Source organism: Marmota monax, unplaced genomic scaffold (genome assembly GCF_021218885.2).
Source record: "Marmota monax isolate L192 unplaced genomic scaffold, Marmota_monax_Labrador192_F-V1.1 WCK01_AAM20220418_F8-fsc00251, whole genome shotgun sequence".
Classification (NCBI taxonomy): domain Eukaryota; kingdom Metazoa; phylum Chordata; class Mammalia; order Rodentia; family Sciuridae; genus Marmota; species Marmota monax.
The window spans coordinates 1,608,261-1,680,349 of NW_026694546.1; the positions used below are offsets into that span (position 1 = coordinate 1,608,261).

At 38.4% G+C, this 72,089-nt stretch overlaps 1 protein-coding gene across 1 annotated transcript; it reads right to left on the reverse strand.

Annotated features, from left to right (window-relative positions):
- Positions 1-15,377: 15,377 nt before the first annotated feature.
- Positions 15,378-53,142, reverse strand: Tekt3 (tektin 3). Its single transcript, XM_046420704.2, has 8 exons — positions 53,027-53,142; positions 44,025-44,632; positions 41,306-41,389; positions 32,023-32,093; positions 30,044-30,187; positions 27,820-28,042; positions 24,589-24,743; positions 15,378-16,884 (listed from the first exon to the last, which is right to left on the reverse strand). Exons 1-8 carry the CDS (start codon positions 53,031-53,033, stop codon positions 16,668-16,670), a joined length of 1,509 nt encoding a protein of 502 aa, XP_046276660.1. The 5' UTR covers positions 53,034-53,142; the 3' UTR covers positions 15,378-16,667.
- Between the last annotated feature and the right edge of the window lie 18,947 nt (positions 53,143-72,089).

Genomic DNA, 72,089 nt, shown 5'->3' on the forward strand with positions numbered 1-72,089 from the left:
TCCCTTGGGATCTCTCAATAACTGCCAAGGCTCTACCACCCTGGCATGTGCAAGGCTGTGTTATGGGATGAATTGTATGTATGGTTCCAGAATGTATATATTGAGGACCTAACTCCCAGTCCCTCCCTTTTGATACCTTTACTCCTGCTATTCCCTTTATCCTTTCCGACTGTCTTAATCCACCCGATTCACTGGTGTCCTTTAAATTCTACCTCCTGAATTAATCTTTATCTGATTAAAAATAAATGAATAAAAAGAGTGCACACTCATTCACTTGGGCTTACACTTGCTCTTCTCTCTCTCTCACTCCTGACCCCATTTAATTTATCTTTTTCCAGTGGTGCTTATCTACCAAATCTTCCATGAAATTCCTCCCATGACCTCTTGAGCACAAGGGTAGCACTGTTTCCTCTTCATACTACTATGAAATGCCTTCTGCATTATCTGGCCTTGCCTCCAACACAAGTTTAATTCATTAATTTTAATTGTGCTAAAAAACACATGACATGAAATTTGCTATCTTAACCATTTTAAGGATACATTTCAGTGGAATTAAGTACATTCCCATTGCTTGTTTGTTTATTTATGTATTTTTTGGTAGCAGAGATTGAACCCAGGGGCACTTAACCACTGAGCCACATCCCCAGCCCTTTTTATTTTGAGACAAGTTCTCACTAAGTTGCTTAGGGCCTCACTAAATTGCTGGGGCTGGCTTTGAACCTATGATCCTCCTGCCTTAGCCTTCCAAGCCACTGGGATTACAAGCATGTGCCACCACACAGGACAGGTTCCCACTGTTATGCAACCATCACCACCATCCATTCCAGAACACTCTTCATCATACAAAACTGAAACTCTGTACCCATTTAACAATAATCCCCCATTACTCCCTCCTCCAGACCCTGTAAACCACCTTTCTGTCTCTATAGATTTGGTTATTCTAGGTCCCTCACATAAGTAAAACCATGCAGTATTTGTCCTTTTGTAACCTGCTGACCTCACAAAACGTTATGTCATCCAGGCTTATCTCTGTTTAGCATGTGTCGTGATTTCCTTCTTTCTTAAAGATGAACAAAATTTCATTGCATAATTGCATAATATATATTATATTATATATATTTATAATATATATATTATAAAATTGCATAAATATGTTGTTAAATTATATGTTTTATATCAATGATCTGCAAATATTTTCTCCAAGTCCACAGGTTGTCTTTTCACTCGGTTGATGGTATCCTTGGATATGAAGAAGTTTCTAATTTCTATGGAGTTTCATTGATCTAGCTTTTTCTCCTGTGAGTTGGTGCCTCTTCTACATGAGCCCTATCATCACATTCAACTAACTCTTTATTGCAATCCTAATCTTTTGAATTATTTCATACTAGAAGCAATGTTTTTCCTCCATTTGTTTTTATAATTTGGCCCATAGAGAAGTGGATTTTTCTCTCTCCTTGCTTCTAGGGGAATATTGAGGAGAACATATTTATTCTTTCTTGCTCGATCCCCTGCCAGGTCCTTCCCAGGAGAGGAACAGGGATCGTCTGACTTGAAATATATGTGGTTTGCAGGGTCACTGTGCCAAAGCCAGTGGACTTGTGCCACAATCTCTTTCTGGTGGCTTCTTAAAACAGTTATCTACCATTTTGTAGGAGTGCCAGTAACATTCGGGAATCCTCTTAATGCCCAATCTCTCTCCCTCTATTTATTGGCACCTGAGAATGTGGGTCCCCAGATTCCAAATCTGGGGTAGTGACCAGAAAGGAAAACACCCCATCTCATGTTAAACCTGAGAAGTCTTCTGGAATCCAGATATAATCTGAGGTTTGCATTGATATATCAGGGCTCTTAATTGGTCTATCCAATAAGTCGATGAAAAGGAAGCATGAAAGTGAAAATATTTCTTTGTTGCTCAATAAGACTTGTGTATGTATTCCAGCAGGAGAAAACTCTATTCATGCTGGAGAAATTGATTAAAAGTCAGAAGGGGAAGCAAGGTCACTTTAATAATTGGGAGAGCTCTTGCATAAAGGGGAAAAATACCCTGGTTGAGTATATTAAGAGAGACATTGTCTGATAGCATAGAGGGGAAAAAAAATCAAGTTCTCTGGAGATTCCAGATTTTTACCTTTTGGGATAATTTCTCATTTTCTGAGAATCAAAGATAAGGTCCTATGCATTATCACTCTCTAGGGATACAGAGTTCTGATTTTTTTTTCACAAGTCATTCAAATATAGGATCTTCAAGGCATGTGAGCTATCTCCCCTTTAAATACTTTACTCAGAAATATTATAAACTTAATTTCCCAGTAAATCACCTTTATAATCCATCAATGGAAAACATTTCTTGTTGAAGATTGTAGAAGATGGAATATATTTTAAAATCTATTTTTATCAAATATGTCCATTGGGTTCAATGAAACCTACCTTAACTCATTTATCACTCAACTTTATTTTTTTTTGTAGATTTTTTTTTGTGTGTGTGTTTTAAATTTTTTTCCTCCTTATTTTGTTGTTGCTATTCTGCTGCATACATTCTCAGTTCACAAAAAAGAATTGATGACTCAAAAGGTGGTTTGTTAAAGAGTAAGAATGTAATGAAAATAGTAATATAAACATCACAGCTCTAAATAACAGCATAAATATAAATAGGAAAGAGGACTCCAGTTCAAATATAGACCATGAAACTACATGGACTAGAACAGACGATAGCCAAATATGTTTCTTACAAACAGCCCAAACTGAGGAGATGAATGGGAATTTTGATTGGACTAACCAGAGCAATCAGGCAAGATTGGACTTCTCAAGGCATTTGCTTCTGCTTTTGCAATGATGTCTGATTAGAAACTTTTATTAAATAAGATTGTGATGATTATGCATCATTTTTTTTAAAGAGAGAGAGAGAGATGAGAGCGAGAGAGAATTTTTTTAATATTTATTTTTTAGTTTTCGGTGGACACAACATCTTTGTTTATATGTGGTGCTGAGGATCAAACCCTGGCCGCATGCATGCCAGGTGAGCACGCTACCACTTGAGCCACATCCCCAGCCCTATGCATCATTTTTTTTAAATATCTATTTTTTATCTTTTAGGTGGACACAATATCTTTATTTTTTTTTTTTATTTTTATGTGGTGCTGAGGATCGAACCCTGGTCCCGTCCATGCTAGGCGAGTGTTCTACCGCTGAGCCACAATCCCAGCCCTTATGCATCATTTTTCATTTAACCTTTTAAATAAACCCATTGAGATTTTTTTCAATCTTAGAGAAAGTTTAAGATATTGTTTTTCCAGCTATTTTTATCTAAAAAGTCTAAAACACATAAACAACATTCAAAGCTTTCTCCAAAGCATAAACATCTTTGGGTCAAAATATTTCCCCAAAGTCTTATAAACCCAATTTTATAGTTTTTGATGTTTATGCTCAGAAAGGGAACAAAATAAGCTTGCCGACGTCACTGGTACTGTTCACTACCTACTTCCAGATCTTCGCCCTCGGTATGCATCCTAGAATTCCATTGTTCTGCTACCTATGATATAAGGTGTGACCACATGACCTGCTTCAGTCAGAAGATGAGAGTGGAAGAGCCAGTATGTGATTCATCATGGTTTATTCCCCCTGCTTCCATGACAACTTGGTACTGTTCTAGTAATGACTGGTCCACTAGCCTGGGTCCCAGAGTGAGGAAGACATATAGCAGAGCTTTTAGCTGACAATCTCTGGATATGAAATTTGCTGAATAAGATTTTGAGGGGAGTGGAAATCGTTTTTGCAGCATAACTTAGCCCAACCTGAGGGGTACACGGTGACTGATGGAATTCTTTAATCATTAGACATAAGTTGGGTGATGGAGAAAATCAATATCATGTAAATTGCATATAATGATCAATGTCTTGTAGTGGGGCAGGAGTAGGGATTGTGTGTGACTTTGGCTTATGGTTAGATTAAGCCACTTTCTCAGTCAATTAGTGCTGTTACAACAGAATATCACAGACTGGGAAATTTATAATGAACAAAACTTTATGTGTCTCACAATTTTGTAAGATAAGAAGCATAACTCTGGAGTCTGGTAATGACTTTTTTTGCTATATTATCCCATGGCAGAAGGCAGAAAGGCAAGAAAGAGCACCAGACAGAGTATGGCCTGCTTTTAAAACAAACCCACTTTCCTGGTAACAACCACTCTTAAGATAACAAACCACTCTTAAGATAATGACACTAAACCATTCATGAGGGCAGAACCCTCACCACCCAATCTCTTCTTAGAGGTGCCACCTCTCAACACTAATGCATTGTAAGTTTCCAATACATGAACTGTGGGGGTACATTCAAACCACAGTAACCACTGGGGAGCAACTTAATTTATTCTTGGAATAAAAGTGACATAAATTGAAAAAAAAAGTGGCTGGTGACATTTTCTGTTGGAAACTTATGCTGCAGGAGAAGAGGTGCCAATTTTTGTTAACAATTATTGTGTGAGTCATGGGGAAGACTGGAAAATGTGTGCTGGAGTCAGGGCACGTTGAAGAAGGGCAATGCTAATTCACTATTGGAATATAGGAAAGCTATTGATTTTTGTCTATTGATCTTGTATCCTCCTTTACTGAAATTGTTTACCAGCTCTAGAGGTCTTCTGGTGGAATCATCTATGTATAGAATCATGTCATCAGCCAATAGATAATTTGACTTTTTTTTCTTATTTGTATCCGTATAGTTTCCTTTTCTTGCCTGATTGCTCTGGTTAGAGTTTTAAAGACGATGTTGAATGGGAAGAGGGAGAATGAACATTTCTTGCTTGTTCCTGATTTTAAAGAAAATGTTTTTTGTTTTTTCTCCACTCAGTATGATGTTGGCTTTGGGTCAGGGTAATGCAAATCAAAACTACATTGAGATTTCATCTCACTCCAGTTAAAATGGCAATCATCAAGGATATAAATTAAAATAGATATAAATTAAAATAGATGCCGGCAAGGATGTGGAGTAAAGTGTACATTCATACATTGTTTATGGGACTGCAAATTAGTTCAACCGCTTTGGAAAGCAGTATGGAGATTCCTCAAAAGACTAGCAATGGAAATATCATATGACCAAGCTATCCTATTCCTGGGTATTTATCCAAAAGAACTAAAATAAGCACACGACAGTGATATATTCATGTCAATACTCATAGCGGCACAATTCACACAATAGCCAGAGTTATGGAACCAGCCCAGGTGTCTGTAAACAATGAACAGATAAAGAAAATGTGGTATACATACACAATGGAATTTTACTTAGCCATAAGGAAGAATTAAATTATGTCACTTGCTGGTAAATGAATGGAAGTGGAGAACATCGTACTAAGTGAAATAAGTCAGATTCAGAAGAAAGTCAAGGGGTGAATGTTTTCTCTCATAGGTGGAAACTAGAGGAAATAAGAAGTCCAAAAGAGAGAAGGGATCCAGGAAGATAGAAATGAGATCAGTAGAGGAGAGAAAAAGGATTGAGGGGGAGAGAGGAAAAAAGAAAGAAGAGGAACTGCCAAATGAAATTGGCCAAATTATGCTATGCCCATGTATAATATCTCACGGTGAATTCCATCTTTATGTGTATCTATAAAGCATCAATTAACAAGCAATAATAAATTAAAGGAAGGCCAGTAGTATAGAAGAAGAGGATCAAGGAGAGGGAGAAGGGCAGGGAAACAGGAAGTGGATCAGATTATATCACGTGCACGTATGAATATGTCAAAATGAACTACGCTATTACATATCACTATAATGCACTAACAAAACATTTTTTTTAAAGAAGGGCAATGTCAAGAAAATAAAAATGTTACTCCTCAATGTCACTGTTCTCACTAGGTGGTATTCAACATTGTACACACTAATTGTGATACAATAGTGAAGGAAATACATGCATACTGGAAATTAAAATTATGTGGTTCCTATTTGGTCTATGTCTTTCAGTAGGCAATGCGAAGGGAGGTATTGACCAGGAGTTTAAGTATTTTCCACACAAGACTGTATTGAGTAAAAGACACTCAAATGAGTATTTGACATCAATCATTTATTTGTTGCTTTGTTTCTTCAGCATTATTGCATGGCACTGATGAGATCAATTATGGTCATGTAAATAATGCCAAGTGATTTTTCCCATGCAGCCTGTGGAATATCTCAGATAAATATCAGGAAGTTCATGAAGATTCTTAAAGAAATAAATACTGCATACCAACTAGTCACTACAAATTCAACCTTTTCCCAACATTTGATGATTTTCTTTCATTACTAGAGGAAGAGAAACATGCTATTTTATTTGGCAGACAGTACTTTATAACTGTAACCAAATGTGTCACAGAATTTGAAGAAATTCCCAAGCCCAATTTGATCAAAATGGGAATGAACCATTCACTGCCACCTCTAGATTTGGAGCATTGATATGCTCTTATTAAAATTTTGAATGCTTAAATGGATACAAAGACTGTGAAGGTTTCTTCCCACAAGCTATATAGTTCTCCATCACATGTTTCCTGACAGAGCTGCTTAGGATTTGCTTCTAGTCTCAATGACTTATACTTACTTGTAGGCTGTGATTTTGTGGGTTTCTTATATGTTGAGACTATTATTAAATGTATCTTAATAATACATTTCTTTTAGTACTTTCTTAGATTTTCAAATTCTGGGACTTATGTTAGCATATCTCATGACATTATGATCCAAATTTTGAATTATCACTTTTATCTACTGTTATGAACTGTTGATTTTATTGGTTTCACATACATATGTGAGACCATTTTGGGGCTTTTCATTTTATTGATCTGTCTGCCTACCCCGGTTTTATTACCATATTCCAGAAGCTAAATATCATATTGCCTCTGGAATAATCAAATAAGAATGACTGAAAAACTCTTTTTAAAGGTAAGTCTTACCTTTAAAATAACTTCAACATCATCATCAAATATTTCATCTATCACTAAAAGATAATACCAACAGGACAATATTATCTATTATCTGACAATATTTCTAATATATTTCAGTTTCTCACTCAATGCTTATAAATGTGAACAGGTTTTCTCTTTGTTGAAGAATTGTGCATTGACTTCATTGTGTTTTTCTGATGGTTGCTTTTCTCTCTTTCCTTTCATGGCTGATCAACCCCTGTTACCCATGGAGCATATTCCTCTTTCTCTTAAATTCCATTGTTATCTGACTACACTTCAGTCCCCAAGAGAACTATTAAAAGTTATCAGTGACCTCCTTCACGTCCTTCAGGTCTATTTCTGATCTTTGACCTCCTGTGACTCCTTTCAGAACGTGACATCTGTCCCCACACTGCCTGGACTCACCTCTTTTCCTCTCTCGAGTACCTGCCCTGGACTTTCTCTGACCTTTCTGGTGGAAAAGTCTCTGCCTCTTCCCTGCATCCTGGCTCTTTCTGAGTGTGCTCTCTGCACACAGATTTCTTCCAGATGTGACTAGGTGGCCTGGCACATGCTATTTAACCTCAATTTTCCCCCCATTCTAAGAGCATGAAGTGGTTTATGCTGTGTCGATCAAGCACCTGCTGAAGATTTTCACAGCTGGTTTTGCTGCCGGGTAACATCTCCCCAGTCTAAGACAAATTTCTCACCTTCCTGTGGACTCCCAGATTAATTCCTCTCCTTGACATTGCAATATCACTATTTGTCCCCAGCGCCTCTGAGTCACCTTCTAGATCTTAGAAATAGGAGCCCCTAGGCTGCAAAACCTTACCACCTTTGAAACCCTCATTCCTACTTCCTAAGTAGTTTCCACTGAAAGTTAATTAAAAGCTTCTCTAGCTTTCTGCTGCCAGCTGCATAAAGTCTAAATGTCTTAACCTGGCACACAGGACCACCAGAGTCAATGCATAGACTCTATTTGCATCATCTGTGTCTACGGAGACTCTAATACTCAAATCACTAGGATCTGGATTCCAATCTGGACTTGATTTCCCAGCAGCTGTGGGTATTGAGTAAGTTACTTAGCTTCATTCTCACCAAACACGTGGGGTGGCAGAAGTGGTATTTGCCACATGGAACCTCGGTATGTCAAGTGCTAAATGCCCTCCAGTGATCAAGAGCCTTGCTTGTCAAGCACAGGGGCAGAGCATGGTTCATGTGAAACACCAGCAGTAATGGCACCTCTGGACTGCAGAAGGTGAACAGAGGATGCTCCCTACTTTTCTTGGGTTCTTGAAGTTTAACACAGGGACTTTCCCTTATCCTTGGCTCTTGGAGTTTGACAAATTGATTCTTCTTTTATTGCTTTCCCATCTTTGACCCAAGGAAGCCATTTTATTTCTTAGAGTCACCCAAAGATTTACTATATTTAAAGAGCCTTCTATAAAACTTTTAAAATAAGTGGTTTCATGAGACCATCCTTTTAGAGTAAGGAGAAAGACCACTGAGAGCCAGCAGATCTGGGTTTATATAGGTTTCACCCTATTCTGATTCCATGACATTGAACAATTCCACACCTTTGCTGAGTTTAAGTGTTCTAAATTTTCATGTGGACCTCTGGTTAGTTTCAAGACCTACTTGTGATTGATAGCTACCATTTTGGACAGAGAAGATACAGAACATTTCCATCATTGTAGAATATTCTATGGGGCTGTACTGAGAGAACAAAACACCATAAGAAGGGTGGTGTGGCTGCCAACAATGACATAAAATAGTATTTATGGGAAATGCTTTGAACAAAAGCTTCACAGACAACAGAAATATGACTGCACTAAGTGGAGGAGACAGCCAAGCATCTCTGGGATGTACTCCAGTTGTCTATGAAATTAGATTAGTGGAGATTCAGACAAATAACTGAAAAATCTCACCCTAATCATCTGGTTCATCGAATGATAGGAAGGAAGAGGGAAATGTTACCGTAGAAAAGTAGCTTTCATTTACTCAGGGGCCCCTAATATTAAATCAAAGATATGAGGCATTTCCAAAAGATATTTTATGGCTTCCAATGGGAAGTGGTAGCTTTCAGATTTTTAAGTTTCTTAATCAACTTGAGAAATTGAACCTTGCATTGAAAAGGCAAAGGAGCCCTGGGTGGTATTTAGCTCAGAGAAAAGATTGAGGAAACGTATAACAAACTCTAGTTTATCCCAACCAGGATACTTTATTATATGAATGTTTCCGCCATCAATTCCCCAGGATCTTCTTTCATATATTTCTATCATGTGAAACTTTTAAAATAAGCTCTTCGGATTTGACATTGACAGATAATACTCTAATTTCATTGAGGGCAATAACTTTGTCCATCTTTCCATTTTTCACATCTCAACTGGGGTGGTCCTTTAGGAATTGAGATTTATGTCACTCCTTACCTTGAAACCCTCCAATGGTTACAAATTATATTTGGGATTAAGATGAAATTTCCATATCCAGGACTGGCTACATAATTTGGGGGACCCAATGTACAATGGAAATGCAGACTCTGAACCTTGTTGCATTGAGCATGAGCTTTTGAGTGGAACAATTTCTGATTCAAACTATAACAACAGGTCTCATGATACAGGATCCACCTGTATCTAACTCCAATATACAGGTACTCGAATTTTTCATCTTTTAAGATGTTTTCTCTCTTCTTAGAACACCTTTGGTGGCTCTCTCATTGCCACCACATTGCATATGGATTTTTTTATTTTTCAGCTGATTGTTTAAATGTCACAACTTCAAGGAAGCCTTCCAAGGCCCAATCTACTTTCTCCTAATTAACTTAGTTCTCCGTGTGATTATTTGACTAACATTGATCTGATCCACTGATGGTATGCTCCATGAGGAGAGACCTTTTTCATCTGTTCATCATATTATCTCCAGCACCTACTATAACACTAGCATAAAGAAGGCACTCACTCAATAACAACATATTTCTCAAGTGAATAAATACATGGATGAATTGACATTTTCCACATAACATATCTTCAGAGAACTGAGTAGTGGGAATGGGAAGAAGATTGCCCTGAAAGAGAGCAGGCAAAGTCCAGTTCTCCATTCAGTTCCACTCAAGACAGCTGGCTCAACCAGCCAGGGAACAGGGAGTCAGCCCAAGGTGTGGATACTTATTGTTTATCATCCTGCCATCCCTGTGGGGGTCTCAGTGCATTCTCACTTGCCACTGGATCTGACTAGCTTATATATTGTTTAGGAATCTTTATTGATGAGCATGTTTCTGAAAGTTCTATGGGTTTTAAACCTCTGCTTTGAAGATCATAGCAATAGCTTCCAAAAGGACAAAAAATGAAAACAGTCTTTAGAGCTAAAAGCATGAGCATGTCTCACCAAACCAATAAAAGCAATTAACTCTCAGAAGAGAGGGGCTCTACAGGGGGACAGTCGTCTTAGAACCTGACTTGTCTGATGTTTCACCATTTATATTTCTTACTTTCTTGCTCCTATTAAAGTAAAACTTAAAAAGGTTTTCACTTTTCTTACAATTGTACAGCTTTCTTATTCTAGAAAATTAGAAATCAAAAAGAGCACAAAGAAAAAATAATAACATGCCACCATCCGAAGACAACCATTTTAAGATTCTGATTAGCTTCTGCTAGCCTATTTCCTTTGAGTATGTATTCCCAACGATATATAAAACTTTGCATCATCTTCACATGACTATTATAGAAGGTATTTTATCTTTAAACATTATTCATAAAGATAATTGTAATAGGAGCTGGGGTTGTGGCTCAGTGGAAGAGTGCTCACCTCTCACATGCCAGGCGCTGGGTTCGATCCTCAGCACCACATAAAAATAAATAAATAAAATAAAGGTATTGTGCCCAACTACAACTAAAAAATAAATATTAAAAAAAGATAATTGTAACATAAGATTTTATCCTATTACGTAAGTTACTGTTTCATCATTTTCAAAAGATAACATGTTTCTGTTAAAAATAATTTTCAGTAATATTAAGATATAAAATGTAAGTCTTTTGCTCCATTATCTTGGCCCTCCAAAGTTAAAACTTAAATCCTTAAAAACTAGTATGTTCTAAACCAAATATGTGTGTGTGTGTGTGTGTTTTAAAACAAACACCTGACTTGATGATAACAGTACATAATTTGCTCTCCTGAGCATTTTATCATTTGACTGATTTTGTGGACTAATTTCATTCTTTAGCTGTTTCAGTCTCTTTGTGGAGCCGGAGTGTTTCAGTAACACTGGGTCTGGTATTCAAATTTTTATTTGATAATTATTCGTCTCCAAATTACATTCTAACCATGAAGCCAGTCTTCTGTAAAATCATCCAAAGCAAAAGAATCACAAGATTCGTGCCATCTTGTCCTTCAATGTCACCAGTCTGGGGTTTGCACAAAGCCCTTCAATTGCCACAAAAAAAGCCCATGCCTCATCTCACTCTTCCTCTCCCTACTGTCCTATTCCATCTCAAAGTTTGTATTAAAGGATTTCAAGCTTTTTTGCTTTTTATAAACAGAATTAAACTATACTAGAATACTGCTTGTGTAGACATGGATTATATTGTACAATGGTCATATTTCTTGATTTCCAACAACCATATACTTTTAAAGTCATTTTTATAGATCTTATTTTCCCCTGAATGATACAATTCCCCATTTTCTCCTGGAATGTTATATGGGTACAGCTAATTAAGATTGCATCACGTGAACTTTTCCATTTGATACATTCAGGCATTTCAGGCCTCAGTTTATCTCAAGTCCAATGCGGCCATCAATGCTACAATTTAAAGTACAAATATAATAAATCTAAGCTCCAAAACTAAACCAGGGCTCCTTGGCCCGGCTGTTCTATTTATGAAGTTGTGTGGGAAAAAAAATATGCATATGAAGTTACCACTGTAGTATTTCGGTCTTGCCCTCAGTCATCTTCCCAAGCCAGAGCCTTCTGACTCTTAGTAGGGATTCAATAACTTCAATAGCAGGATACAGATATTCCATCACACAGAGACACATTCCTGGTGATAATTGGCCAGAGAAGAATGGTGGATACCATTCGTCTGAGAACATGCCCTTCAGTTTATTCTAGGTCTCCTCTTCACTCCCCCAACACTCTCTGATGTTCCCCAGTTTAGCGGCTAAATATCACCTGCCACTTGTCTTCATGATAATACTATTATTGTTGTTTTATTATAGTAGAGTTATACTAGGAACGTCAGTCTTCTGGTTGGACCTCTCAGCATTTGAGTTTGCCATCCCAGATATACAGCCTTTCAGAGAATTGACACTCAATTGCCTTGGGTTGTTTTGGCTCTCAGATTTGGAAACATCTAAAGCTCTGGCTCACTTGTTCTATGCTTGGAACACCTCCACTAGTCCTATTTTCTAAATAAGTGCAAAAGATCTAGTCTTAGCCTGCTATTTCTAAGCAATGCATTGGGCACATGCTCAATTGCTTGGCCAACACTACAGCTTGCCTTCTGAGAAAGGACAGAGTCTGAAATTCACAGTGGAAAATGACCAACCACTAGATAGTTCTTGCCCTCATCAATTTCTTATGGCTGACGTATTAGTTAGGATAGGCCAGATTAGGATGCAGTAACAAATAAGCCAAAAATATCAGTGGCTTAAAAAATACAGATATATTTCTTACCTGTGTTACATGGCCACAGTGTGCAATCAGGTGAATTCTGCTGATTGTGCTCACTCAAAAATATCTCAAAATTCTCTGGTTTGTCATGTAAAAAGAAATAAAGTATTAGAGAGTCTCACATTGGCAATTAAATACATAAGCCTTAAATGACTCATATCTCTTCCACTCAATCACATGGAGCTACTCATCCACCAGAGACCAGGGAGGTGTCCCCTCAGAAGCTCATATGTGATGTGTGAGACAATGCAAGAATATTCAGAAGAGAAATGATCGGATTATAACAGGTTTAATCTAATCAGTGGGTTCATCCACTGATATAGATTAACAGGTTGGTAACTGTAGGCAGGTAGAGGGTGGCTGGAAGAAGTAGGTCACTGGAAAGCTAAAATAATAGGGTTCAGGAAATACTATTGGTGCACTATGCATGCAATGCTGGTCTTGGCAATGGGAACCAATGGTGCATTCAGCCCTCCTGGGAACAGTGCAAGAGCCAAGGCCAGAAAGAAGCTGCAAGGAAAGACATGAGGTACAAAGACAAGAAGCAGCTCTACCCCACCCACCACCACCACCACCACCATGTGCTCTGTACACAAAGGGTAAAACAAAAATTATAACCTAAAACTAGACTCCATGGTTCAGCTATTTACAGCATGAACTCAGGAGGCAAAAGGGCCAGGTGAGAGGTGTTTATGACAACACTCTCCAGAGACATAAATGGAAATTACTAAAATTATAGGTAGCTTGGCTATTTAGGGGCAATTACACACATTTCTAAATCTGAATGATGCTTGGGTAAGTGGAAGCCTTGGACATTCCAGCAACCCCTTCTGAGGCCACATAATATTAAAGATAGTTTGGGCCTAAGTAGATTAAGCCAGATCATGTGCAGATATTTGTTGTCCTGAGATTCTTAAATATGATCACATTCTCTAAGTCTTGGCTGCTTGTGAACTTCAGTGTTGGAATAAGTGCCCTCACAAAGCAGCAGCAAATGTTTTAAGCTGGAAACCAAATGTTTATTTGCAGAATTTAGCCTTGCCCACAGTTTACCAAAATAACAAGAAAACTAGACTTTTTTTTTCTATGTCTGCACTGCATACTTCTTCCCATCACAGTCTTGTAATGCCAGGAATATGGACTTAAGTAAAAAGACCATGTGAGCATGTATTGCTCAAAAAAACTTAAAAATAATGCCATTCATAGAAAAGATCAGGAAGATTTTCTCCAAGCACAAGACGTATGAGATATGTGGAATTCATATTTTTGAAAACCCATACCATTGTGACTGCTAACATTTGATTACTCTAATTGGTCAACTTTTCTGTGGCATCCATATATCTTTCTTTCCATTAGAAGCAAAGGGAGAATTACAAAACCTACAATTTAATTGCCAAAATGATATACTCAGCCAACAAAAATAGACCCGGTGCCCGTTTATCATCCGTATGTCAGCTCTTCTGACATTTTAAGGTGTCTTGTGAAATTGACTAACCAAGGTCTTAAAGCACTTTTAAGGAACAGAGAAGGGAGAAGGAGAGAGAGGAAAAGAGAGAAGGGAGAAGAGGAGGAGGACCAGGTGGAGGAAAGCAGAGACTCATCAAGAGGCAGAGGACAGGGAAGAGAAGGAGAAAATGGAGTTTGGAATTAATGGTTAAGGCAGAGCAAGAAAAATGCAGGCATACAGAGAGAAATGCTAATAGGATGGGGGCAGCAGGGAGGGGCACAGGAGTAGTGAGAAATATGTAGAAAAGAGAGAAAACCTCTGCCTTCTACAGTCACATCTTCCCATTTCACAATTTCCAGAGCTAAAGGATTCAAAGTTAGTATACAGCCCACACTACCCCCCCCCCCCCAGGGATTCCAGACAGATAAGTGGAATTTAAGGAATTGTAAAACAATTAGAAGTACATACTCTTGGAATGAGAAAGTGCTTTCTGAGCAGAACCCCAAAGGTATAAATTATACAGAATACATTTATATGTTTTTGCTTCTGTATTTAAACACACATACACTCAAAATGTAAAGGCAAGAGACAAAGAATATAGAACAAAAATATGATGTTGACAGTTTGGCAACTCTTAAAAAGTGGAAAAAAAGCCTTAAAATACATTTTTATAAAAGTTAAAAAATAAGGTTAAATGATCAAAAATGTTGTTGTTGCTATAACTGAATATCATAACATGGAGAATTTTTAAAAAAAAATCATTAATCTATGAGTGGATTGATCATTTCTGAAGACAAAGCCCTCAAGACCCAATCTCTCCCCAAAGGCCTCACTTGAACATACCATTAACATATGTCTTTGGGGATTAAGTCTCCAGTATATGAATCCTGAGGGACATACTCGAACCATAGCAAAAGTTATTTTCAAAAATAATCTTTGACATACTGTAGAGTCTTCTGGAATGCAAGCAGTTTCTCCATTTTTTTTATCCCAACTAGGATCAACTCCTTTTTGTCATCCTGGGTCCCTTAGCACCCTGCATGTAAAGATGTCCCAAATCCTGTCTACCTGTTATGTTTTGTATGTCTCCTTTGTCCATTACCATTTCTCCATTTCAAACTTTCAATGCTTTGTGATGTCTAGAAGAGAAGCAGGTGGGAGACTTTCAACTCCAGTTTAACAAACTGGAGAGCTGACAGGTGTCTCTAGGCAGGAAAATGTCAGCTCCCCAGTTCATTAACCTGGAGTTGAAAGTCTCCCACCCCCTTCTCTTCTAGGCATCACACTATTTTATTTCTTTATGTATACCCTACATTATAAATCACACACACACACACACACACACACACACACACACACAAAACTGTTCTACTTACATACTCTGTTTTCTACCTATGCTTTTGCTCAAATTACCCCAATTACCTCATACCCAAAGACCTTTCCACTTCTATGTGTCCTTTAAGGCAGAGCTCAAAATGAAACCTGTTTTTGGATGCTAGTCAACTTTTGATCACTGTAACAAAGTACCCGAGATAATTTACTTATAAAAAGAAAAGGTTTATTTTGGTCACAGTTTTGGAGGTTCTAGGCCAAGATCTGTTGATTCATTGCTTTGGGTCTCTGGGGTTCTAGGAGGCAATGGTAAAGAGAAGTGGAACAAAAACAAAACCCTGCATACCTCTTGGCCACAAAAGAATAAAGAGGAAGAGGTTGGTCTACAATCACCTTCAAGGGCAGCTCACAGCCTTATAGTCTATGGACCTCCCACTAGGCTCTACCTCCTCCAGATCCCCCCCGCAATAGAACTACAGGAGAGACCCAGCCTTTACACAAGGGCCTTTGAAGTACATTCAACTTCCAAACTACAGCATTGTGATTCCTGATCTGAGTGGCTCACAGAAAATGCAGTCCTGCTTTCCAGCCCATTTATGCTACACCCAGAGTAAGTGTTATGGTTTAGACATGAGATGTCCCTCCAAAGCTCATGTGTAAGACAACAAGAAACATTTCAGAGGTCGAACTGATTGAGAGCCCTAACCTAATCTCCTGCATTAATCCACTTGAATGGATTAAGTGGTGGTGACTATAGGCAGTAGGGTGTGGCTGGAGGACATAGGTCTACTGGGTATGTGCCTTTGGGGTCTACATTGTGTCCCTGGTGAGTGGAGCTCTACCTCTGCCTCCTGGGGTCGTGTCCTGGGCTACTTCCCTCCACCACACTCTTCCACCATGATGTTTTGCCTCACAGTGGTCCCAGTACAATGGCGCCAGTCATCTGTGGACTGAGACCGCTGAAACTGTGAGCACAAAATTAACTTTTCCCCTGCTCTAAAATTGTGGGTTTTTTTTTTCAAGTCTTGTGTCACAGCCACAAAAAAGCTAACTGAAAGAATAAGAATCCAACAAGTATTCTTGCCTAACTTCTCCATTAATTGGTTGCATTTCTTTATCTATTCCTTATAACCCAGAAGCCTAGAAGATAGCAGAAAATAAGTTTTTAGACACGTACAAAAATCTTTCCGAGACAAGAGATGGGTATATTTCTATCAATACAATGCTTTAATATGTGAATATATATTAGCACTCAGTTAAACGCTGAGTCAGGGCCCTGGTTCTCCTTTTGCTTAGGAGTATCAAAACCACTGTTGGCAGGGTCCCTAACAGTAGCCCACCAGTCGGAGGGTGGTGGGGAAGCTCTTGCGCATGCCCATGCATTTTTCCTGGTCAATGTACAGGGTATTGGCTTTGACAGCCAGGTCATGCTCCAGGGTAGCTTTGGTGTGGACCAGGAACTGCAGGGTGTCCTCGGCTTCCCTCAGACGCTGCTGCAGGGTCTGGATGGTGTCATCGACCTCATAGACCTCATTCACAAGGCTGCAGGAGGGAAGAAGCATGGTTAGATTTGCAGGTACCGCACTCCTAAGGCTTGATTTTAGCTAAATTAAGGGCGTGTGCGGTGACTGAATTCCTATCAGAGATGTGTCTGCCATGCTGCAAGACACATGGAATCCCTCCCAGCTCGTGGACTACTCCAATGTCAGCACAACTTTACATAGCAAAGAAAGCAATGTTTGTGCACGGTTCTAGTATCATATAAGGGTTGCTCCTATTAACTATGCCCCATAATCGAAAAGGTGAAATGAAATCTACATACACACACACACATACATACATACACACTTTATATATACACATAAATGTATACTAGCTATTATATTTCAAGAGGAGGGTGACTTCTAAACATTTGATTTTTTTTAAAATAGTATAACTGGAGAAAATGAAAGCTAGATTTTTTTGACATTTATTTTGGCATTGAAAGTTATCTTTATAGTTGAGAGCAGAGGGACATCCAACTATTTTTAGTGGCTAGAATTCTACCCAATATGCTAACATATCCCAATACAGGGGCAGTTAATGGGGCACTCCTCAAATTTTAATGTCCATCCTCCCAGCAACATCCCAAAGGAATGCCACTAGGTCCAGAGTAAACACATTTATATTGGTCAAAAACTTAATACAAGCTGGGTGTGGTGGCACACACTTGGAATCCCAGTAGCCCTAGATGCTGAGGCAGGAGAATTGCAAGTTCAAAGCCATCCTTAGAAACTTAGCCAAGTCCTCAGTAACTTAGCGAGAACCTGTCTCAAAATAAAAACAATAAAAAATTAGGAAGGGTTGGGAATGTTGCTCAATGGTTAAGCAGTCCTGGGTTAAATCTCCAGCACACACACACACACACACACACACACACACACACAAATCAATACATCATGAAAATGATACTGTATGAAATCAGCTACAAAAACCGTGAAACAGTTGCAGGTCTAATTGTGTTCCAATGATGAAAAACATCATTATTTTTCATTAAATAGAAAGGAAAAATGCTATGATTTCACGGAACGTCTGGTATCTCTTCAAATTATTTTAATCAACATTGTTTTAGTTTTCATTTCTTTGTATTATTAGTAGATTTTACCTAAATGTCCATTACCCATTTTCCATTTCTTCTGTTAATTGTCTCTCCCTGTCTTCTGCTCATTTTTCAATTGGGATGTTTCTATTTAGCTTAGTTATTTGCATAATGCTCTGTAAATATATTAGGCATGTTGATTTTTTTTAACTGTTATGCTTGTGGAAAATGTTTCCCTAATTTGCCTTTTGACTTCATATATTTTTTGTTATGCATAAGATTTCAATTTTTAGTAAGCCAAATATTTCCCTCTTTTCCTTTGGAATTTCTTCTGTTGTAATTATATTTAGAAAGTCTTTCTCTTCCCAAAGAGCAATTAAACTAGGGCTCCCTTTATGCCCCAATAATATCCCAATGATGTGATCATATGACCCCTTAAAGAATTGGGATAGGTTATAAAAAGAAAAAAAGAAAATAACAGCTTATTTATTGACTATTTCACCACATGTATATTTATCCTAAGTGCTCTACATAATAAGAAAATTTAACATTTATAAAAACACTAAGAATTAGATACTATGATTTTTCTCCATTTTACAGATGACAAATCTGAGGTACCAGGAATTTAGGTAACTCTTTTAGTTTTGTATGGAACTCCCGATGAGCTTCTTTTAATTACTGCTCCTCTGACTCTAAACTGTTAAAAATGATACTCCAAGTATGATCCATCCTTCATAGCTTCATATTCTGTATCCAGTGAATTCAACCAACCCCAGATCAAAAATATTCAGAGGAAAAAATTGCATGTGTATTGAACACGAACAGATTTTTTCCCTTGTCATGATTCTCTAAGCAATACAGGATAACAACTATTTACACCATACTAGGTATTTATAAATAATCTAAAGATGAATGACAATATACAGGAAGATAGGCTTAGGTCATAAATAAATACTGCATCATTTTATATAAGGGACTTGACCATCTATGGATTTTGGTAACTGAGGGGGAGTTCTGGAATCCATCTCCCATGGATATGGAGAGATGGCTGTACATCACATTTTAACCAGTGATGCAAACCTACAATTGTCTTTATTTTGAGAGCTCATTTATTTGCAGATTGACATGAAGTTAAAAATACAAAAAGGACAATGACTATGAACAAATAGGGATGACGATGTCCCTAGAAATAGAAAAAGATTTTGTGATGTCAGAAAAACATCCAGAACACGTGAAAATCTTTATACCAAAGCAACTGTGTGGCTTCACAGAGATTTGCAACTGCAATAGGAATGTTCAGAGATGGTCGAAGCCAGCTTCTTTGTTTTACAGATGAGGAAATTGAGCCTGGAGGATTGATGAACTGCCCTCTCCTCAAATATACAGCCCACATGTGTTTATAAACCAGGCCAGGTTATTCAGGAAGCTGAGAAGGAAACGTGGAGCCTCAGTGGCTATACTAAGGACCGGGTACCATTTCCTGCCCCCCCCCACCCTCTCAGCTCCTTGCAATTAAAGAGAAGAAGCAGAGAACCAGGAAGTTGTCATCTGTGGGCATTGGACTCCTTGGAGGATGACTCCTCTCATCATTCCTTTCTATTAGTAATTCTCACAGGATGCCCAATTGAACTTGAATTTCAGACAAATGAGTAATTTTTTTGGTGCAAGTATATTTTTCAATTGTGGTAAAATATACATAACATAAAATTTACTACGTTAACCATTTAAGAGTCTACAGTTCAATGCACTAAATACATTCATATTTTTGTGTTACCATCACCATTATCCACCAAAAAACTCCTTTTATCTAGCAAAAATGAAACTCAATTCCCCTTCCTTCTTCCCCAAGGCCCTGGTAACCACCATTCTACTTTTGGTCTCCATGCATTTAACTACACATGGCACCTCATGTAAGTGGAAGTATAAAGTATTTATCCCTTTGTGACTGGTTTACTACACCGAGCAGAACATCCTCAAGGTTTATTCTAGTTGTACCACATGTCAGTCACTTCTTTTTTTATTGATGAAAAAATTTAGTACAAGCATTTCCACTTAGCCTTAAGTGGTTTTAATATAAATATTGCATGCAATAATTGGGGTACTTTTATGCAAAAATATTCTTTGATTATCCAAAATTCAGATTTAACTTGCTGTCCTGTGTTTTAATTTGCAAAATCTGGCAACTCTGCCCAAAGGACAGTTTGTTATCTGGCACAAAGTGGGCTTGTCTCAAAGAATATTAAGATGCTAATCAGAGCAAGAATTCTTGTATTTAAAAAAAAAATCCTTTTGCTTCTCTTTTCCCAAAGGACAAATTGTGAATGTTTTCAAGGAGATACACCAAACCATCATAGCTGTTGTTTAGGTTGGAGCTCATAGGTTTGCAAAAAGTACAATTGAGTGAAGGGCCAACTTCCATGTCTTGGGTGAAGGAGGTAGGCTTGAAAGGTAGGGAGCTCCCCAAAGCTCCAAGTCCATAAAATTGAACAAGGGAAGACAAGAGCCAATGGGAAAGAAGGCCAAATGGAAGAAGCAAAGGTAGGAAGAATCTGGAGATGTCCATTACTGAGGTAACTGCATCTAGCCTCAGAGGGTAAGGGCACTTGTAAAAGGCCCCATGTCAGCTCCCATAAGGAAAAAAAAAAAAAAGAAAAGCAGGCAGTGGAAATATCCACCCCATGATCTCCTTTCATCTGACAAACTGTACTGTTTTCTCCATCCCAGTGGAGAAGGCAAGAAACTAAAACTAAGTGCCCAAGTTTCATTGGGTCTGGGGATGAACACAAGATCTGAGAACTCAGCTGAAAGCATATTTTTTTTAAAAAAAAATATTTATTTATTTATTTATTTTAGTTCTCGGCGGACACAACATCTTTGTTTGTATGTGGTGCTGAGGATCGAACCCGGGCCGCACGCATGCCAGGTGAGCGCGCTACCGCTTGAGCCACATCCCCAGCCCGCATATTTTTGTTGTTGCTGTTTAGAGCAAGTTAAATTAAAATGAAAGCCTTTTTTTTTTTTTTTTTACCAAAGATCCCAAGGTATAAAATATCTCTAGCAAAGAAAAAGAGCTTTGGAGAGTCTGCTGCGGATGGCTGGGGAATGGGATTTATGATGGTGGTTTGTTTATCAAACCATGGGGCCTGCCTCTCGTCTCCCACCCCTCGATGACTTCAAAAGGAACCCTGAACCCAAACTTAGGAAACAGAGCGGGGTGATAAATGATGCTTTACTCCTCACGGCCAAATACTAGTCCAGTGGAAAATGTATCTGAGGGATTGTTTGAAAATGTATACATTAAAATATCATGTTGAAAAGAAAAGAATTTAAGATCCACAGAACACAGGCAGTAAAAGTCTTTGTCTCCCCACTGTTGTGAGCACAGCTAGGGGCTACCACCATGCTCCCTGTCAACTTGAACCATCAGAAACACATCTTTTCACCATCATCAAGGCTACATTTCACTAACAACCAGTTTTCTTATTCTTGGTGGATTGTAGAAAACTAGTCTAGGAAGGCACTCAATTTTATTATTTATGTATTTATTTATTTTTGGAATTACAGATGTGAAAACCACTTTGCATTGAAATGCAAGTAAAACTACTATGTTTCTTTGTTTTGTTTTATTTTGTTTTTAATGTCAAGATTATTTAAGTAAAGTAGAGCCTGGTTCGTTTACCACCAAAGATGACAAGAAGGTTTAGAATCACTTTTGAAAGAGCCATTTGTAATATTTTCAGTGAAAATACAAGTCTTGAAATGAAAACAGCAATTTTTCTCCATCGGCACTCCACTGATCTTTGCTTTTTCTTAATCTAGAGAGCTAAATGGTGCTTTCAGAATGATCAGGTTAAGAAGGAAAATGATCCTCTCCCCTAATAGTAATCCTAAATATTTTTGGCAAGGATATTCATCCGGGGAAATTTTGAGAGAAGCAAAAGGAGGTGTTGTCCTAAAATCAATAAAGGAACAGAAGGAATAGATAGACTAGGAAGTTAACAAAGCAAAAGAAAAAGCAAATTCCATTTAGCTGGGAAAGGGGGGAAAGAGAGTAAAAATCATTCAGCCTCTCAGAGGAATCTGTGGATGTTCTAATGTTTGTCAATCCAAAGTCATCCTAAACTGCTGCTCAAAACCTTTTATAGACTGGGGATATATCTCAGTGGTAGAGAGCTTGCTTAGCATGTGTGAGGCCCTGGGTTCCATCTTTAGCAGGTCAAAGGAAAAAGCAATTCTTAGTTTGTCCAATTGCTGGCTGAATAATTTATTCCTAACCCTACTTGATGATTCTGCAGAAATTTTTGGAGGATAAAACATCAACTCAGCTTCTCCTAACAATATTTGCCAAAAATCATGATTTGTGACCTAAGCTTAACTGGCCAAGTGGGTATGTTTTGAAGCAGGGAGACATTCCAGGCTGGCTGTGCAGAGTCATTTCTAGCCTCTGGGGTGAAGGGCACTTTATCCCAAATAATGTGCTCTGTAGGAAGAGGGGTTCTATGGAACCCGTTTTGAGAACCATGCAGCCTGGGTAAGCACCTATGTGAAGCTAATCTAGGGAATGAAGTCTGTGTACAGAGGCTCCTTGACTTATGATGGGGTTATGTTTTGATAAATCCATGAAAAACTAAAAATATCATAAGTTGAAAAGTGAATTTAATACACCTATCCTACTGATTACCTCAGCCCAGCCTTGCCTACCCTAAACATGCTCAGTGCACTCGCAGTAGCCTAGAGTTGGGCAAAATCATCCCACACAAAGTGATTTTGTCATCGAGTCTTGACTATCTCCTGTAAGTAATTAAATGCTGCACCAGAAGTGGAAAACAGAATGGCAGAATGGGTACCCTTTCAGGCTATCATAAAGTAAAAATCTCTTAAGAAACTTTCTGCGTATTCTGACGCATGTTTCTTGACAACACGTGTTGATTTTCCATGAGGGTGCTACACATGGAGAGTGCTAAACAATACTGATCTCCTCTGTGACCCTCAGTTTCATCCTCTGTGAGAAAAGGAGATAAGGATGTTTCACCTACTTTGTCACATCATCTACTATGGGCGTTAAGAAGGTCAAATGAGATCAAGTACATGGCCGAGGACGGATAAAGCATTATATACTATAGAAGTTGGGGAAGCAGAAGCGAATCATTTAGTTGAATAGAGTTGCTTTTTGGGGTATCTCATTACCTCCCAACTCCCCATGACTAAAATATCATTGTCTGTCATAAGACAGGCTGGGATTTAAACCTTGGCTCTCCCCTACCACCAGATGTGACCTGGGCCAAGGCATTCAATTTTCTCCTGCTGTAGTTTTCTCATTTGCAAAATGAAGATACTACCCAGTATCAACCCAGATCAACACAGAGTAGAAAAAATATAGGAGCAGCTATTATTATCATTGCTTTCATTGTCATCATCAGTATCGTAATTATTATGATGGTCATCATAGTCACCACTGTTGACCTCACTCACAAAGGTCCCATCTTCTCCCCCTCCAGGAGATCACTGCCTCCAACCATGGCTGTTCTCTTCAGCAGTGCCCATAACAGGCCTATCTTTAGGAGAAATCCTTCTTGATGATAAGGGACTTCTGCCAGGAGACCAGGTAGGAGACCTGGCAAGTGGCATCGGAAAGGCTTCTAGAGTCCAAGCACAGCCCTTTTGTTCCTCCATTAACTATCCATTTGACTCACATCTGTAGGGAGTGCTTCATGACCTAAGGACAGAAATGATGGACTCCAGAAAGAAAAGGCAGGCTGACAGGTATTGAGAAATAGGAAAGGATTCCAGAATGAGGCTGAGATGAGGGGAATCTTGGCCAGTTTCTTATAAGTACATGCTAAAAAGGGCCTTTACAGTTTAAATAATAATAAGATTCATGCAGTGTCTAATAGATAGACTGTGGAGTCAGAGTTTTCCTGCCATGTGTATGTCAGAGCTGAGCTTGATGAAGACCAGCTGTTTTTATTTCTACTGACAACAGAAAATACTAAAGGAAGCCCAAATGCAAACTTCAGGAAAATCAGAGGATCCTAAGAATGATCTTAATGGCAAGAACAGATATTAATGCCCCCAAAGAGACCACAGACAGCAAATGAGGGTGGACCGGTCAGAAGAATCGGTACCAAAAGTATCTTTTTTCACAAGAATCCCCCACACTGAGAAATATACAGAAAGCCAATACCCTCTGCTTCCTATAAGTAAGATAAGGTGTTCTGGAAACTCCAAAGACTCCAGGGTAGTTCTCAGAAACCCACACATCACCTTGAACTCCCTGAATGAGTTAAATGTTTATCAACACGTTTGTGTGTGTGTGTGTGTGTGTGTGTGTGAAGTTTTGATATTATTTCCTTTTTTTTAAAAAAAAGTATGGCAAAATACACATAACATAAAATCTATCACTTTAACCATGGCAAAGTGTCCAGTTTAGTGATGTAAGTATATTCACACTGCTGTGCAACCATCACCACCATCCATCTCCAAAGCATCTTCATCATCCCAAACGGTAACTTACCTGTCCATTCCACAATTCACCACTATTAACACTTTTAAAGAGGCACCTACATGATGTGTGTTGTCAGAAACTGCCTCTATAGAAAGCTGATGGGTTGTACTGGGGTAAGCCTGGTGCCTTCCCCTCCCACCCAGGTGTGCACACTCCACCTTACCGTAATTGAGCGATGTCCCGACAGAGCTCTATATTGGGTCTCCTCGTCCGCTCGTCCAGTCTGGTCTGGGCCACCTTCAGGAAGGCAGACTTCTCCTTGATGGCCTTCTTGATGGATTCTATGGTCCCCTCCGTCTGGAAAATCTCCTGTAGTGTCTGTGATAAAGAGAAGCAATTGCCTAAAGCTCTGTGTGAATGAATCTCTTGGCAACCTGCTTCTGGCCTCTTGCCTGGCCACCTGCCTCACTCCTGGGAGGAGAAGGAAGCTAATTCACTGAGAACCACGTTTCTTCCTACCCCTTCCCCCGGAGAATCTTCAGTGAGGTGCTAGATCTTGCTTGGATGGGCTCTAGAGAGCTCACTGTGTGCTTCTCTTCCCAAGTCTAGATTCAGTGACCTCACACTGAAATGGACCAGGGTAGAAAACTAGCAGCTGCTACAGATCAGGGCTTCTCACTGTGCACCCCATTCTGGATATCACCCCTTATTAATTATTTACCAGTGCACATCTGCATGTAAAGAAAGGAAAGTGGGCCCATAAAATTTGAAAGGCCCTTACCTTGCTCCTCATATCAAGATGTCCTTGTCTCTCTGTCTTCCTATCAACTTAAGAGAGTTGTTTTCCTACTATTAAAAGTTTTCCTTGAAGCTCATTGGGTTTCAGCTTTCCAGTAACTCACTTGCAAGGGAAGAGCGCCAGCAGTTTTTCACTCCTGATTTTAATCTCTGTGTCTTACAGAGGTTCCCCAAATTGCAAAAAGTTAGATTCTCTCCTGGTTCCTTCTCCTCCTCTCTGCTTTTCCCAGCACCTTGATCTTTGCGCTCTGAGAGTTCCACAGCTTCCCCACTATCTTGGCTTATTCCTTCCCCTTGGCTCCTTCCCTGTTATGTACAGACATGCCCAAGTGTCACCAAATTAAAAAAAAAGAAATTCTCATGTATTTACCCCTCTCACACTCAACCCCAACAGGCTCCTCTCCCATCTCTCTGCTTATGTTCAGTGACAAACATATTCAGTCATGGCCTGTGACCACTCTCTCCACTTCCTACCCATCTAATCTCCCGGTGGCCCCTGTATTCTGTCCGTGGCCCTCCTTGCTCTCATGAAACTGCCTGTCAAGTCAAAGGTGAGGCCTTGGCTATCTCCCTGTCCTCAAAACCTGTCTCTTTTCTTTGGCCACCTGCTGTGCTCTCTACCTACTCCTCATTTACTCCCAGAACAAGTTTTATCTGGGCAATTCCAACACTACATCCTTTCTCCCCCCATAGAGAGCTACCCAGTCATGCACGTTTTTTAGCATTGGGAGTTCCTAAGTCTGTCACATAGCCTGGACTGCTTCTCTCCCAAGCTTTCAGCAACCCATTAACAATCATTTTACACTCTTCTCTTCACCAAAGCCTTCTTCAGATGTCACCTACTCCATAAGGACGTGCCTGTTTCTCACCAATGGAAATAACCACTCCTTTTATTAAACAATCTCAATATTTTGTCTATAGTTACAAGTGGTTCTTTCTGAACTCTCCCCAGTGGACCGACCATTTCTATGTACATGTCTTATCCCACTCTAAGATATAGGATTGCAAATCAATGTGACATTCAGATGAATATATCCCCAACGTGCCTGTTATACTATATTGAATGTATTTATGGGATGAATTGTGCATGCCTTCCTAAAAAAATCGTATGTTGAAGTCCTAACCCTTAGTACCTCAGAATGTGGTCATATGTGGAGTCTTTACAGAGGCATTAAGTCTCTGCAGAAGTATTAGAGTGGGTCCTAATCCAGTATGACAGGTATCATTATAAGCAGAGGAAATGTGGATACAGATATACACCCAGAGAAGATGAAATGTGGATACAGATAAATACCCAGAGAAGATAATGCAAGGACACAGGGAGAAGATGTCACCCTAGAGCAAAGAGAGAGGCCTCATAAGAAACTAAACATTAGACTCCTTAAGATCAAACTTCCAACCTCCAGGACTGTGAAAAAATTAATTTTTATTGTTGTTTAAGCTACTCAAGTCTGTGATACTTTGTTACAGTTGCCCTAACAAACTCAAATAGTAGTGAATAACACTTTGGTTAAAAAAGCAACTCTATCACATCAGCTGTCCAAAAGACTTTTAAAAATGCATCCTGACCCTATTCACCTTCCCAATAATGTCTTCTATAATCTGACTGCAACCTACTTTTCCAAGTTTTTCTCCTACAACACACTCTGTCCAGTTCAGCCACAATGGCCTTTTCGTAGACCTGAACTTAACCTCTGATTTGCTAGCTCGAAGACTTTATTCAGGATGCTGCCCCACTTGGAATGTGGGGAGAAATGTCTCCCTCCACACCCCCAAAACACTTTCCACATTTGTTATTTGGTGATCACAATTTGTAATTTCCTATTGTTATGAATCATTGTTTTTCATATGCACGCATCTCTTCTCCCCAAATACAAGCTTCTTGGGAATAAAAACGACAACATTCTGAGTTTCTCTGCCCTTCACAATAGAGCAACTTGTCTGGCTCAACTAGTATTTGTTGCATAAATAAGACAGCGTGAGAAGGAACTGTGAATTGCTGTAGCCTTGGAAAACCACCTTCATCTGGGCATTACCACCCTAGAGCAACAAAGTAGGAGAGTCAGGCTCTTAAGAAATGACCAAGGACATGCAGCATGGTCCACAGAAATGCTGAAGAGTTACAAGAATGATGCTAAATAAAGAAAGAGCTATTTGTTCATCTCGAACCAAATGACTTTCTTTTACTGTCATTGTAAAAACCCTTACATTTAGAGTGCTTAAACATTTACAACATCAGGAATACTTTGAACTACCTAATAGTTTCCTGTATTTGGTTCTAGAGTACAGAAAAAGGGTCTGAAATCATTGAACAGAAAACACTCCTACCATATGTTATAGTAATAAATTCACTTTCTAGTTATATAAAGTGAGTCATTAAACTTTAATAATAATATTTTTGTTTTCATTAAATACGAAAAACCCTTTTCCCTACATAGTGCACTCTTTGTTTTCCAAACACCAGTGGGTTCCAATTTCATTTTGACACCTGGCTACCTGGCTGAAATAAATGGTATGCTTTGTAGTGTTTTTAATTTTTCCTACTCTACATGGCCAGTTTCTATGGTTTCTTTCTGGGAGTGGTGAGAGATTTGTGGTCCCAGAGCACCCTGCCTTGTCCAGGTCAGGTAAGGGGTACCACATGTGGTTGACTTACCTTGGATAAATGAACCTGGATCTTATTCTTAGCATCTGCAGTCTCAGCAATGCGATTGGTGAAAGCCAAGTTCACTCTGTTGAATTGATTCCACATCTCGTTGGCAGTCACAACCAGAAGGTTTTCGATCTCATTTCTTAGCTTGGCAGAAGCTGCCCGTTCACACTGAGAGCGGAGAATATTGTCATCTGTAAATTTGGCCCAGGACTCAGGCACCGAGACCCTAAAAAAAAGGGAAGGACATCCAGATAGTAGTGACAATAATGAATCAGCCTAGTGAATCTGCAGGCCACCACCTAGACTGTGAAAGAGAAATCCCCAAGTCACCGGTCCCAAAGCTTATTTAAACTTTTCTTAATTGCTCCTTATTTTATTCCTAACCCATTTTCTATAAATCCAAAGCATAAACTAACTCTTCTGCCAATTCAGAGGCAGAAAAAAAATTAATGAAGAAGGTCTGCTTTTTACTCATACCTGAAGAATTTAAAAGTTCAAGTTGGTAACTGGCACTGTGGCTGGGACAGGTGAGCCAAAGGATAGGGGGCAGGATATGGAGGGTAAAGCATTCCAGAGGAGAGAATCCACTTAGGGGTCACTTTAGAAGTGGGAGGGGACATAAGTATGGGAAGGAAAATGGGAAAACTTGGGGGGACTGGGGCTGTAGCTCACTGACAGAGCGCTTTGCCTAGCACATGTGAGGCACTGGGTTCCATCCTCAGCATCACATAAAAATAAATAAAATAAAAGCATGCTGTCCATCTACAATGACAAAAAAAGAAAAAAAAATTAAAAAGATAATAGCTCCAGAGTGGTTTTTGTTACATAGGCGTTCAAATCTGTCAAAACCCATTGAAATCTACATTTAGACTAGATGAATTTTACTATATGTAAATTTTCACCTCAATCAATTGGATTATCTTTAAAGTTAGTGGCTGGCCAAATCCATGAACTCTGCTCAAGATTGCATCCAGGAGCCTGACAAACAAATCATTAACAGGATAAGTTTAACGAGCAGTAGTAAGAAAGGATTTGGCTTTTTTCAGGCTATCACAGAGTCCAGGATATCCAAGAATTAACAACATGTGATTTTCTTTGTGCTCATCTGTGTATCTTGAGGTTTTCTGTAGCAGGTAGGTGTAGTTTCCATAGTTCAAACAATAAAAAACAAATATTCTTTTTCAAAAGGATACAGGATGATGTAATTGTCAAGGCCTGGCTGCAGGATGTGCTTGTTGAATGCTCACTCAACCAAAGCTGGGTGTGTCCCTCACCTCCAGACATCTGACCATGCACTTCCCATTTTAACCTGTGCTACGGTCTGAATACGGTGTGTCCTCTCCAAAACTCATGTTAGAACTTTGATTGCCATCATGGCAGTGTCGGGAGGGGAAGCCTTTAAGGAGTGATTAGGTCATTAAGAAGTATTAATGTCTTTCCTGAGAAAATGGGTCACTTCTCATGGGAGTTGGTTAGTTTTCCTTCAAGAAGGTTATTATAAAAATGTGTGAGCCAAGTGCAGTGGTACATGCCTGTAATCCCAGCCATTCAGGAGGCTGAGGCAAAGGATCACAAGTTGGAGGTAAGCCTGGGCAACTAAGGGACACCTTGCGCAAAATAAAATTAAAAAGGGTAGGGGTATATCTCAGTGGCAGAGCAATTCCCAGCCTGCATGAGTCCCTGGGTTCCATCCCCAGGACACTGCAGCAGGTGTGGGGGTTAGTGAACTTGCCCCTCAAGCTTTGTCTTTTACGTGTGCTTGCTTGCCCTTTCCTTTTCAGTACAAAAGCCCATGGCAGAAGTTGTCATCATGCCTTCAGACTTCCCAGTATCCAGAACAGTGAGCCAAATAAACCTCTGTTCTTAATAAATCATCCAACCTCAGGTATTCTGTTATAACAAGGGAAGTTTGACTAAGACAACCTTAAACTGCCTTATTTTGAAAAAAAAAAGAAGGAAGGAAGGAATGGATAAATGAATGAACGACATGAAAAAAATCACAGAAGTGGCTGGGTGTTGTCATGCACACCTGTAATCCCAGCTACTCAGGAGGCTGAAGCAGGAGGATCTCAAGTTCAAGGTTAGCCTGGGCAATTTAGCAAGACCCTGTCTCAATATAAAAAAATAAAATAAAATAAAAAGGGATGGGGGTGGGGATAGCTCCACGGTACAGTGGCCCTGCGTTTAAAAAAAAAAATGTCACAGAAATAGCATGTGCCTGACTTACGTCGCATCCACCTTCTCCACTCCACGGAAGAAGCTGACGCCCTCTGAAGTGTTGCGCAGGTGGTGACATTTATCATCAATCCGTTGAGCTGCTTGTTTATCGCTTAGGTCCTTCTCTAGCTCGTGCTGGGCAGCTCTATTAGCTCTGGAACATGAAATGGGTAAATGAACCTTAGCATCCATCCCACAAAAAAGGGGAGGCTTCCTATGGCCAGGCTCTCATTCTCACTCTCCTCATCTCTCCTTCGCACACACTCCACTTTCCAATCAAAAGAAGCATTCTTTGGGGATAGCCTTACATGTGAGTCATGGGAACACCATCCTGCCATGGGGTGGAGTGGAACTGGGGAGAGGTGTAGATAAACAGGAGCCAGGCATCTTCTTAACACAACAGTTCCTGACAGCTCACTGGTTTAAAGTTATCTGTTCATCTCTGTGCCTACTTTTCCTCCTCCTTCTTCCTCTGCTATATCCTGACCATCATCTCCTCTATTTTTGAGTATAGACTATTGCCCAAGAAATTATGAGGTCTTTATAGCCAAGCCTCCCTCTGTCCATCCACGACCTCAGTTTGTGTTCACGCTATGGCTAAGAAGTTAGCCAGGAGATATAAACCATGTGTCAAAATTGACCTCCAGGGAAGGAGCTAAAGAGTTCTTTAAAAGAGATTAGGAGGGGCTAGGGATGTAGCTCAGAGGTAGCATGCTTGCCTAGCATGTGTGAGGCCCTGGGTTCAATCCCCAGTAGTATAATAAAAAGATTAAAAAAATTAACAACAGATCAGGAATTGGTGCCCTCTCTAGCATTATACTCCGGCAGTCCCACTTCTAGAAAGAGACCCAGGTGAGCTCTGATCTGGCTTTCCCTGCCAGATAGAGGCAGACCCACAGCTCACTCCTGAAAAGACAGGCCAAGGGTTAGGGGTGGACATAACTGATAGGTGAGCTACATATTTGTTCTTGGAATAATAGTTTACTCAGCAAATAATCATTCAGCGCCTACTACATGCCAGGCACTATGCATCTGCAAGCCTGGGATGTATCCATGGATGAAAGACATCTCTCCTCTAAGGAGCTATGCTCTACTAGGAGGAAACAGAGGGATACACATCATGAAAGGAGTTTATGTCATTAGAAGAACTGCAAAAAGCAAAGTAGGATCAAGGGGTCTAGGAGGGTGAGTTATGATCATAAACAGGATAACCAAGAGAATGTCTCCCCATGTGACATTAAGTCTTGTAAAAGTGAGAATCAGATCATTCAGTGCTGTGTTGTACATTGGAAATGGTCAGGCTTCCCCCCTGAATAAAAATGGAGACTACCAACAAGCATTTTAAAAGGATCATTCCGGTGCTAGGCTAAGAATAGGCTGCCTGCCTATAGACTCCCAAGGAGACCCATTGGGAGACCACTCTAGTGACTTGGGTGAGAGATGGTGGTGTCTTAGATCAGGGGACAGCAGTAAAGGAAGCAAGAAGTGATTGTATTCGCATGTATTTAAAAGATAGAGCCAAGACAATCTCCTGAGATTGGCATTCAGTGAGAAAAAAAATTACAAAGATAAATAAACAATTAAATTGCAATGAGGATGCAGTGAAGGCTGTGAGGATGTAATCAGGCAAGGTGGGTCTTGAAGGAAGGGTGAAAAATAAACATAAGCAAGCCACACATCATTAATTTATAACTGGTAGGGCTGAGCACACACAAGTCAATCTCTTATCGAGATTTAAGGTTTTTGAATTGAAAAATCTTAGACATATTACAAGTGAGAGCAGAAATCCTTTCCATAGACTCTCAGAATTATTGCTTTTAAAAAAAATTAAAGCAAATATTCCAAGCTCTCATCTTAACCTTTGAATAAAAATATGTGTGTGTGCACGTGTGTGTACTCTTTTAAGAAGCTAAGAGAAATATGAATAGGAGGCATGACAAAATAGATCAATGGTAACATTTAATTCATATAAAGAGGTAAAGCTCTTACGCAAGTTGGGCAATAGCCTTATCCAAATGTAGCTTCATTCTTTCTTGACAGCATAGAATAACATCAACTTCCTACTCAATTAAAAAACAAACAAAAATACATTAATGTTTTCATTATTGAGCATAACAAAGTCAGCAATAAGAAAAACTTTTGTTTCTTGAAAATTGTTAAGCAAGAAAGCAATTTTATATCTACTTATTTACCTATATGTCCCCATGATATTGACTTCTAAATAGGAGATTGAGACTCATTCCTTATAGGGCTTTAGGAAAATTATATTATGGACCAAGTTGGGATATGATTAATATTTAGGGGGTTGCTCCCTTTCTTATGTTTGTCCTTAACTAAAATATTAGAAAAAAATAGAAACCCTTGTAATAAGCAAGTTTGAACTTAAGTGTACGTGTTTTCTTCTATAACAGCTAGTCTATAAAATCAAAGTAAATCAAGGATGGAAAAGGGGAAATCAACAGGAGCTTGTCCTTGGCAGTACTTATAATCCTCAGCAGACCCAACTCTTTGGTCCAAACTGGAGGTCAATATATTGTGATGCTGTTTGTGCCAAGACCATGTCAGCCATACCTTTCCACTTGACCAGACATGTAGCATTTTGATGTATGCTCTATTTCATAGAGGATGTATGCTGTATTCCACAAGCATGTGCTATATCAGAGATTTTTAAGATAAACATTGATTGCTCTCTGAAATTAATATTCACCATAGAAAATTCATGAACTCTGAACAGCACCAAGAAGACATTTTTAAAAAATATACATAATCACATAATCATCCTTATCACTTTTTTCATCAAAAGTGACCATCCTACGTATGCTGTTTTGTGGCACTTTAAACTTGAGCATTTTCCCATGACATTAGACAATACAGTTGTGGACAACCTTAATAAATGTTTAGATGCTGCCAAAGGGTATGATTTTCTCCAAGGTTTTGACAAGTATAGCTAAAGTGCTCTTCTAAGAATGTATGTGTCTACAACAATGAATGTCTCTATTGCCTTTGTCCCTTCCCAAGTAGCCATTATTGCTCCTCTAAATCTTTGCTAATGTGATGGGAGCTCCCTCAAATAAACAGCCCACTTGTCTGAATTTGCAGACTAATATAGTATGTAGTTGTTTCTCATTTGACTTTCTTTCTATTCATGGGCTTGTCCACTTTTTCTGTTGTGTGTTTTTAAAAATTAATTTGTAAGGATTTTTAAGATGTTTAAAATTCAGTCCTTTCTCATCGTGTATATAATAAATATATTTTTCACCATTTTGGCCCTTGCCTTTATATTTTGTGTGCATGGTATTTTTATATAGTTGTTGAAATCTAGCAAATATCTGTCAAATATAAAAAAAACCTTCTTGGTTTCTGCCTTTGCTGTTGTTATGGTTTGAACTTTAGGTTTCCCCTGAAAGCTTCTGTTAGTGCAGAAATATTCAGAGATAAAATGATTAAATTATGAGGGCTGGGACCTAATCAGGTTTAAATGGACTCACTGGCTGGTAACTGTAGGCAGGTGGGGCATGGCTGGAGGAGGTAGGTCACTGGGAGTGTGCCCTGGAAGGGTTCATCTTCCCTGTGGCCCCTTCCCCCCTCTCTTTCTGCTTCCTGATTATTGTGTCCTGAGCTGTTTTTCTCTGTCACACCCTTCTGCCATGATGTGTTGCCTCATCTCAGAGCCCAAAGCCATAGAATCAGCCAGCCTGAACCTCTGAAACTGTGACCCCAAATAAACTTTTCCTCCTCTAAGTTGTCCTCATTGGGTCTTTTTGTCACAGAGATGAAAAGCTGATTAAAACAGTTTGTGTGTGTGTGTGTGTGTGTGTGTGTGTGGTGCTGGGGATCGAACCCAGGGCCTTGTGCATGTGAGGCAAGCACTCTACCAACTGAGTTATATCTTCAGCCCCAAAATAGTTATTTTTTATTATAAAAACTTTCTTCACTCTAGCACTAATTATTAAACACCTATATAGTTGCCTTTTTTATTATTTAACATAAAAAATATTGGGTGCACCTACAGAGACCAGCCTACTGTTTGATTCCTCAATACTCTGAATTAATGGAGCAAATGAGGAATTAAATTCCCATCATCATACGTTGGCACCAAAGTTCTCACTACTCTTACAGGTGGCCAAGTTTTCTTACACAGTGTGTTGGTTGTTACATAAACTTGAATTTTTGTGTTGCTCTATTTCATCTGTCTCAATGACTTGTGTGTGTGTGTGTGTGTGTGTGTGTGTGTGTGTAGTGATGAATGAGATACTGGTAAAGGATGCATGGAGTCCTCCTTGGACAACACCATTTAAAACCCCACAGTTTTCACACAGCACATAGAGGAAATTCTCCTTGGACTTTTAGTGGGGGAAAATGCATTTAATGAGACTCTTGATATTTTTTTAAAAAAATTTAATAATAATTTTTCATGTGCATTTAAATAATGTCATATAGTGAATGTCAGAATGGTGGGGGTGATCATGAGAATAGAAAAAGGCTATCCCCAAGGACCCCTGGAGCTGTCCCCCATGTTAACTTATCAGTCTATGTTCATACATAGAGGTGACCTTGAAATACCATAGCAGAAGTAAATGGAGGGCAAAGCATTCCCTTACCAGCTTACAAGAAGAAAACATTCAGAAGAAAGTGGGTACACACAGAAGGCAAAAGTGTGGGAGAAGTCTGGATCCAGTAGACCTGTGTCTGTAGCCTCCACCTCGGGAAGTGAAGGTTCTGGCGCAACATTTGAGAAATGCATATTTACGAGGCTGCAAAGTGGTTCCAACACTTCTGGATCCTGACTTGGTGAGGAATAATGGACTTCATGAATGACATGCCCCTGGCTACTTCTCTGAGATTCTCGGAATCTCAATGGCCAAAATGATTAAAATGTGACCTATTTTGTAGAGCTCTGGATGAAAGTGCAATAAGGAATCATGTCCAGTTGTTTGAAGAACCTTCCATTTATCCTACCATTTGAGCAGTTGAAATTTCTGTGAAGCATCTCTCATTACAATTCACCTATGGCAACTGAATTTTCTGGACAAGGGTGAGGGAGGTAGAATACAGACTGCAAAGTCTTGCTAAACATCACCTCTGTTGCCTCACACTCCCAGGTCTTGGGTGGAAGAGTGGTTAAAGACATGCTGGCATCAGACAGTGCTAGTTCAAATGCTGGCTTTTCCATTTGCTAAACTGTGACCAAAGACAAGTTATAAACTAAAGGTAATAATACCTTTTCCAAGGCTGTTGGGTAGATAATGATGTGCCTGGCAGATGGTAAGTGCTCAAAAAGTGTTAGGTCTTTTGATGTTGCAAGAAGAACAATTTGCATGATGTTAGAACTTAAGCTTCACTTTAGAAGGGAGCTCTGCTCTACTCTCAGCTAAGAAATATGGACCATTGGGTGGAAACATATATGAAGAAAGCAGTTCTTATTACTGGTGGTCAGAACCCACCCAAATTTCTTTCCATCCTGGGATCAGGGCTGTGCTGGGCTGAAATGCTGGGATGTCTCTCCATCTTTGGTATGCATTGCTTGCACATTCTCAATAAGCCTCTGCAGTTGGAGTGTTTTTGCTTTCTGCTTCTACATCAGTAACGAGGGAAAGTCACTTGTGGGAAGGAAATTGGCCAGCCAGCTGGGGCCAAGCCCAGTGCCTTAGCCTGAGTTGTAAGCAGCAGGCCTAGCCTATGTCCCAGAGCAAGGCCAGGATGGGTTGCATGGGAGATGATTCTCTGGGTTCATTTATCTTCAGAGTCGAAGGATATATCATGGTCTGGGAATGCTATAAAGATGGGACCATGGTAGATTCCCCAAAAGAAGCCCTTGTATAAGAATTTGTTAAATCCAATTTGAGCATCTCTTATCAGAAATGCTTTGGATTAGAAGTGTTTGAGATTTCAGATTTTTTTCAGAATTGAGAATATTATTTGAGATTTCAGATTTTTTTTTCAGAATTGGGAATATTTGCATATGCATAATGAAATATCTTGGGGATGGGACCCAAGTCTAAACACAAACTAACACGAGTTCCATTTATATTTCAGATACACATGGTTTGAAGGTAATTTTATACAACTGCATGTTATATTTATGTGTTTTGACTGAACTATTACATGAGGTGTGGAATTTTCCTCTTGAAGTGTCAAAATGTTTTGAATTCTGGAACATTTCAGATTTTAGATTTTTGGATTAAGGAGTCTCAACCTGTTTCACAAATTGAATGTAATAGTCAAGAGAATCCATGAAAAAATTTTTCACTATGCCCATGTCTTTCAAAAGTAGGCCTTTCTTTTCTTTGCTCATTTATTCATTCTAAACCTTGAGACCTATTTGATAAAATGATGATGATGATGATGATGATGATGATGATGATGATAATAAATATATGACAATGCTACTATCTTGAATAAGTGACAGGACACATTCACTACTTGAATTAATTGGCAGTGACCAGGGCACCCCCTCAATTCATGAGCCATTACTCTAATTGCAGATTCAAAGTTTTAGATAAAGCAACTTTTGCTATGGACCCTTAAAGATAAAAAGATCTAAAAGTTTCTTCTTTTTAGATAGCTTTATAGAGGTAAAATTCACATGCCCTAATTCAACTATTTGAAGTATATAATTCAGTTTTTTTGAGTATATGCAGAGTTGTTAAACTCATCACCATAACCATATTCAGCACATTTTCATTACCTCCCCATAAAAGAAACAGGCACCCATTAGTTGTCACCCCCCGTTTTTTATCCCCCAAGTCTAGGAGGGCAACCACTTATCTAACTTCATACTCTATAAAATTCCCTTTTGTGGAAATTTCATATAAATGAAATTATACGATATGTGGTTCTTTGTGACCAACTTCTTTCACTTAACATTCTGCTTTCGAGAGTCATCTGTATGTCAGCACATGGCTCAATAACATTCCTTGTATGACTATACCATATTTTATTTATCCATTTATCAGCTGATAGAAATTTGGATTTTTTTCACTTTGGGGTTGTCACGAATATAATTGCAATAAACAATCAGGTACAAATATTTTGGAGGGAGGGTATACATTTTCTTTTCTCTTTGGGTAGATACCTAAAATTAGAATTATTGGATCATAAAGTAACTGCATTCCATCATTTTCCAAGCCAACTGCCTCATTTTACATTCCTTCCAGCACTGTGTAATGGTTCTAATTCCTTCACAGTTTCATGTGTTATTTTCTGTATTTTTTTTTGTTGCTATTATAGCCACACTAGTGGGTATGAAGCTACATTTCATTGTGATGTTGATTTACATTTCCCAATAATTAATGATGTTGAACATTCTGACATATGCTTGTTGGTCTTTTGTATGTTCTCCTTGGAAAACTATGTATTCAGATCCCTTGCCCATTTTTTTAACTGGGCTATTTTTCTCTCTAAAGATCATAATTTTCTCTCTAAAGGGATGCATGTCCCTTACTAGACATATGATCTGCAAAGATTTTGTTTTTACTTTGTTGAGCATGTTCTGAAGTACCAAAATTTTAATTTTGATGATGATTAGTTTATCCCTTTTTTAATTTTGTTGCTTGTGCTTTAGTGTCATATCTAAGAGGCAGCACCTTCTTCAATGTCACATATTCATGTGCTAGTTTTTCCCCAAGAGCTCCATCAATTTAGCTGTTCCATTTAAATATTTGATCCATTTGACTTATTTTTCATATGTTGTGATATAAGGATCCAACTACATTCTTTCACCACACATGAAATCCAATTGTCCAAAGCACCATTTGCTGAGGAAACCATTCTTTTCTCACTGAGTTGTCTTGGCGCCCTCGTCAAAAGCCAATTGATGACAACTATGAAAGTTTATTTCTCAACATTTAAATTCTGTCCCATTGTACTCTCCATCTTTATCAAAATACCACACTGTCTTAAGTACTGTAGCCCTGCAAAAAGTTTTGAAATTGGGAAGTGAGAATCCTCCAACTTTCCTCTTTTTCAATATTATTTGACTATTTGGCATTGCTTAGATTTCCACATGAATTTTAGGATTTACTTCTCCATTTCCACTAGGAAGTCAGCTGGGACTTTGATAGAAATTGTGTTGACTCTATGGATCAGTTTGGGAAATATTTTTCTCTTAACACCAACAAGTCTTCCAAATCATGAACATGTTATGTCCATTTTTTTAGATCATCTTCCATTTCTTTCAGCAATATTTTGTGGTTTTGAAGCACTTGTTCTTAATTCTGACTATTCATTAAGATTTCCATGGCAACTATCATCTGGGTCAGATTGAGATATTACAAGAATAGCTTTATGAAAGTAATACAACTGGAATAGGTATTTGATATTGATAACAAAATCATTTAGTTAATGGATCTCTTGGTTAAGTGGAGTATAAACTATTACCAGAAAATGTAAAAGTCCATTACAAACTACCTCTGATTTATTTTTGGAAAAAATAAATATTTTATTCAAAATTTTACACTTAGTGTTATCTGTATAAAGCTGCAAAGTCTTTTAAATGGGGAAAATGATTATCAAGATGATGTAAAAGTTCAATATTCTATATTCAATTGACACTTCGTTTACAAAATTTATAACATACAATAGAAGTATTCACTCAAATAAACTTACAATCATAACCCCAGTAGCTTCCAGTCATTTGATCCACTTACAGTCCTGTATTTTATGTCTTAAGGTGGCATTTAAATAATCTTCCCAGTATTGAATTTGAAGTTTTCTCATCTCACTAGTGTTGAGAAGGAATAAACAGGACTGAAAGACCTATCATGTGCAAGTGATTATGGATAACAATGTAATGTAAATGTAAATGTTTGAGGAGACAGAAATGTTTAATCTGACTTAAACATGTATTTGAATCTGAATCAATACATATGTGCATAATGTATACATATATTGAAACATCACATTAACCTATTAATGTATAGGTTTTGTTTTTATGTATAAGTTAAAAATAAATTTAATGTTAAAAGCTAAAAACTATTTCCATGGTAATATTTGAAAACCATTCATGCTTAGCCCCCATTCCAGATCTGAATCAAAATCTCTGGGGAAAAGTCCCAGTCACTGATATTTTTAAAATCTTCATCACATGATTCTAATGTAAAGGCATGTTTGAGGACCACTCCTAGAATAAAAGAAATGCTAATGATAGCCAAGTTTCAAAAAACATCTCTTGAAAACACCGTATGTCTGTTTATGAGCAAACTGCTGAACTGTAGTTGTTAAAAGTAGCTTATAGTTTTCTTCCCATTGGACATCTCAGGATCAGTGAGAACAAAAGGCCAAAGAACAGATTCTGGCAAATTCCTTCCCATTTAGGATGACAAAGTACATGACAGATTATTTTAAGAATTGCAAGATTCATCAGAAGCTGGGAAAAAAGAAACAACAGATCAGGGACCCATTAATGCAAAGCTATTTCATTCAGGATTTCCTATTCATAATTACTCCCATGCAACAGGGGGGACCATGATTTTTACAAGTAACGTGCATAGACTTCCTGTAGTGGCCAAAGATTTCCTGAATTTATTTTTTCAGTTCATATTTCTCTCAGAGAATCAGACAGTGAAAGAAAGGAAAGAGCAAAGAAAAAAGTTTTGCTTATCATTTTAAAAAATACCTTTATTTATTTATTTGTAGGTGGTGCTAAGGATCAAACCCAGGCCTCCATATCCTAGGCAAGTGCTCTACCACCAAGTTATAACCCAGCTCATGCTTATCATTCTTAATGTAATGAGCCAATGAAAAAAGACTAGGGCACCGTTAAAATATAAAGATGTAATTACTTGGATGACCATATTGTTAGATCATCATCAAGGACTCATTCTTACCACGGATCAGTCAAACAAGGGCAAAGAGGTGGAACCCTGCAAACCTAGTTCAGGGATGAAGAAGACAGACTCATAGCAGAACTTTCATGATTCAGAAAGGGAAACAAAGCTGAGATGTTAGATGGGAGCCAGCAAAGGAAGGCCTTGGTGGTTTTCTCCTATAGGAATTAGAGTGTCCCAGAATAGTTTTTATCTGAAGGAAGAAATTGGCGACAATATATCTTGTCTAGTAGAATTTGGGGAAGGGAAAGGGTCTGGAAATTTCCCATGATCCACCTGGAAAGAAGGACTGAACACTTATTAAAGGGGTTGAAGAGACAATGGCTGCACTCCAAACACTGAGGACACTGGCACCATCAATAGAAAGGGGTAGACAACAGGGTATAGTAGGCTGAGAAGGGTATTGGGAGCCAAGAGGAGGATGAAGGGAGATTGGGTTAGATCAGTGAATGCTGTATGCCTGGGTGGAAATATCACACTGAAACCCATCAATAACTACAACTGATACATGTTAAATAAAACATGTTGAGACACCTAGGGATATAAAACTCATGCTTAAGAAAATATCTGGGCAGGAGAAAGAGAATGGGAAAGGCCTCAAGTGTATATTGGCTGAAATCTTAAAGGCAGAGATCTCATGGTGACTAGTCCAGAAAGTCAAGATCAGAGAACTCAGAACTAAATCAAGATTAATGAGTAGAAGGAGGAAGAGAGACTGTGGAAGACAGAATTCAGCAGAATCATTCAGATACAACTCTCAGCTTCTGGGTGGCAATTTGCTGATGTAAAAAGGCTTTCTTTCTTCCAAATACATATTCCCTTTTACATTTCCTGAAATGTAATCTAAAGAGGTAACAGAAGTGTGTACAGTTACACAATTATCAACAGTAATAATTTTACATACTGCAGTATGTAACTAAAATTGAAAAAGAGTGGCAGAAGGAAACAACCTAACTACTCTAAGAGAGGATCAACATTTTTAAAAAATGGTAAGCACCTTTACATTGTAGAATGCTGTAACATTAAAAATAATATATTCAAACAAAATCTAATGATAAAAGAAAATTGTCCCAATATAACTCTAAATAAAACACTATTTAAATTCATAAACACAGCATGATCCTAATCTTTAACACATGTCAGTGCGCCCTTGTGTGAGTTGGTTGGTGTATCTAAGCATGTTTAATAAAATGAAACACTCCAAAATTGATGCCAATTTCTGTCCAGTGAAGCTGCAAGCAATGTTTATCTTTATTATTTTCTATATTTTCAAATCCCCAGTTAACACGTGTTACTTTTAAAACATGAAAAATCTACCTTTTGAAGTGCTATAGACATCTGGTATGCTCTTATAATGACTTTATGTAACACCATTTTATTTCTACATTATAAAAACAAGTTAATTACTAAACTTCTCGTTATGGAAGCATTTCCCTCATATTTACCGTCAGCAGTTGTTTCTCAACTTCGTCATGAACTAGATCAATTCCCATTCTCTTCTCTCGATGAAAGAGACATTCTCGAGCAACCTACAGATCAAGAAATAATAGAATATGTTAATTTAAACTGACCATAACCAGTGTCTATCAGTTCTAAAATAATGTTTAATGAATATCAATAGAAACTCCCAATACCAACTTTTGAAACCATTTTGTGAGACTTTAGCATGAAAATGACAGTGACACTAAGTAAATCTTTGTGCTAGTTTAAAGAATTAGCTCTTCAAAATAATTTGAAAAGCTGGGCGCAGAGATGCACATTTATAATCCCAGTGGCTCAGGAGGCTGAGGCAGGAGGATCAAAAGTTCAAAGCCAGCCTCAGCAAAAGTGAGGCACTAAGCAACTCAGTGAGACTCTGTCTCTAAAAATACAAAATAGGGCTGGAATGTGGCCCAGGGGCTGAGTGCCCCTGAGTTCAATCCCTGGTACCAGTAATAATAATAATAATCATATATTGAAAACATTCCCAATTTGGAAAGTTGACAAATTAGGCAGATGACCTCTATTCGATCTCCACAATAGCATCTTCGAAAGTTAGCTAGCATTAGTTGATTCAAGAGAAATACTTCTATAACATGAAACATGGACTTAAAGATATTATTTCCAAATATTTTCTAAGGAAAAGAGTAAGGAAGAAATTAATGATTATTTTTTAAAAGATACCAAATATATATGTAGCCAAAACTTCAAGGGATTGCTTTTAAAGTATAATTTTTTATTTCCTAATACAAAAATAATATGCTTTTATTAAGGAGAAAAATGTAGAAAATAAGACTTGACCATATTTTTCTGTTTTATTTGTTTTTCTTTAAATGGAAGCCAATATGTCCTTACAATTTTATGTAATGCTTTATAATTGGCATTAAATAGTAGACCCCTGTAACAAAGTATGCTTTGAGACAGAGTATGTTAATGACTCCAATGGAAAAACAACTTAGATTGCTAATGATAAATAATGTATGAAAGAACATTATGTAGCTGTTAAAATGCTTTTTTGAAAAAACTATTTTATGACATGAGATTACTGTATAATGTTAATTTTTTTAAAAGCATAAAATATGAAAGTATGTACTCTATAATTCAGATATAATTGAACAATATCTTTGCATGTATCTCTCATTATTTAATATAATTTACACTTAGTAGAAGGAGAATTAATGGTCCAGGAGAACTCTTGATTATTTTAGGTTATATTACTAAATTGTTTTCCAGAAAAATTTCTACCAACCCATGGTCCCACCAGTAATGCATAAAGTGCCTCTTTTCTTCTCCTTTGCCAATCATAGATGTTATAAGTTTTTACTACCAAAAATCTGATAGGCCAAAGATGGTCACCATATTGATTTAATGTTGTCTTATTAAATTTAGCATTTTTCCTTATATAGCTGATCATCTATATTTTCTTTTGAGATTTGTGTTCTTGCAACTAACTTTAATTTTAATAAGAACCTTCTGATTCTGTTTTGACAGTAAGTGTTCGAGCACACAAGAACATCCAGACAAAAACTGAAATTAGAATCATCTTACTAAAAGTCATCACTAAATCTCATCTGAAAATTAAGAGGACAACCAACTATCGTTTTAAGGATACTTTCAATCCATGAAGGTAGGGTAAGGGCTGTAGAATAAACAATAATCTTCAATATGAGCTAGGACTCAGAGGAAGTATAGGAGGCCTTCAATTCAGAATGAATTGATTTTTAAAAATCACCATTAGTGTACTACTAATGTTTGTGTCTACCAACCTTCGTCAGGATTCTGGGAGTTTTGTTTGTGTGTGCTTGTGGTTAGTCGGGAGGGGGTTTGATAGGAAGTAACAGTGTGTAGGATGCTCAACAAACTCCTTAAACTACTAGACATTCCAGCTCCTTGCTCTCCAAACTCTCCTACCTACAGGTACCATATTGAAGACCCACTGCAAATGCTTTTTCACAAGGAAATACAAACATCTCATGCAAACATGAAGATGTTAGCTATGCTCATCAAAATATATACAACTTCCATAATAATTTCTATGATTTTCTCACATACAAATATGGAATGTCCTCTTTCGATGGTGGAGGGCGGCATGGGGTTGGAGGACCTATCATGTGGTGCAAGGGTTGGACATGATTTGAGCTCACTCAAAAGCCAGCTAGGAGACCAGTAACTAACTGGAAACTGCCTCTATGACCATGGTAGTTGTCCTAACTTCAGTCCCATGTCTCTATTTTAAAAAGCTCCCTCTATTTCATAAAGTGGTCTCATTTGACAATTTGTCCCCTGAAACAGAATCACAACATGTATACAGGAGGCAATTCATGACACAAACTAAGAGAATTAAAATTCTTTTCCTTAAATATTTTTAATCTTTATCTAGGGACAGCAGGGATCAAGAAGGCTTTTTAAGAATTAAGATGATATTTTCACCTCAAACATTGTGCATTCTAATGAAGTCTCCTTAATTAGTCTTTGCATTGAGAACTTAAGGTGGTTGCATAGTGTGTTGAATTGGCAATGGTTCTACCATTACTGAAACCAGTTACAGATTCATTGGTAGAGGATTGTGTCTAAAAGTGAAATGAAGCATAATCTGACACAAAATAAATAAATAACCTCAGAAATTCAATCAGTGGACTATAATAATCCAAATGCAATGCCTTTTATCGTAAACTCTATAGTTACCTGAAGGGGGGCTTCAGACTCTGCCAAAGCCCTCTCCAATCTTTTCTTAACATCAGTAAGTGCATTTGTCTCCCCAATCATTTCATCCAACTCATGAGTGATTTCAGATTTCCAAAATCCTATGTCATTGACACGTTCTCCCAAATTTTGGTTGGTGTCGGCCTGGGTTTTTCTTGTTTGTTGATACTTGTCTTGAATGAGGCGAGATGTGTCTACTCTGAGTCTCTCTGAATTGTGCCGGGATGTATTAGACTCTTGGAAGTTGGTTAAATTGGACCTGTACCAATCATCAGGAGTATATCTTGTGAAGAGAGTGGTTCTGTTGGAAACAAAGGGAAGCATGCTGCTCTCTGACACCCTCTGTGATCTGGTGCAGTATGGGCCCAACGTCGGAAAGTTGGAGGCAACTTTGTAGTATGTGCTGGGTCTCCAAGGAAGGCTCAAGCTGTGGGTAAAATTGCGATGGGGAAAGTAGTTCCTGTAGCTCGATGCCAGGGTACTGATAGCTGGTAGAAAGCTGGTTGGTGCTGGTGGAGGGCAGGCATAAGTTGCTGTTAAAGTAGAACCTAAAGGTTCCATGGTGCCCAAACATGATCTGTAAATCTGACCTGTTTTGACACAAGCAGAATTAGAAAGTCATATTACTTAATCTCATTAAACATACCAATAAAAGGCCAAATCTTAGTATCAGTTACAGTGCTTCCTAACTCATTAGATATTTGTTCTAAATCATTCCTCATGCTTCCACGTGATAAACAAAATAAATATATTTTCTTCTCTGTGTCTCTAGAATGTAGTAGGGTTTAATTTTTTTTAATTGGCCATTTGAATTTTTAATTTTTTTTAAATTATGAGAGTAGTACTGTTTCACCATAACAAATTCAAATCAAGAGCTTAAACTATGCAATCTAACAGATAGGGATTAAAATATTGGCCTTGCTATTTACTAGGTATGGGACGTAGGGCAAATTACTAATCTCTCTGTGCCTCACTTGCCTCATCTATAAAGTTGCTTTTTGAAAAAGCAAATTCAAAATAACTTGAGGCTGTAGGGTCCCGAAGATTGTCTTGGTTCTCACCTTTTCTCCATGTCAATCAAATCTAGGAATAATTTAGTTTTCTTCTAGCAAGAAGTTTCAACGTGAATAGACCACTCCTACTTTACTTTGGATAATTCTGGACAATAACGGATCCAATAACCAAGAGCTCACTTGGTCTTTTGACCATGGAATTTCCAGTGCAGAATGCCATTTGAGTTTTTCTAATACCTGCTGTGTTGACATCTTGAGATATCTCAACCCAGAATTGTCAAATATTGAACCATGAGACATCTCTTCCCAAGAGACACTGGTTCATAAGCCAAGGGAGATATGAGGACTGAGAAAAATAAATCTAGTGTAGATTAGCACTTACAGATTTGTTTTTAAATTAAGGATGGGCTGTCACTTTGAATCTGGAATCTAAAGCATAAAACTCAGTTATTGAGAACTCATGAAGTAGAGCTGCTCATGTATGACAGTAAGCATCACACGAAGAGACAGTATTTTATAGACACACCTGGAATGCAAGCTCCAGCCAACCGTCTTTTGAAACCATTCAGGAAGACTGAATAAAAGACATTGCATGATGATATCTCATCAAAGTATTTCACCATCATGTATTTTTATTGTTGTTGTTATTGGCCAAGAAAACTGAAGTTGTGTTGACTTAAAAAACTTAAACTCCTACCTCCAACCATGATCAAAGAATAAAATTACCACTAGACTCTTACTTTCAAAAATCTACACCAGATATATGAAATTGCTCTTGTACTTTGGACAACAAGCAGCACAGGACTCTGACCCCTAAGAGAAGAGAAACAATTAAGATAATTCTCTGATTATAATGGCATTGCACATGAAGGCAATTTCCAAACCAACATGGAAAAAAAACAGATAAAAATAAAATGAGCCTGGAGGCCTTTGTGAACCAAGAAAGCAATCAGAATTTGGGGAGACTGAGGCAGCTAGACACTGTGAAATAGGATTCTGGAATAAAGTGAGCTCAACAGACAAAGAGCTCTAGAAATCTCTATAGGGCTCCATGTAAGCCTTCACTGAGTCAGAGCCTGCATATACATCATGGGACCTTCCATAAATGTCAGCAAAGAGAGATGACAGAGCTAGAAGTTGAAAATTTCTAGAGGTCACTGAGGGTGCAGATAAGTTTTGAACTCAGACTAATAAGAGAATAAATGGTGAATACTCGAACCATCCAATGGAGACCTCAGAGGGGACACACATTTGAGGTAAGGCAGAACTGACCCTGGAGGGAAAATATCACAGACTCGCTGTGGCAAACAAAGCCTGAAAACAGGCCTCAAAGATAGGAAACTGCTCCACAAGTGACTTAACTGCCAGACAACATCAAGACAGTCCACTATGTAATAACACAATGTCCAGCACCCAGTCTAAAACTACCAGACATCCCAAGAGATAGGAGAATGTGATCCCTAATTAGGAAAAATCAGTCAATGGATGCAACTCTAGAAATGGCAGAGGTGATGATTCTAGAAAGCATTTAGGACAAGTACATAATTAAGAGAGAGATGTAAGATTTAAAAAAAGAATAAACCAAATGGAGCCCCCTGTGTGGTAGCACATGCCTGCAATCCTAGCAACTATGGAGCCTGAGGCAGGAGGATCCCAATTTCTAGGCCAGCCTGGGCAACTTAGTGAGACCCTGTCTCAAAATAAAACATAAAACAGGCCAGGGATGCAGCTCAGTGATAATGTACTTCTAGTTCTATCCCCAGTACTGCAATAACAACAAAAGAGCCAAATGGAACTTTAGAGAGGAAATGTATAATATGTACCTATACAATATATACTTGCACAATTTCACTAGATGGGATTAATAACAGATTAGGCATCAGATAAATAAAGATTGGTGAGCTCAATCCTAACCAAACTGAAGCACAGAGGGGTTTTTTAACACTGAAAATAAAAAGTCATTCCAGTAGCCTATAGTACAAGAGTAAGTGTTTTAATATCTTCTATTTAAAATGTCATTAGGAGAGAGGAGAGGGTAAAAACATGTGAAGACATATGACCATTTTCCAAATGTGATGAAAACTATAATCTCCACAAACTCCAAGAGAATAAACACACATACATGCATACACCCCACTACCAGAATTTCCACCCAAGGCTCACTGAAGTCAAATTGCTGAAAACCAGTGAAGAGTTTACAGAGAAGAGTTTAAAATCAAGGAAAAGAAAGACTAAGTAGAAGGGAACAAAGATCAGAATTAGTTCAGAATTACTATCAGAAAATATGCAAGCCAGAAGATAATTAAGCAAAATTTCCACTGTATTATTTATTTATCTTTTTCTCCTTCTTTCTTTCTTATTTCTAGTGCTTGGGATCAAAGTGTAAGACTAGAATTCCCTATCTAGTGAAAATATTCTTGAAACAGTAAGATGAAATAAAATATTTTGAAAGAAAAACCAAAAGAATTCATCAGCAGCAGACCTGTAATAAAAGAATTGTTAAAGGAAATTCTTCAGGCAAAAGGAAATTATACCAGATGGAAACTTGGATCTACACAAAGAAATGAAGAATGTCAGAAATGGTAAGCATTTGTGCTAATACTAAAAAGAAAACTTTCCTAACTTTCAAATTTCTTTTCAAATTTCCTTTCAAATTTGGTTAAAATAAAAATAACAAAAAAGTTTCTTGTGGAGTGTATAAAATACAAGTAATTATATGGTAATGAGTACAAATAATTGAGGGTTTAGATGGAAATATAACATAGGTCTTATAACTGAATAGAATGTTATTTAAATGTATCCTGTGATAGTTAAAAACCCATGTTGCAAACTTTAGAGCAGTAGTTTTCTCAACAATGTAACCTAAGTTCCCCATTCACAGTCTAAGACCTTTTCAGGAGTGAAAAAGTTAAAATTATTTTAATAGTAAATACTTGGATGCTATTCACCTTTTTTTTTTTGACCCATTATCTCACAAATTTACAGTGCTTTCCAGAGGTGTCATTACATGTGATATCACAACAGAATGAGCAAAAAATATATGTAAATTCAGCTATTAAACTAGAAATTAAAGAACTTTATCAAAAATGTAAACCAATACCATATTTATCAGTAATTTTTGTTGTAGAAATTCATGTTTAATAAATATGTAGGGGGCTGGGATTGTGGCTCAGAGGTAGAGCACTCGCCTAGCACGAGCGGGACTCGGGTTAGATCCTCAGCACCACATAGAAATAAAGGCATTGTGTTGTGTCCATCTACATCTAAAAAATAAATATTAAAATAAATAAATAAATATGTAATTTGTTAGTATATAATGTGTTATTACAGTTTTTTAAATGAATTCATATTTTAGTTTCTAAATTTTAATTTCATATAAATATATATATACACATATATAAGTATACATATGTATATGAAAGCCCTTTGAGATATTCAATATTTTGTAAAGGGGTCCTGACCAAGATAACAAAGTGTTGCTGACCTGGAGTAATTTCTAAGGAAAAAAAAAGTTCTCGCTAATAAGCAAAAAGTGAAGAAAAAAATGGAAGACATATAATTAATTTAAGGGGGGGGGAGGAAAAAGCAAGACAAAGCAAAAACAAATTACAAAATGATAGATATAAATCCAACTATATCGATAATTACAATAAATGGTCTAAACAATCCAATTAAAAGTCACAGATTTTTAGAATAGTTTTTGAATAACAATATTAAGCTGTATGCTGACTAGAAAACTCCCATTTTAAATATAAAACACAAATAAGTTAAAATTGAAAGTGCAGAAAAATGTATACTTTGTAAACACAAACCAAAAGAACACTGAAGCGGCTACCAAATAGATTTCAGAACAAGAAATATTATCAGAGATAAAGTTAGAAATAAGGATAAAGGGATCAAAGAGACATACAATTTTAAATGTCTATCTAATATCATTAAGAAATGAATAACAAAAAGACTGAGAACTAAAATGAGAAATAGACAAATACACAATTGTAGTTGGATATTTCAACACTCTTTGCTCAGTAATTAATAGAAAAAGTAAACAGAAAATTGGCTAACAGACTTTTTGAATGACATTACAACTACCTGGACTTAATTTATATCAGGAAAACATCTACCCCAAAGAGCAGATTGTTCTATTCCCAACTGCGTAGAAAACATTCACCAATATAGACCATATTATATACCATAAAACAAGTCTCAAATAATCATAAAATATTGAAATCATACAAAGTACGTATGTTCTCTGAACATATCAGAATTAGAAATAAATAGTAGATATTTGGAAAGTCCCCAAACAGAAGAAAATTAAACAACACAGCTCTAAATAACTCATGAACCAGTCTAGAAATCACACAGGAAATTAGAAAATTGCATTCACTTAATGAGAATAAAAACAGAACACCAAAATTTGTGAAACGCATCTAAATAGTAATTGGATGGAAGGTTATAGTTTTACCGCTTCTATTAGAAAATTAGAATGAGCCAAAAATCAGTGACCTGTATTTTAATCTTGGTGGGGGAAAAACACAAAGCAAACACAAAATACAAGGAAAAAATAATAGAAAAAAATCAATGAAACAGAAAATGGGCAAGTAGGGAAAAATTAATAAAACCCTATCAATAAAACTGGTAAACCTCTTGCCAGACTTATAAACATGAGAGGAAAAATTACTAATATCAGAAACAAAAGAGGGAATATTACTACAAACCCAGAAAATGTTAAAAAGTTTATAAAACAATATTGCTGACAACTTTATGCCAATCATGAACGGATAAAATTATTTAAAAAGATATAAATAGTCAAACTCAAGGAAGAGATAGGTAGCCCAAGTACCCCTGTAGTGACTAAAGAAACTGAATCTATTCAGTCTTCCCTCAAATAAAACCTCAAACCTAGTATTGACTGGTAGATTCTACCAAACTTCGAAGGAAGAAATCGTTCCTCCATTTTTAAAAGCCTATGGTTTCTTTTGCTGATCTATGTCCCTTACAATGTTTTAACTTCTCTACATCCTAATTCAGTCATTTCCAAAGGGGGCATGTGCAGCACATACTAAGATTATTAACTAATGCTATAAATATCTCATATTTTCAAGGAAATTAAACAAATTCTTTGGAAAAATGAATGAAAACAGCTATGGAAAAGTCCATCCCCTTGATCAGGCAATTGTTTTTTTATTATGGTTTTATTCATACCCAAATAGCATTTTAAGAAATTGAGACATGTGCTACACAATCAAGCATAGTGTTTGGCTAGGTTCATTTAATGTGTGGTCAATAGGTATTTAAATACTGAAAAAAGCTATAATAGTCTTCTGTAAATATTGACATGAGATAAATATGGAACCAATCACAGACATTTGAAATACTGAGAAGTTTCATTGATAATACAAAATCTGGCCTCAAATAAAATGACATATTTTATTAGCACATTAAGGCCAGACTTTAAGCTCATAAAAATTTTAAGATATAAAAATCTATGCATCATTTCTGCAGAAGACACAAATATAAAAAGTTTACTGAAATTTCCCACCCCTGCCTAAGATCTGTGGTAAGCAGAGCCTTCAAAGTGTCTCCCATTCAACTCCCTAGTTCCTTTAGTTCTATCTACTTACTGAGTTTCAAACTAGAGAAGGAATAAAACATTGCCACAAATACATTATAACAGAATCAGAAGAAATGATACCAGATTTCAATGTTTAAGTCATGTTTCTTTATGCATACGACTGACTAATAAAGGAAAAGCTAAATGATCTCTCTTCCCCCCTCCAAATGGAAAGAAATTCTGTTTATTGATGATGTATGAAGTACTACACACTGGACAGCCATGTACAGTATCTAGAAAACTTGAAAGGGGACATTCTCTGTGACTCAGCTCTTCAACTCCTTGATGTATACTTAGAGAAATTCGAATATGTATAAAATCAGAATGTACAAGAATATTTCACTAATATTTTTTAAAGGGAGCAACCCAAAAGTCCATCAATAGGAGGATAGATATGTAAATTTTGGTAAATTCGTGTAAGAATTGGCACACATCACCTAGTGAATCACGTAGAGCATGTACAGTATAATACTATTACATAAACTAAAAACAACACTATATATTGGTCTTTGGATAAATAAGTAGTAAGAATATAAAATACATTGGATATAAGTAAACATTAAATTTTGGTAGGTGAGTACAATAAGGAAGGAGAGAGGAGAATGAGCTAGAGGCCTCAGCTGTACCTGTAACCATTTTTTTAGGGAGATAAAAACTATGTTAGGGCTAGGCACAAGATAATTGCTGACTGGGCTTATTGAGTGAAGTATTCCATTTTTTAAAAAAAAAGACTAGAATATTTTATCAGATGCCTCAAAACACTAATACTTATTATTATAACTCTTTGCTTGCTTTTTTCACAATGACCAAGTGAATAATTTTACCCAGTTCCAGAATGTTTCTTACAACATCATGAGCAAACCAGAAGAAAACCTTAAGGGACTAGGTTTAACTGCCAAAACCTACGTGAGAGCTTCTCAGACAGAGATGAACAGAAATGGCCTTGGACAGAGAAAAAACACTTGACCAGTCTGAAAAATACATGTATGAAGATTTGAATTTGAAGTCAACATATCTTATATACAAACAGAGATATGAAAAAATTGTGGTATATATGTGTATTAAGAATTGTAATGCATAGAGCAGATTATGCTAAGTGAAGCTAGCCAATCCCTAAAAAACAAATGCCAAATGTCTTCTTTGATATAAGGAGAGTAACTAAGAACAGAGTAGGGTCGAAGAGCATGAGAAGAAGATTGACATTAAACAGGGATGAGAGGTGGGAGGGAAAGGGAGAGAGAAGGGAAAATGCATGGAAATGGAAGGAGACCCTCAGAGTTATACAAAAGTACATACAAGAGGAAGTGAGGGGAAGGGGAAAAATAATATAAGGGGGACAAACGAATGTCAGTAGAGGGAGCAGAGAGAGAAGAGGGGAGGGGAGGGGAGGGGAGGGGAGGGGGGATAGTAGAGGATAGGAAAGGCAGCAGAATACAACAGACACTAGTATGGCAATATGTAAATCAATGGATGTGTAACTGATGTGATTCTGCAATCTGTATATGGGGTAAAAATGGGAGCTCATAACCCACTTGAATCAAATTGTGAAATATGATATATCAAGAACTATGTAATGTTTTGAACAGCCAACAATAAAAAATTTTAAAAAAAAAGAATTATAATGCAAAAAAAGAGTACATGTATAATGGCATAATTTGGCATATATATATATATATATATATATATATATATATATATACAGAGTTACAAAAAATCGTGCTGTACATGGGTAATAATGAGTGTAATGCATTCCACTATTGTAATGTATTTAAAAAATAAATAACAAAAATTTAAATAAATAAATGTAAGGAAAAAAAAAGGAATCCTGTCTTTGAACCACCAAGTGATTGTAAGACCCCCCCAGTGGCTGCAAAACCCTGCCCAGTGAAGCAGAAGGAACAAGAGGGACATGTTTGGGGCGGCAAGCACCACAGTGGAAAACAATAAGTTAGTATTAGGCACATGGATGCTTGTTTATTATATTTATTGTGTGGAGTATTTCATTTAAAAAAAAGGGGGGGGGAGAATATTTTATCCGCTATCTTAAAACTGCTAACAGGTGTAAGAAATTGCATGACCCTGGGGCTCGGATGCTCTTTTTCTGGTTTAATAACTTCTCAATCCCTGAAAAGCATCAGAAAGATAAATCACGCGTGCGCAGGAGACCAGGTAGGAGGTGTCGGTGGGTTTGTTCGGATTTACGTGAGGCTGAGACAGAAAAGTGAAAACCCAGGGGAGGAATGCAGGGTTTCCGCGACCTTCCCGCGATTCTGGGGCCAGACGTTGGAGCCCTAACAGGCGAGGAGGGACCCTGCTGGGGGTCACCCCAGCGGCAGGCGCGGGTCGAGGAGACCACTCACCTGTCATTGTGTGCCGGCGAGGGGCGGGGAAAGGGGCGTTGAAAGCAAAGGTCTAGGACCCACTACCATCGCCCACTGAGGCTCAGACCCCGAGCGGTCCGGCCTCTGGCCACGCCTTTCCCCATCTGAGGCTTCAGCTCCCGCGGGCCACTCAACGGCTGCCCCGGGCGACTCGCCGGGAGCCGATTGGTCGGTCAAGGGAGAGGCGGGAGCTAGGAGCTGCAAGGCCTGGAAGGAAACCCCGCGGAAGGAGGTTGCCAGGGACGCTCTCGCGCTTAGTAACCGCGGTCCCCGGGAAGAACTGCTGGGTCCTGCAAGTGAAAGGGATGAGGGCTACCCAAGGGACCCTGACCGGGCATGGCGATTCCCCCACCCCCTTCTCGAAGCCTTTCATTCTGAATTTTTCCAGATGCATAGAACTTGGTGGCCCATTCTGAAGAGCAACAGGGAGGGAAGCCACTGTCCTGGAATGTTGACAAGCCCCCACCTTTATGCTTGTCTTCTTCCCAGCAGAACCTCTCCCTAGATGGGGTTATCTAATCCTCTTCCCCTCCTTCCTGATTTTAAAGAAAAAATTGGGGACTTTTCCTCTCTACCAAAATTTTCTGTAAACAGTAACAAAGTTTCATCCAGTTACTAGGCCACAAACTCCTCCTGTTCCAACCCTCAAATAGGAGTCTATATTTTACAGATATGGAAGCTAAAGCTAGGAGATTTTAATTGACTTAAACACAGTCACCCAGCAGCAGAACTAACACTAAAGCTCAGCTCTGCCAAGGTTCAAGAATGCTTTCTGCAAAGCAGCAAGTGTACCCTGCAAGTGACTGTGCATGAGCGGTGAGAGAATATGTTGTTACTTGGGTAACTGTTAACACTGGAGAAGATAAAGTGCTCAGTTAATCATTATTGGTATTGCTTATACGACACTGCACCAAAGTGCAAGGCTGGGAGACTTGCCAGGATAAAGCAACCCCAGAGGGACCTTACTGATGAGACTCCAGGTTGGGTAGCCCTCAGCTTCAGTCATTGAGAAACTTGGTGCTGTGGACTTCTCTGGTTTATCAGAGGCTAAAGCCAACCAAACTCACAGGAATCTAAAATAGAAAATTTAGAATGCTACCACTGAAGTTTATTTAAACACCATGGCCCTCTAACAATGGAGATAAGCCCAGAATATTTTCCCAAGTAGGAAAACTATGAGAAATACCCGATGGAAGAGAAACACCTTATTAGAGTCAACAAGCCAAGTTTACCATATTCCATAACAGGACACTGCCAATGCTGTCCTTTGGCTTTCTTATGTTCCTAATCATTAGCTCTTTCTACTTTTGGCTTAATTATTTTTTTCCCACTGAGCTACCTTTATTATTATTTTTCTTTCAACCATAATATACTGCATTTTGTATTAGCTCTTGAATTCAGGATGGGCCAGTTGAGAGACAACACAGTAAATACTAACACCTTGATTCTCTAAGGGGCCAGAGGCTGGCAACCATTCTGTTTTAGTCAGATCCTTCATCATGGTGGCTAAAACACCCAATGAGAATGACTTAGAGGAGAGAAAATTTATTTGTGGCTCATAGTTTCAGAGGTCTTGACCCACAGAAGGTCAATTCCACTGCCCTGGGCCCAAAGTGAGGCAGTATGTCATGGAGGGAGGGATCAATGGAGAAAAGCTCTTTCCTTCATGGAAGCAAGAAAGCAAAGAGAGAGAGGGGGTCACAGGTAAGATCTACCCTTCCAGGGTACCCCCAGTTACCCACCTCTCTAGCCACACCCCACCTGCCTGCACTTACCACCCATTCATTCAAACTAGGATGGATCAGTGACGTTCAATCACATTCCTGCATTAACACTGGAGTTTTGGGGTACAAATCATATTCAAACCTTACATTCTAAAATAGTCTTAATTACCTGCAAATTTCTTGATGATACACAGTCCTTGTGTTGTGCACACAAAACGCTCAGTATGATTGCTAACTGAATATCAAATTCATTCAATGACTGATTTAAAACCAACAGGTGGAATTCTAGCGGAATCTGGTGTACTGAATGTTACATTGAATCAGTGCATTTTATAAACCTCCTGATTAAAATTCCAGGTTAAATTGGCCAACTTGGGTTTGCACAGAAAGAACCGAATGATTTTCAAAGAGTTGAATGGTTTAAAAAAAAAAAAAAACATGGTTAGATATCCTCTCAAAAGATTGTTACATTATTATCAAATCTTCACCAGAATTAAGAGGTTCATTCTAAGCCTTCGACCTTATTTTATAATGGAGATTTCCAGCAATTTTTATGTGCCTTGTTTATAAAAGGAACAAAGCAAACCAACCTACATTAAGCTATTCAAACTCACCATCCTCGGTAGCCCCAAAAGTTTAAGAATGTATCTGTCTCTGTTCACTGCACCCCCAGTATATGGCTTTCCACCCGCCATGAAGGAAGTTCACCATCAATTTTTATTGAACGAAAACATGAATGTGGGATGCTTACGGAAGTCAAAGAATATCAAAGATATAGAAGTGGAAAGGCAATAAAGCAGATTTTGCTTATTTTTATAATTTGGCCTAAGGAACACACAGCTTGAGGCCATCTTGATAACTTCCTTCCTCTGCCCTGCAGTCACCAAACTTCCTCTGCAGTGGCACTGGGGCTTCCTGACACTCAGCCATTACTCTTCATTCAAATGCACCAGCTCCTTCACAGTTCCATTTCCTCACCAGAAACCAAGGGTGGGTGTGTCTATCCTCACTTCTAGACTCCACCCACTGATTCCATCCTCCTGGCTGACTCATGCCCACAGCTCCTTCCTCCTCCATTCCCACTCCCCAACTGAAGTTGTGCTACTAATTTAGTACACGGCTGCTCACTACACATCACTGCTACTCACATTCAGTCTACACTTAGATGCTATCCTTCAGAAATCTGTGCATTCAGCTCTGTGCATGTTCCTAATGTACAAAAGAACCATCTCTCCTAAAACTCACTTTTCACATCTAGACTCCTGGTGAGCCTCTAATTACATGAAGACGAAATCATTGCCACATCCTCCTCTTCCTTTCCATACTTTACCAACCCCAGGTCTCTTCTCATACTCATGACCCCATCCTTAGGAAAGGATGTTCATGAGAAAATCTTTAGGAAAGGAAGATTTTTCTCATGAACATTCACTCAGAACCATATGGCATTGCATTCCACCATCTAGATACTTTAAATAACCCTTTCACATACAACAACTTCCACTTCTCTTTCTCCCTAGGAACTCTCCCTTCCATTGTTAAGCATATGCCAATAATTCTTGTTATTGAATTAAACTACTAGGCTTTCCTGCTTCTTCAAGTTATCCACCTACAATTCCCTTCCTTTCCCTGTCAAATCTCTAAATAAAATGAATATGTTCACAGCCTCAGCATGAATTATTACCTAGTGTCCTGACTACCTCTGGATTGAAGAAGTCAAGTTGCACATCCAAATTGTTAACTCCTATGTCCCTGTCTCTGGCCTATTGTCTGGTCTAGTACCACATTTACACTGCCACCTCCAATAAATTTTCCTAAATTGAGCTAGCAAACATCTCTCATCTATCCAACTTAAATCCCATAATGTTTATGACAACTTCTCCTAAGTAGTGGGGACTCAATGTTCAAAGCAAAACACGACAGCTCTTGTGTTCACCTGCCCATATGAGATATAACCACAGACTATGGTTTCTCATTCATTCATTCAACCACCATTTGTTAAGTGCCAACTACTATGTAGGTAACCAAATGTGTCAGGCATTGGGGAGAAGACAACAAACAATTCATGTTCCCTACACTAAAGGAGCTACAAAGCTGGGAAAATTAGACAAATGGGTCAACCCAGAATGAGCCTAACTGCTCTGGTACTATAGCACTTAGGTCAGAGCACAATGAGTACATCATGAAGTCAACTTTTATTTATGCTAAGAAAATTTAAAAATTGTGTGGGAAAGGGTATTCCAGAAAGCAACAGAAGCAAAGGCTCAGATTGAAGGTGACTGAGAAGACAGACCAGCCTCTCTACTGCTCCTGAATCTGGTGCTACACATTGATGCCTCTCTGAGACGTGGTCTGTGTTATTCTCCACACCCAGCATGCTCTTTCTCCTCCTCTCTACCTCCAAAGCCTGACCTTCCTCCTTTTTCCAGTACCTCTTCTTGACTATTTTAGTTCCCATCTTTCTTTCATCTGACCATTAATTATACTGAATACCCCCAAGTTTAGCTTTTAATTTCTTTGTTTTTTATTAATTGACAAAATAATCTGTATTTTGGGGGTTGTACAACAAGATGTTTTGAAGTGTGTATACATTGTGATGGCTAACTTGAGCGGATTAACAGATGTGTTACCTCACATACTTACTTTTTGCTGTGGAATACACTTAAAATCTACTCTCTGGACAATTTTCAATAATGCAGTGCATTATTGTTAACTATAGTCACCATGATGCACAATAGCTCTCTTGGCTTATTCCTCCTGCCTAACTGAAATTTTGTATTCTATGACCAACATCTTCCCACCACCCCTCTCCAACCCCTGCTGATGACCATTCTACTCTCCACTTCTATGAGTTTAACTTCTTTAGATTTCAGATGTGAGATCATGTAGTATTGGTTCCTCTGTGCTTGGCTTATTTTACTTAATATAATGTTCTTCAGGTTCATCCTTCTGGTGGCAAATTACATCATTTCCTAGTTTCTGAAGGCTGAATCGCATTCCATTATTTATATAACACATTTTCTTTATCCATTTATTCTCCAGTGGACATTTACATTGATCCCAAATCTTGTCTATTGTGAACAATGCAGCAAAAAACTGGAAGTGCAGATGTCTCTAAAATACTGATTTCAATCCCTTAGGATATACACAGTAGCGGGATTTTAAATCCATTTGGAAGTTCTATTTTAATTTTGAGGAAGCTCCCGACAGTTTTCCATCATACCTCTCCTAATTTACATTCCCACCAATCCATTGTGGGAGGACTCCCCTCTCTATATATCCTCACCAGACTTACCCCAGCTATCCTCACAGGTGTGTGGTGGTTGGTTTTAGGTTTCTTTGATGCATTTTTGGCTCTTCAACTCTGATATATTTCTGACAGCCCTAACTGTAGGGAATGTGTCTCCATCTTCTTAAGATTGCTGTCCTGCAAAGACCTCAATGATGAGCCTGCCCTTCCTCTAGGGCTGCCCTTCTCAGGAAATAGAACCTGGATGCTCAAACAGAAACTTTGGAGCCCTCATTAATACCCTTTTCCTTTATCCATACTTTTCCTGCACCAATTCCTGACAAAACCACCTCTGGAAAGGTAGCTGAAACGTATCCATGCATCCATTTCTGTCTGTCTCCAGTGCCACCATCATAGTTGGAACCATCACAACTCCTATCTGGATGAGGGCATAACCCTCCAGACAAGGTTCAAGCTTCTAGTATTCCTCAACAATAGTAGCTGAAGTAGTCTTTCAAAAATGCAAACTGGTTATGTCATAGGACCAGAGATGTAACCCAGTGGAAGAGCACTTTCTTAGTGTGCATGAGGTCCTTGGATTGATCTCCAGCACTGCTACCAAAAAATAAAATATATATATATCAATCAATCTGCAAGTAATACATATATTATATAATTATATTATATATTATATAATTATAATATATAATATAATTTATATATCATATATATTATATAATTATAATATATAATATAATTTATATATCATATATATTATATAATATATATTATATATAGATATATATATACACATACCACATATTATAATGTGTGTGTGTAAAATCCACCCTCATACCCTCATTAACATATTTACCATTGTACACAATTGCAGCATAACTTTTCACTTCTCTGGCTGTACACGATGTAGTATCACATCATATGTGCAATCATACATGTACCTAGGGAAATGATGTCCATCGCATTCCACCATCTTTCCTGCCCCCATGCCCCCTGACCTCCCTCCCCTTTGCCCCATCGAAGTTCCTCCATTTTTCCCATGCTCACCCCTCCATTATGGATCAGCATCCACATATCAGAGAAAACATCTGGCCTTTGGTTTGGGGGGATTGGCTTATTTCACTTAGCATGATATTCTCCAACTCCATCCATTTACCTGCAAATAATGTTATTATGTTTTAACACTGAGTAATACTCCATTTTGTATATATACTACAGTTTATTTATCCATTCATCTATTGTTGCTTCTATAGTTTAGCTATTGTGAATACTCACCATGTCTTGAATGGACATGTCCTTCCTATTCCCGACTTCATCCCTGCCTCTTTCCTTACTCACTGGCCTTTATTCAGATTTTTCAGTGCTCCAAATTGTTCCCACCTCAGGGCATTTTCACATGCTCTCCCCTCTGCCTGGACCATTCTCCCCGTAAAATGTAATTACCTCAGAAGAGTAATGCCTGTTGCCCAAACTCAACGGGGTCACCCTGTGATACTCCGCCAACTCCTCTCCCTCATGACATTTGTCATATTTCCAGTTACTTCTCTGTGTTGTTATTTTATTAACATCCGGATTCCCTTCCAGAATGGACGGGACAGGAAGGTCGAGTAGGACCCAGATCTATTTTGTTCAGCATTAAATCCTCAGCAGGTCACCTGGAGCCTGGCCCCGGGGGAGGACGGCCACTCTGCCTCTGACAGCTTCTAAAGGTCAACTGAGCTCACATTTTCTGGTTCTGAATCATTCCATGAATGGTGAGAGGAAAGTCCCTTGACATTGGCTTGACTTCTCTAGTGTCCATAAAACCCAGGTATGTTTATTTAATGGCTCTGCTAAGGTCTGCTCCTTTGGCAAATACTATCCCAGAAATGAAAGCAGGAGCCATGAATCCAGTGGCATAGCGAGAATATCCACCAAAGAGTGTGGAAGGGAGTGAAGGTCTGGTATTTACTCAGGTATGAGTCTTACTGTTAAATTGGCACACTATAATAACACAGCCACATCAATGTTTATAGCAGCTCAATGCATTTGGCTTTACATTTATTTAATGTCTCTGTCTCTACAGTCTGAACACTCCTGTCATTGCACACTTGCCCATGTGCACGCGCACACACACCTTATTGCACTACAATAATACAAATAGCAATTTATATTTATTGAATCCTCACTGTGCCATATATCATGCATTATGGTAGGGTTTGATGGAGAGCATCTCATTTACTATAGGACTATAGGATAGACTATTATTTCTATTTTCTAGATGAGCTAATGGAAATTTAGAGGTTGGGTGTCTTAACCAGTATCATTTAAACAAAAGGAAGAGCCCTGCTTTAAATCTAGGTCTGACTGGCTTTAGTGTGTGTGCTCTTTATCTATATACTAGAGCCAAATAAATCATAAATTCCCTGACAGCGAGGAGTGTGTCTCCATCTTCTTAAGAATCCTATTCTGGAAAGAGCACAGGGATGAGCCTGCCGTTTCTCCAAGGCTGCCCTTCTCAGGAAATAAATGGTAAATTGAAAACACAGTACCAACCACGAAGAAGAATGGTTAGAAGCATTTCCCTCTCACCCATGAACTTCTTCAACTCCCTCGACATCCCTGAGAGGAAGGAATTCCTGTGCCAGCACATGGTCAAGCATGCTGATGCCTCTCTGGAACTGATGACAGTACATAAGGCTGACATTGGGGCAAAGGTCTCCTATGGAGAGGTTTTAAGATCAACTCTTATGTGGATTAACACTTTTAATAAGGCAATCTAAACAATTTGCTTTCTAGGTGGGATACACCTATACAGAGTAGGTGCTATAGTGTAGCCCTGAATGTTCCCCAAAGACCCATGTGTTACAGTGATGGTCTCCAGCCTGTGGCACTATTGGGAGGTGGTGGAACCTTTAACATGTGGAGCATAGTGGAAGGAAGTTGGGTCATTGGGGAATATCTTTGAAAGGGATTTGGGGACTCTCTTTCTTTCTTTTCTCTCTCTCTCTCTCTCTCTCTCTCTCTCTCTCTCTCTCTCTCTCTCTCTCTCTCTCTCTCCTTCCTGATCACCCTGGAAGCAGTTTTGCTCCACCATCTTGTGCTCTTGCAATGATGTACTGCCTTCTTATAAGACCCCAAAGCAATGACTCAACTGATAATGGACTGAAAACTCTTAAACTGTAAAACCAAAATAAACGTTTTCTCTTTGTAAGTTGGATTATCTCAGGTGTTTTGTTAGGGCAATGGAAAGCAGACTAAAGTTGCAGGGTGCAATGACCAGTACAAGAAAGTTTAAACAAAACCACCTCAGGGTTCTGGGCTTCAAATTCTTCAAGGCAATGTTTACTGGTAGCACAAAGCACAGGCGTGGATGGCTAAAGCCAGCCCACAGCTATTTTGTGCACCCCTTTAAAGATCTGAAAGGTCATACTGGGTTGGTGGATGAACTTCTGCTCATCCTGGAACAGAGCAGGAGACTGTGAATGGGGGCTTGTTAAACATGCTTCAGGATGAAACATAAGCAAGGAGTCTGTTCCTATCATGAGAGAGACAGCCCTTGGAAGCAGAGATAGAGTCAACAAGTTTCTTTCCTCAGCTCCTTAGAATAAGAAAAAGAGAATTACTATTGCATTAGATCAATGTCTCCCAAAATGTGTTCCCTGGAACATTAGATCAATCAGTAATAGTTCTAGCATCAAATGAAGTTATGAGTTTCTCGCACAAAGAGAGAGAACTAGATTTCTCTACGACAGAAATTCTGAAGTCTTTAACATGTCAATTTGTATTTCCTGTTGGGATTCTAAAAATACAGAATTTTTAAAACTCAGAATAATTGTTAATAACTCCACGGAACTTGAGTTTGGGAAACCTGTTTCAGCATAATGTAGCAGTTCCAAAGTTCAAACTTACCATATTTCACTACATAAATATTGTAGATTTTTATGCCAGAATTTTTTTTTTGCAAAATATAGTGAGGTGTGACCATTACATGACTGTTTTTTTTTAATTGTGCCAGTATTACTTAAAAATCATCAAAATGTCGTTGGTACAAGATGAGGATGCATGGTATATTTGTGAATACATATTGTATGATAGAAACAATTATGCAGTGAAATGTGATAAGGTTCCTAAAAATGTTTCAGTTAAAAAAAGAGAAAATATATGCCCATGTCCCCTAATTGCTAGATATTTTCCAAAGCAATATGGGAATAATTGATTATCCGTGTATTCAATAAAGAATTTCCGCTTCATTGTGGTTTTCTGACTGTTCCCCTATTAAGTGTCTTGTCTAAAAGTGGGTGTGTGTTGAAGGGCAGCTTGTGGAAAAATGAAGGAGGAGGAAAAAAATAAGAGAAATAAAAGAAATGTAGGGAGATATGAATGTGTTGGAGGGGAGGGAATGTTTAGAAAAATATTTAGAAGAAAATAAATAGGAAATATTGTCTATATAGCTAAATAGTTCTAATCTGCTTATTCCTTAATTCTACAATTACATTTTTCTAGCAATTTATACAGGAAAATTGTAAATATTTGCATTGTGGGAGAGGTAATAGAAATATTTACCATATACATTTTACAATAATATAGGTTCTTGAAATGTATTCTTTTTCTTTTTTTTATTCTTTATTTCTAGTTGTACATAACATTAGGATTCATTTTGAAATAATTTAAAAAGTATGGAATATAATTTGCTCTAATTCAGTCCCCAGTACTTCCCCTTCCTCCTTCCCCTTGATTGAAATGTATTCTTTTCATTTTTCTTAGAAATTGCTTAGAAACAAATTTGTGACACATTAATCAAATTTGTACCACGAATATTCATATTTATTATTTTCCTTGTGTTCTGCATGGGGAATCAGTACTTGGGAAACAGAAATGTCAATCTCTGAATGTCAGTCCGGGTGTGGTATCCAAATGGACTGAACATTCAGAATATAACACTGTGTAGAAAACAGCTTTGTGGAGGATCGATTAGGAAACTTAATTGTGTGTATGATACATGCCATTAAGAATTTTTATCTTTTACAGCAATGGCAAGGAGATATCAGTTGTCACTATCGTGTTTTGTTTATGTTACCAGGCTGTTTAAAAGGGTGTGTATTGCAGTCAGCTTTTTTTGTTGGATAGACTTTTTCCTAACATGAAATTGCAGGGCACACCTTGTTGGGAGTTGGTCCAGAGAACCCAGGTATGCAAACTCTATCAAGGTTAGCTATAATCATCTAAGCCCTTGTTTAGCACGTGGGAGAGCTGTGATTCAGACATTAAATAGCACACTCCAGTCCACATTTTTGCTTGTGATCTCCTGACCACATGGAATACAGGTGAGCTTTCACTGTGTTCTCTTTATGTTTCCAGGAGAGCCACTATTGTTTTGTCATATATTTCCACATGTTGCTTGTCCTATTAAATTGAGTACCATGGATACAGAGGCAGTGTTTTTCCAGCCTTAGTCACAGGAACCAGTTTAAAGCACCTGCTCTGTGTAAACCTCACACACAGCATCTCATCAATACCTCTCACAGTAACCCCACAAGACTGACAATATCGCTCCTTATTTAGAGGGATTTAAAAGTTAAGTAACTTCACCAATATCACATTATCCAGAAGGTAAACAGAGTCAGAATCCAGCCTAGGGTTGTCTGACCTCGAAGTCTGTGATCTTTTCTCCATATCAAAGGACTCTAGTTCCTTTTTACATGTTCTTCTTTGGTCATTAGCACCTATCATCAAGTTTGGCCTATCATGTACATCTTGCATACGTTTACTGAATGAATGGATCTATGGGTATCAACTTATAGAAAGAAGGAGCAGCTTCTCTCCTGGCACTTGCTAATCCAATGATATTGGAAAGATCCCCAAATCACCCCAGGTCAGTTGGAATGCTCCATAAAATAGGGATAATTATGTCTCATTTGCCTGGAAGAAATGGAATGAATCAGATGCTCTAATGACATTCTATCCAGAAAATTGATTGACGTTCAGATGCTTATGTGTGAATAGCTCTAGAAGAGTGCGTTAGGCATGGCATCAGCTTCTGTAGTGGTTGGCAGTGGGACGAATTCTCCTTTTTTTTCTGGAAGAAGTATAAGGGAAAAGAAATCAAGATTGGAATTATCAAGTAAGGTATATAATGGAGTAATCGGCAATTCCCCCAGCATCTGAGATGACTTCTTTTAAAAGAAGTCTTCAAGCAATTGATCCCCATCTCAGATGCTGGGGGAATTGCCGATTACTCCATTATATGTTCTCATGCTGAAAATATTTTCACCATGGCGATCATCAAAAACTACAATTCAATTGATGAAAAGTTCCACATAGAAAGCCTTAATTCTTATCGATTATCCTGTGTCATAAATTAATCATCGATGATAACTACAAAAATGACTCATATAAAGCACTGTACAGAGATCCTGACAATCTACAGGAGATAAAGACAGACACACGATATTTAGAAGACAAAGGGAAACCATTTGGTTTAATGTCATTAAGAGTCATAAAATGGTAAATGTTGATTTTGGATGGTATTAGGTTTCAGATTGTATTTTGTACAATAGATTAAAAAAGAAACAGGGAACTATATCAAGGCTACACAAAATATTTTAGGATCTAAGGTCATTTTGTAATATGGTACCTAAAATTCTGTAGAAACTATATTATTAAGGAAATATAGCAGCTACAAACAAAGGGTCACTAACTGATCTGAGAAGGATGTTTTTTTTATCAGAGACACACTAAATTTCATCTAGAAAGGCCAATCAGATCTTTATTAGTTTAGAAAAATTAGCTTCTGAACTCAGGTACCTCTGGGACTTTCTCAGGGCTTTATAAAGAAGGAGGCAGAACATGTCAAAGAGAATCCGAGTCAGTCTCTCCAACTGGCCACCTCACATTCACTCAGTCATTGAATGTTTTTTAGTAACATATAAGACAATGAATTATAAGAGGCGACTGGGAATGAGGTGTCAGAAATGACTCAAACTGGCTCAGAAGTGGCTGCTTTTAAATTTTTAGGAATTTTTGCAAGTTGATTTTTTTAAGCCCAGACATCATTAGAAACTAAATTATGTAAACTTACTGTTTAATCAAATATAACGATAGATGGAGCCTCATTTTCTGATTATTTTACTTCTTTTATCCTTGAACTTATTGTGATCCATTGTGTCTTCATGATGGAAAGACTATATAACAATGTCCTACTGAACATCTCTTTCAATTTCTGAATTCAGCGACATTCCATAGGTAGCTTGAGATTGATCATGCTGAGAATATTTTCACCATGGCGATCATCAAAAACTACAAATCAAGTCTTATAGTTTTGTTGATTGTGATGATTGTGTTAATTTCTCCATCAACAAAGTAATAGAGACAATGCTATCAGACACATTAAACTTAAAGCATCTAGTATCTGTAGCCATTAAATTATGACAAGCACCAAAAAAAAAAATCAAAGCTATATTCCTCCTGTATTTGAAAACAATGATTAAGCCAAGAAGTTACTCATGTCTTTCCAATGGATATCCACTTCATTCCAACATATATCCACTCATTCCAAAACACATCTCCATTTTTGTCTCTCTTGTTAATATAAATGAAAAAACCAACCAACATTCATGTTGGAATTCTTTTTGTTCATTAATGGCAACCACAGGTTGGCTAGAGACATAAACAAATAAATAAAAGCATTCTGTGAAAATTAGTCTGCTATACACAATTTATAAGGCAGTGTTTTATTTTTATTTATAAATTATATTATACTTCTTTCAATATTATTAAAATGTATCTAAAATTTATGTACACACATATACATACATTTTAGATCTCTTGAGAGTTCAGAAGAGGAAAAAGCACCATCATCTAGGAAATCCTAAAAGGTTAAAATATAGGTTATATAGAGAATGTAAAATATAGGTTATATAGAGAATCTAAGGATCTTTAAACTGACAAGAGTTTGTGGAAATAAAAGTAGAGTTGAATAGCAATAGATGTGCTGTATTTTTATAAAATATGTGTAATGGCAATTCTCAGTGATTTAATAAGAAAATTTATTTATTTTAGTTGACATTGTTGAAAACAGTTTATATTTTGTTTAAAAACTGGAATCAACTGGAGTCTGGCTCATGTTAACTAGAGTCTGATTTGTGATGGCCTTTATTTGTTTCAGTCAGCCATTTGTAAGGTTGCCTGGCTGTACAGATGCCCGTAGTAAACCACAGACTGCATTTTCTACAGCCTGAGCCTGGGCTCCGAACCCACTTTGTTATTGTCATAGGCAAGCTATATGGGGAAAACCCTTGGGTTTATGCTGTCAGCCATTACCACAACCTCTGGTGAAGGAAGTCTCTCTAGCTAATTCTTTAAGTGGCTGTAGCAGATGCTGTCAGTGTTCCAACCCATGTGCCCTTGAATCCTTGGATTTTTTTTTTTCTTTGCAATACCAGGGATGCAACCCAGGACCTTGTGTGTGCTAGACAAGCATTCCATCAATGAGCTACATCCCCAGCCCTGTTTCTTGGTTGTTGTTATTGTGTTGTTGTTTTTAAAATTTTGAGACAGGGTCTCACTAAATTGCCCAGGCTGGCCTCAAACTTGTGATCCTCCTACCTCGGCTTCCTGAGTACCTGAGATTACAGGTGTATGTGTCACCTAGCCCAGCCCTTTGCCCTATTTTCTTGAGCTTAACCTCCCAGTGCACTTTCACTCCTGACAATGTACTCCTATATCTCCTCGAAGAAGAACTGTCACAGGTCGTCAGAATCTGCTCTGTGTGTACAAGAGAAACTGGACATTCCTGGGAACTTGCACTTTAGGTCAACCCTTAACCAAAGACTACTGAGTATGAGAGTATAAGTATCCTAGTTCCTTTGCCTCGGATTGGCACCCCTCAGAAATATGGCTTATCTTCTCTCCAGAGATCCTCCTATGGGATTGAATCTAAGTCACCTTCCTCCTTCTCTGACTTCCTCCCTGGATCCCACTCCCCTCATTTTTCTACCATTTTTTCCCCAATAGGACATTTCCTGATAAATCATTTTCACACAAATCCTCAGAATCTGCTTATAGAGAACACAACCTAAGACAATGACCAAGTTTTATATGACATGTTCTCTACCTCCTTAGTCATAACTGATTGTGTCCACCCAGGTCAAAAGCAGCCCATCTGGAGGCTGGCCAGAAGACTGAGGTGGCACAGTGTAAAAGCCAAACCAGGCAGATTCTCTCTCTTGGGATGTCTGATCTTGAGTCATACAGAGAGTAATTAAGTCATCCTATTTGATGTTGCGAAACTCTAGTTGAGATTGGTCTGCCAGGGAGTAACAGATGACCATGTGAGGGGTCTATTTCATCCTGAATGACTTCCCAGTGTCCAAGTATCTCCTCGTTTCCATCAGATTTCTTGATTCTATGTATTTTATTTCTGTAATCCTTATGACTCAAACTCATTGAATGTCTCTAATTTTCAAAATGCCTACAATACAAACTAGGAATTGCCTCACTGATGGAATCAATTTTCTGGCCACTCAATGTCAAATTCTTCAGGGAATGAATGATGATAAGTATCAAGGAGGCCATAATGATTCAAGAAGAACAACATGTAGCAGATTCATATTCAATCGGTTGGGTAATGAGGATGGAAGGAAAGCAATTTGAGACATGAAAAAGCTGAAAGAAATCAGACTAGTGTTCTTGCTTAATATAGGGGGGAAAGAACAGTTTAATCCTTTTCTGTCTTCCATAACCCCTCATAGCAGCCCAGATGAGGCTATCAAATTGGAGAGGAGATAGTAGGACAAGATTGAAAAGGCGAGAACCCAAGTGTGAAATAAACTATAGAATCATAGTTCTATGGAGCCCTTTGGCTTAGAGTTGGCTCTAAATCTTTAGATGATTTTTTCTCAAGAAAGTGGTCTCTACCTAGATTCAAGAGGAGCTCCCAACCCAGCTCAGCTCACTAGCACCAAAAAAGAGACCAAAGCTCAGGGCAGGCATCTTTGTTCTTGTGGATTGAATACTCTTTGAGGAATTAGACCAGAGAGGGTGTGGAATAGAGAGGTAATAAGGCTACAACTCTCTGTCTTAAAAACGGAAAACTACCAATTCACAGAAACAAGAAAATGCAAAAAAAAAAAAAAAAGATACAATTCATACTTTCCTAGGATCAACTATTACCTCCCAGGTCGCACACCCTTCTCTAAAATGTTTATAAAAATTCTAAATACTTCTCTAAGGCCAATAATTAGCTCATCAGAGTCACAATATACAGACATTTCTGCCCTCTTAGAGCATTCCCAAGTGCAGGATATGACACATCAGAAATGTCCAGAGAGCCTTTTAAATGCCGATTGCAGTGTCTCATCCCAGGAGTATCTGATTCAGTAAACCAAATGGGGGTGACAGTGGGGAAGCTGGGAATGCATGTGAATTGTATTGAAAAAGAAAAATTCACTCGATTTCAGCAATGATACTGGGGCTTATGTTTTATTTTGATGAACCTTACTGTTATGGTTTGGATATGAGGTACCCCCAAAGTCTAATGTGTGAGACAATGCAAGAAGGTTTGGAAGAGAAATGATTGCATTATAGTCTTAACCTAATCAGCAAATCAATCCCTGATGGTGACTGGAAGCAGGTAGGGTGTGGCTGGAGGAAATGGCTCAATGGGAATGTGGCTATGGGTATATATATTGTATCTGGAGAGTTGAGTCCCCTCCCCCATCTGTCTCTCTCTCTCTGCTTTCTGATTACTATGGGAGCTGCTTCTCTGTGCCACACTCTTCCGCTATGATGTCCTGCCTCACCTTGAACCCCAAGGAATGCAGGCAGCCACTTATGGCTAAGACCTATGAAATCATGAGTCCCTACTCAAACTTTTCCTCCCCACACAATTGTGCTGGTTGGGTCTTTTAAGTCACAGCAGTGAAAAAGCTGACTAAAACCCTTACTTAACATTAATCTTGATTTATAAAGGCAAAGGGACGGACCAATATACTGATTTCCTTTCATATGGGTAGTTCCATATGTCCATAACCACATTCTAAGCAGTTGCCATTATTTTACTTGTGAGGGAGGTATTTCACATAGTTATTTATAGGTCTAATTTAAAATGGAATCTTTTAGAAACATTGAAATCCCTCCTGTTCATCCCTTGTCTGCTCCATGGAACACACATGGTTTTAGAAAGAGGTTTCAGATCTGCATTGAGTAGAATCCCAGGAGGTGAAAGCCAGAAGATCTTAAGAACCTCCTTTATTAGATGAGGAAAGTAAAGCTAACAAGTTTAATCATCTGCCCAAAGTCATCCACAGGACTTGGAACAACTGTCTGTAATTGAGAAACGGATGTGACTCCATTTTTGAGAAACCAGCCTCTACCTCAGAGCAAAGCCTGTCCAAGGAAGGGGGCATGACTCTTGTCTTTGGAAAAACTCACAGAGCACTTCTAGGCAGATAGCCACCCTGCTGAGTTGTTTGTCTGTAAATAACAGGAGAGATCTGCAGAACCAGGTGTCCCTGACTCAGTTAGGCTAGGTGAAGACCCATAGCAACCCCCTAGCAACCACCAATCAGCATGAGACAGGGAAAATACCTGGGATGCCAGATGACCCCCCCAGTAGTTTATGGTGGTTGATAATATGTTGGGAAACCATGTAGTTTATCACGTACACCCCCTCATGGCTTAAACCAATCAGTTCAAAAGAATCCCCCTCTTGTGCTAACCAATTACACTTACCCAACTTGTTCCCTCAGTGAATGTGCTAATCAAATTTAAGAGTTGTTGATTTTCCCGCAGTGTGTGATGATTTGCTAAGAGATGCTATGATGTATGTAAAGTCCCTGCCTTCCCCAAAGAGTGTATAAAACTGCTGCAAACCCTGGGCTTGGGGCCTGTCAACATCACCAGTTGCTGTGTGCATAGAGGACCGAGCTAGCTCGCAATAAACGCTTCTTTGCTGCTTACATCGATCTTGGTCTCTTGTGGTCTTTTGGGGGTCCCAAACTCGAGCTTATCATAACATCCTTTTGACTTCCCTGTACCTAGGAGTTCTGGCCTGAGTGTTCTCACTGGAGCTTCATTTCTAGCATGGTTCTGCAAACAAGGGTTCCAGTCAAATGGACATAGGTGGGCATTACAATCTCTGAAATCACCCCGCTTAGGCAGCTCCATCTCCCCTCTGCTCAATCAGACCCTAGCTACAAAGGATCCATCCGTCACTGCCTGGAAACTTCTCCAAGGAAAACCTTCAAAATATGAAAGCAAAACCAAGAAAGCCAAAATAGCCCAAAAGTAAATGTTATCATCCTCAAAATACCATAATGTCTTCTTATTTACCTAAATCTCCTGGACCTGCTTACACATACTTTCTAAGAATATATATGCTATGGATTAAAAAGAACTCCCAAGGGCCCACATGTAAAAAGCTGAATTGTGGGCCTCTAGTACCAGTAGGAGAAGGTAGAGCCTCTAGGAGGAGGGGCCTAGTGGGAAAAGTTAGGTCATTGGAGGTGGCCCTTGAAAGGTATATTGGAACCCTGGACCCAACTCTTTCTGTGCTTTCTGGCTGCCATAAGGTAAACAGTCCTCTCTGCCACATGCTTTCAACAAGATATACTGTGCTGCCACAGACCCAAAGCTGCAGGGCCAATGACCATGAACTGAACCTCTGAAACCATGAAGGAAAATAAACCTTTCTTCCCTCTCATTTGATTATTTCAGGTATTTTGTCACAGTGACAAAATACCTGAAATAATCAAATTTCAGGTATTTTATGACCTATAGACCTATATATTTTCTTTTACACACACACACACACACACACACACTCATATATACCTGAATATTCTGTAATTACCAGCAAGTTGAGTTAAACGGGAGAACCATGAATTCCATTTTGTATTCTTTTTATTTCATCCAATGCAACTTTTGGATTTTCATCCAGTTCAAAAAGAAAGAGAAAACAGCGAGTAATATCTTGATTGATAGGTAATCTGATCTATGCTATTTCTCTACTCCAAGGGACAAGAGATGTTACTCATAGCTGCCCATAAATGAAGCATTATTTTACTTGCTTCCACCCACCCTATGAAGTCACCAATGCTCTGAAGACAGTCAACATATCATTTTTGAGATTTCAGAATGGATGATCTATTGTTCAGTCCCTGTAGGAATCCAGGCCTGCAGAGGCCCGTTTAAATGGTCACCATTCCTGTAAGACAGCATTGAATGCCCATGTGCACTGCCATGTGTTATAACACCCAGCACTCATGCTTAAATGAGTTGTAAATAATTTATGGATCCCTCAGCTTTTCAGTTGAGTCCTTTGCTTCTGGCTTTGGACAACTTCTTTTGCATAAACTGTTGAGAGCCACAGCCAAAGGGGCCCCAGCAAACTTCCAGCTGCCAGCAAACTTCCAGCTGCTGGCTGATGATTGGCTCACAGCGGCCCCAGCAACATCTAGCTGATTGGCTCCTCTGCGGTGATGCTCATTGCACTGTTTCCCTGCCCTTTCAGACCACGGAGCTGCTCATTGGGGGACTTTTTTGGCTCCGCCCACGTGACCCAGCCAATCGGCCTCAAGAGCAGGAGGATTGTGGGAGGTGGAGAGAAGCTTGTGGGGGAGAGAGAGGCTTGGGGAAAGCCGGTGGTGGCAGTTGAGGCTCTGAGGGTTTTTCCTGAGAGACTATTTTGTTTGTCGTGTGTGGTTCTAAAAATAAAGTTAGTTTCTTTTGACAAGTGGCTCCTGATTGTGCCCAGCCAGACTGCGGCATTTGGTGGCTCGCACGGGGAGCGACTGAGGGTAAGTGAAACTGCTCGCCCCTGAGGGCAGGGCGAGAGGATGGGTAGCCATTTTAAGATTCCTCTTTTATTTTGCTTCACTTTTGTTTTAAGTTGCCTGTCCCTGGAGATGAGTGAGACGGAAGAAAAACTGCTCACATCTGAGGAAAAACTATTTACATCTGAGGAACAGATAGGGAGAAAGGACGGATGCACATGTCAGGAGGATAGAAAGGCTATAATGACTTTTTGTTGTTCCCTTTTTATTTCATTCTGTCTCGGTTTTGTTTGGCGTCATCTTGTTGGGTTGTATTATAG

What these genes read in the sequence shown, in the direction of transcription:
- Tekt3 (XM_046420704.2), bottom strand. An exon ending in AGTCTGAAGCCCCCCTTCAG is followed by an intron (nt 41,390 to 44,024) that starts GTAACTATAGAG and finishes CTTGATCTGTAG; the next exon opens with GTTGCTCGAGAATGTCTCTT. An exon ending in TCCAGGTTCATTTATCCAAG is followed by an intron (nt 24,744 to 27,819) that starts GTAAGTCAACCA and finishes TCTTTATCACAG; the next exon opens with ACACTACAGGAGATTTTCCA.